The 72089-nt window shown below is 42.6% G+C and overlaps 2 protein-coding genes and 1 long non-coding RNA gene across 6 annotated transcripts in view; 1 reads left to right on the forward strand and 2 right to left on the reverse strand.

The window, feature by feature from the left end:
- Positions 1-4845, reverse strand: part of SLC13A4 (solute carrier family 13 member 4) — a gene marked incomplete at its 5' end in the record, with an annotated part of 23697 nt that extends 18852 nt beyond the window's left edge. The window contains 2 exons of the mRNA XM_082756893.1: positions 809-937; positions 4747-4845. Of these exons, the coding sequence (XP_082613019.1) occupies positions 809-937; positions 4747-4845 (228 nt within the window). The remainder of the gene's footprint in view (positions 1-808; positions 938-4746) is intronic.
- Positions 4846-8594: 3749 nt separating this feature from the next.
- On the reverse strand, positions 8595-35555 carry FAM180A (family with sequence similarity 180 member A). Of its 3 annotated transcripts, none has more exons than XM_082782637.1 (3): positions 35328-35555; positions 10903-11003; positions 8595-10049 (listed from the first exon to the last, which is right to left on the reverse strand). In XM_082782637.1, exons 1-3 carry the CDS (start codon positions 35401-35403, stop codon positions 9708-9710), a joined length of 519 nt encoding a protein of 172 aa, XP_082638763.1. In that variant the 5' UTR covers positions 35404-35555; the 3' UTR covers positions 8595-9707. The 3 variants fall into 3 exon arrangements, with proteins under 3 accessions (XP_082638763.1, XP_082638765.1, XP_082638764.1); XM_082782639.1 differs by lacking the exon at positions 35328-35555 and adding an exon at positions 11398-11433; XM_082782638.1 differs by lacking the exon at positions 35328-35555 and adding an exon at positions 11116-11247.
- Positions 22585-28913, forward strand: LOC309889843. Of its 2 annotated transcripts, none has more exons than XR_014319325.1 (4): positions 22585-22708; positions 23059-23219; positions 24165-24241; positions 26825-28913. It is a non-coding gene; the product is annotated as an uncharacterized lncRNA (long non-coding RNA). The 2 variants fall into 2 exon arrangements; XR_014319326.1 differs by lacking the exon at positions 22585-22708 and adding an exon at positions 22715-22914.
- Positions 35556-72089: the final 36534 nt, after the last annotated feature.

The raw sequence follows: 72089 nt of genomic DNA on the forward strand, positions 1-72089 counted from the left end.
CATAAAACTCTTGGTTAATGCTTGACTCAATCCATTTATGGGCATGCATGGTATTAGATTGTGTTAGAAATTCAACTACCTTATGGTTTCTTTCTATTCTTCTGTGTTCTTATCTGTATTTCTAGTCCTAAAAAAACAAGTGTTATCCCCTCTCCGTCCCCCCCTTCCGAGAGAAAGAGAGAAAAGTGAGAAAAAAGCTGTAGATGAAATCAAAAAAATTCTTGGCATATCATGAAAGGAAATGACATTCAAGAGAAACTTAAGTAAGCAAATTCAGAACTGATCAAAGAGACTTTTTATACAGCTACTCCTTTGCCTTAGAAATAATGACTACAAGGCAACTCTAGGTTGGAAAAAAGGACCCAACATTTACCTGGATATTAAAAGTATTTAATTTTATATAGTAAATGGTAATAGTTTTTAGAATGTGTAGCCTCATGCTTTAACATGTCATCTATAAGTCATGTAAATCTTCCATCTATTACTAAAATAAAACATTCCACTTTCCAGTTTATCCCATAAATACTGTTAATACAATTTTGGAGGAGGGGAAATGTCATATCCTTAGGTGGAGTAGGCAAAGGCCATTGCTGGTGATGCAGTAGCTGATAAGATGAACATCCCTCTTGGCTACTATGGCCTTTCCTATGTCTAGCTTTCTTCCACAGAAGAAAGTGCTGGTTGGCCCAAGTTACACATTGTAAGATGTACACTTCTTCCTCCCAGTCTTGCTAGTCCACTAAGATTTGTTTTCTTCAAATAATTAACTGTGAGTAACAAGTTATAAAAAAGTGCACACTGGTCTGACCTCACTGGACTTCATGACTCCGAAAAGTGGATATAGGAAAGCAGGAATTAAGGCTGCTGCACCCAGAGGTACCGCTTCAGAAACCCAATACACAGCTGTCACAATCAGCACGTAGGCACATGAGGCTTCCTGTAGGGAGAAAGCACTGAGGTTACATGTTGCTGTCATACCACCTATTGTGAAAGTGTTCATGGGACTCATCAATTTGTGGGTGCCTGAACTAAAAGAACTCAACAAGCTAAAAGCTTTTATTGCAGTTGTAGCTTTGGTGCTACTGAGAAGAACTTTTAAGAGAGGCTAGAGAAGATAGTGTTAGAAAGAATGGGGTCGGGGTGGGGAGGGTATTTTTTAATATTAATGAATATTAGTATTATAAGCATGCATTTTACAAAATAGCATTGCTATATTCTTTGAAACACTGAAGGACTGATGTTCAGTCTGTAGTAGCTTGAAGTGACCACCTCAAAAAAAAAATCGGAATTAAAATGGAAATCATTTCAAAAAGTGAGAATACAGGGATTAGACATCTTTAGTAATCTCAAGTATAAAGGCAAAACTCTTTTATGTACGAGTCACGGGACTCATAAACACTAGCCAGCTTGCCACTTAGTCAATTTTAACTGCATTTGACTTCATGGTTAATATTGCACAGAGAGCGAAGTTAAAGGTCCTTTTTGGTTACCAAATAACTATTTAACACTTTTTAAAAAAATATTTTTTAACTTGTTAATTTCTGCTAACAAGTTAGTATGTATTCATGGGCTCTATGATGTCCAGCAGTTTTGAGGAAACAAGTCCTTTTTAATGAAACAACATTAATTTTTATTTTAAATCAGTGCAGATGTAACATCCAAGATATATATTTTGTCAAAATTCCCAGTGTACATTTTATCTTAATCTAATCCCAAATTATTTTCTCCTTCCAAATTTATATTTGTCTTGAATCTCTTTGAACATAGACTGTTATTCTATATTGCCTGTCTGCATGTAGCAACAGAATAACAGTGGAAGTAAAACAAAACAAAAGGAAATTGCATCTCTGTCAAAAACTGTCTGGGGCAGGAGCTAAGTCTTTGTGTTACTTATTTTCTACTTGCACTGTTTATCCTCTCAGTGCTCTAAACTAGCTCTTTTCCAACACTAACTAAATTAATATCTTCTAGTGAATTGGATTGAGTCTATATATTTAGTTAATGGTTACCAGAGCTACTAATTACTGGATTGAAGTAAAAAAGAGTATAATTTCAACTGTTGCCACTCTTCTTGTTGTACAGATGAAAATGAAGGTTAGGCCCACCTCATGGCTTGAAGCAGAGGGTAGGAAAACACAACATGGTGAGCTCATATGTGATGGTTGGAGGGACTACCACTTAATTTCAGTCAGTCCTTTAAGGAGATGGGAAAGAGGGCAGAATAAGAAGTCATGGCTAAAACTTCCACAAGGATCATGCATAAAACTTTAATAACTAATGTGTCTGAGGATCTCAGAGTGATTGAAAACAAATTTTGGATTAAAGATTTGCCCACTTAAGGATGAATGATACACATCTTGCATGCATGCATGTGTTTGAGTCATGAGGAAAAACAAAAACAAAAATAAAAACAAAACTCAGTTCAGTGTCTGGTCTACCATCTTTGAGCTGTTAGGATCACACTTTAATTCCCTCCCTTCAGCTTGTATACATAAAAACAAAAGTTAACAAAAATGTGCCATCTGTTACTATTCAGACTGTTCTGTGCATCAGGCTCCATCCCCTGGATGTAGCATATCAAGCTGTCAGCGTCACCTGATGGTCTCACAGCTTACAGCACCTCTTGCTGCCTTTTGAGGAACATGGTTTGGCACAGGATCAGCAGTCTCAGGAGATCTTCCCACTACTGACTCTATTGATGTGATACTCTATGGTATCACTATTGGCTTTACGAAAAAAAGTAGATAAAGATAAAAAATAAGGTAGAAACGCTTCCCCATTACCGTTAACAATGAAGGAAATTAAGACAGGATGAAAAAAACCCACAGGCCAGAAAACACAGACTCTTCATTTGTTTTTCGGTACATAAGATACTAGAAAAGAAAATGTGTATATGATCTCCTGTAAATCTTATCTCCAAACAGTTTTGAGTCCTCATGCTTCCTTTGATGTCCCTTGCTACTGCATATGTACTGGTACTTTGACACTTCCAGTATTGTGTTGATATCAACAAGGAAGATGCAAGATGAAACACAAATACAATTCACCTAGCCATTTTGAACCCTATAAGACAGAAAACTACTACAATTGTCTGGTAACTGAAAATATATGTCAGCAGGCAACACATTTAATATTCAGATTTAAGAAGTAACCTTAGTCAATGGGTTGTAACAAAGTAAATACTACACTAAGGCACTTGAATAGTGTCCTGTTAACTGAGTTTATTAGGTGTAGATGTTTTCTTAATGGCATTACAAAATTTTATCCAGCTCAGGGTCAGGTTCACAGCTATGCTCTAACTTTTGTGGTCATTCACTTATAAACAAAGTGAATCTAAAACATCATCTGATGACTTTTCATATCACTTTGCAGTAAAGCAACACTACAAGGTGCAGAATAATAGTGCAGAGGAACACATGCTGTATAATAGCAGTTCTTGCAGCAATACTGTCACTGAACTTCTGTTCCAAAACCCACATGATGCTATTACAATTCCCTTGGTTATTAGAGTTTCCTTATTACATCCTGTGCCTCTGATTCCAGCAGTGAGTGAACATGAATAACAACATTAAGTGCAGTGAATCTCATGTTGCTTAAGAGAGGTTCTCAAGGGATATGAAGCATGCTACCGTTACAGTGCCATATAAGTGTATCACAGAGAATCTGTTCATGTCATCCTTTCAGAGACACTGCGGGAGATGAAACCCTTTTAAACACACATTTCTGTAAAAAAGTGTGCATTACTGTTCTCTGGAGAAGGCATGATTGTCTGTCATTCATTTCTTCTCAAGACAGAAGAGATGAAAAGATACTATAAGATTGCAGCTGAGATATATATTGAAGTTTCAAGCAGGAAAACTCATTCAAACTGCAACATACCATTTGTACTAGCATTCCTTTCCATGAATCCTGTTTTTTCTTTCCCAATAAAAACCTGTAGATTTAATTTTGAAAATTGCTATACAATTTCTAATCCTTTACATTTCAATTTGGTAAAGTAGTAGTATTCATAAATCCTCTAGTGCTAGAAGGAAGAATTAATCTTTTACAGGGTAGAGGAAGGAATGGAAATTGCTGCACCAGATTTATGTCTAGCTCTGTGGAAGCCACAGCTGCAGAATATTTAGCATGTTGTTAATGCTGATAAGTTAAACATCACCATCTCTATAAGGTAGGAAACTTTTTTTTTTTTTTTTTTTTTTGAGAACTGCAGAGATATGCAGAGGAGTTGTAGCCAGTAGTGGATGTCATGTTTGGTCCTACATATCTGTCATTGAGTCCTAGTTCCTCACTCACTTGAATAGCTGTCCTCCAAACTCACATCCAATTTAAAGTCCATCCATGCATACTTGCTATTAAAAACTAAAACACTGGAAGTATTAATTTTAAACATCTCTCTCTAAACAAAATTTTATTGGAAATGTTCTGTTTTCCACTTCCACCCAAACGGTGTTGTAGAAAAAGAAGAGATGCAGTGTCTCTGCCTTAAAATAGTGCTTCACCTGGTTCTTCAGCTCTGCCTGTGACATTACTCATACTATCTCTGGTTGTTACTGTGATGACTGCTTAATGACTTGTATTTCACACTACTTCAGATTCGAGTCCTTGTTTCTAAGAGCATTTTTTGTTTTGTTTTGTTTGTTTGTTCTCAATTCTTGCCTTACTTTTTGACTACTGCTGGCTTATCCAGCAAAACTGCCTACTGTACTCAGAGGTTTGTGAAAAAGGAAAAGAAAATGTACTTACACTGCTGGGGTATAAGAGTGGCAGAGGAAGCAGCAGAAGTGGAATGAAAACCACGAGTAAGAGATTTCTGGATCGGAGAATCTCCTTCACCATTGCCATACTCCTTTAATTCCCAGTGACTTTCTTCTCCTTGGGTTTCTCCTTGGGTTCCTCAGGTAGTCCAGTTTCCACTCCACATTTTCCTTCACCTTTGCCTGGATTTCCCCAAAAGGGCTCTCTCTGCCTCGTTTCCTATTTCCACAAAATCAACTCAAAGAGCTTTCTTAATTTGTTTATTATTCTTGCCGTTGTTTTGGAAAGAAACCCTAATATTTTTTCTATTAAAAAGGCATTCAGTTTATGTAGGGTTCATCAGCACATCCAAGGGATTATCACACCATAACAGGCAGAGGTTTGTAAACTGGAGCATAATGGTCTTTTGACATTTTTTCTTTTAATTCAGAATCACAGATATAGCTATATAAAAACATGTTTTGAAAGTTTTTTTTTCTTCTATCATCTGATTTCCAGCAATGCAACTCCTATTTCATAGAGTGGGTCAGATATCTTTTGGGATGCCTCTTTTTCTCCTGTTAATTAGTCTGAATGCCTCAAATATAGGTTTCTTTTCTGCTGGAAAATAATTAATACTAAAAACATATTGTTCACTGCATAGAAAAAAACTTGTATTTTTTCTTAAAAAAAAAAATACAAAAAACAAAAACATACAAACAAACAAAACCCAACTAACTCCAGCTCCTTATATCTTCTCTGTTCAGATTTTGTCTCTGCTATAATTTTGGCTTCTACTTTGAATCTACCTTTAGCCCACTTTTTCCCCGAGCTTGGAATTCACAGGGTAGCAATTCCAATATAGATTATACTTGGTCTCAAGAGTCTCAAGATTAAAAAAAAAAAAAAAAAAGTCTTAAAAGGGTGTTTTTTTTTGTTTGTTTGTTTTCTTTTTTTTTTTTTTTTAATTCACCAATGAGGACTGCAGAATGCTGTAGTTGCTCCACCCATTATCCAAAATGCAGTCACAAATTTTGAGAAAATCAGCAGACTCCTCTTTCTGACACACACACACAAAAAGATTTATTTTTTTTTTCAGTTGATGAACAGTTTGTTATTGTTTCAAGGTCCCAGTACTGATAAACAAATAATCATTGTTTTCTGGACAATACCTTTTGTCTTTCATGTTTTTTTCATCTTGAATCTTGAATGCCTTTTATTCATAAAGCATGAACATTGATTCATGTGCCTTCAGGAACACTAGGATCCTGACACAAACTCAGAATTTTTAGGCTTTCTACTCTGGTCTTTTGGAGGAACATTTCTACTGCTCTTCAATGGTTTCTTTGTGGAACAGAAAGTACCGCAAAATTATGAGTGAATACATTGACCCAGGTACAACCTGCAGACATCCATTTGCTCTGGGTCTCCCTGGAAGTCATGCTCCTGAACCTATTCAGCTTGCCTTGCTCTGCTAATCAGACAGAAGATGAGCTGCCCCGGCTGAGCTGGGATGCTTCTGTGACACTGAGTCCAGGAGGACTGGAAAAGGCAGACCTGTGTCAGATGAGACTGCTTCAGCATAGGAGTCTGATGTGCAGCTTGAATTCTTCCTAAAATTCATAACTGTATCTGAGACTATGTAATGTTTCTATGTCTTGAAAGTAATGTCAAGCAACAGCACCCTGAAAGCCTTCAGGCAAGTTTAGAAATTAGATCTGGAAGCAAAAATGTAATCAATATGAAGATTTTGGGTTGTACAATCCAGCCAGGGAATTTAAGTCTCTTTTTGGCAGTTGTTTTCAAACAAAACAAAACAAACCAAAACAAAACCCCAAAGAATTATTAAAATATTCAAAATTTATTATCATTATTATAAATTTTAAATATGTGTTATTTCACTTTTTCAAGATCTGGAAGGTCAAAGGGTGGATAAAACTTTATATTAGAGACAATGACTTTTTACCCCATGAAAGAAAGACCATTTATAAACATGACTCGGTCTGAAGAAATGAGAAGCAAGTTGAGCTAGGGATAGCCAACAGTCTTCTACCTATCTTTCTCTTTTAGGAGCAGACAACCTGCACATGCATCTTAAGCAATACTAAGGGAGGGAAGCTGCCCTAAACTCAGAGATCTGCCCTGAGGCAGAGTGCTCCTTCCCACAAGAACTCTGGAAAAAGGAGACACCCTTGTTCCCATTTATTACCACATCCTGCTCCATAGAGGGAAGAGCTATGCTCCCTTCTCTCCTGTACTGTTGATTGCACAGTTTTACAGACTGAAATAACCTGTTTTCCTTTCTGCCACTCACTAAATAGCAAATCTGCTGCTGAAATCAATACAATGGATAAACAGTTTTATGCAAAATATTTTTTATTATTACATTAATATTTTTCTGTTAAATTAACTTGGGCAATCCAAGCACATTCCTGAAGAATAAATCTCTTTACCTACACTACACAGAGTAATGCAAGAGCTGAAACAAACTCAGAAATATTTTTCTTTTCAGGAGATAAAGGTTTCAACTACCAATTTGCAAGGTGTGTATGCCATAGGGGATGATCACCCATCATTCAAAACTATCTGTAATTCTTTTCCAAAGAGCCTATGATACATAGTGATGGTTAAACCCTCACTGCTTTACAGTTCTGTTGTGGGATGAGGAGGGTAGCTGGGAAGTATTTTTGTGGATGATCACTGCCAGCAATTAATACTTGCTGTGGTGCTCTTTTCTGTTATCTTTGCATATTTGGAGTCACTGTCTGCAAGGGATTTAAGAGTTTCTGTTCCAGGCTCTTCCAGAAAGCAGTGATTCAGGGAGCCAAGAATCAGTAGAACTGGAAAGGCAGGAATGTGCTGGCATTCCCTCTCCCCCTGTTTATAAAGCATAGGGTAGGAAGAAAACACAAGCAGATCAACAGTTTATGCTGAAGGCTTTAAAAGGCATGTGAGTTGTAACACAAGGCTGCTTTGAGGGTGCTGAACTGTGTGTGCAAGTACAGAAAATGGATATATTTGTGGCTGAGGTTTCCAGTTTCCTTTTATATAAACCAGTAAGGCTTTGAAGATGGACAGCAAAAGTCTTCAGGTGTAAAAATGCATCTACACATATGCATGTATACATTTAATGATGTACACCCATGCATGCTGATACTGTAACTGCTAGGGAGGAACAGGATTGTCTCTGACTTTTATATGCCCCTTTTCCAGCTAGTTATGCCATTTCTAGCCTGCCCCTAAGGCTGCTGTGGTTCCACATTCCCATGGGTGATTGCCAAGCCCAATATGCTCTGACTGCTTGCAATATTGGTTTGCTGCAGCCACTTGGTTAGCTACAACCAGCTGATGCTGGATGGACTTTTTCAGCTCCAGTCCTTGTAGTATCCTTGTTAAAGGACATGGAGTTTAATGCTCCTTTGCTCAAGTGATACAGGAGCAAAGTTCTGAAACATGTCTCAGAACTGGATTTAGGGTCTTCAGCTGCCCTTTAGAGTCTCATGTTTTTGTGATTTGAAACCATCTCCTTAAGATATTTTGTAAATAGATAGAGAGTGCTGGTATGAAAGAACGAAATATGCTCAGCTTTTTTTCCCTCGCTTTGGAAGAAGAAATACCTCTAACACCAATGGAGAAACAGCATTTGTATAACTTGTTGATAAAAAAATTGCAGTTTTGCTGTAGAAAAGTTTAGATTTAGATCTTTCTTTGCTAGCCACTTGTGTTACTAGATAAATTTCCTTTTCCTGTCCATTACAGCCACATCTTCCATTATATATATATATATATATATATATATATTTTTTTTTTTTTTCCAATTTGTAATAATCTGTTGCACTACTTCTACAAACAGGTTTTGCCATAAACAAGTACTGTTTTTCCTCTGTTCCCAAATTCATGATTTCCAATGCTGGACTGACGAACAGCCTCTTCTGCTAGATGGTCAGATATAATTGTTCCCTGAGTGAACAAAAAGGATTCTTCCATGCACATACATACACACACATGCACAAACATGCACATACATGTACACAGGTGAACAGTTCAAAAAACAATCAAAAATGAGCCACACTAATGAATTCAGCACCAGGTATGTTTTAATCCACCTTCTTCCCTTACCTCAGAGGGATTCTGAAGCACTGGTTTAGATGATATGTGTTCAAGTGATAGAATCAGGAAAATATTGTCATTGTTAAATTAAACAGGGTTTTGTTTTGCCTTTGACTCCACTGAGGACAAATCCATGTTCCATTCAAAAACAAAGGAGCAGAAGCAAAGTCATGTGCAAACAGTGAAAGAGTCATTGCAGACTGTTTAGGAGGGCAGTTCTGAGGGGGGAGCAGGGAATATGTTCACAGGCATTGTTTGCTGCTGGTGTTCACAATGCTCTTTGTCTTCTACAAATGTTATTGTGATTAAAAATTAGCTCAGCCAAATGAAGTGAGTCAGACAGTGCTTATCTACAAGAATATTTGGAATTAATATATTTTCCATAATTTCTGGAGGCTGACAGTAATGAATCCTCTCCCTTTTACAGAGGACCTTTGTATCTCTTTTTAATATTCTTTTGCTGGGCAGCTGAAACATGAACTTGTTTTCCCAGCTAGGAAAACAGCATTTTCCAGCACATACACATAAGTATGTGAGCATAAGCATCATGTACTTATGTATTGTTTATAGGAAACATACAGATTAGATACGGGATTACCCATCTGGGACTCCCTTATTTTCCAGTCACAGAACATGCCTCTAAACCAGCACAAAAACAAATTTTGGGGACTGAAAATAACATTTTTTTCCCCATTTAATTTGTATCTATAAAGTGGATTCCACAAGAGGGAGCTAGAAAACAAATAATCTTTCATGAAGCAGGCTATTAAATTCTTTATAGAATAAAGTGGTGGACGTGCTACATGTGTCCCTTATCAACCAGAAAAGATGGCTGAGTTGTTGTTGTATCAAATCTCCCATTATGATGGCTCTTTGGTTTTATGGAACATCAGGTCGTGTTTCAGGGCTTTGTAAAGACTGACAAAGGATTCAACCCAAGTGTCCTTCTGGTGCCCATCGGACTGAGCAGCCCTGTAGGCTGTGTAGACCATGGTCAGCACTGTCCTTTCAAAGTCTTCTTTCTTGAGGATCCTCGGGTAGGACGACAGTCTGCTACTCAGCCTGCGGATCTCTGTGATGCTCTTGGGGATAATCTCATTGCAGATGGTGTCAAACTCAGCAGCCTTCCTCAGTGAAGCCAGTTCCTCATCTTTGATAGAGATCCTCTGACTCTTGTCGATGTCAAGCTCGGCTAAAAGAAACTGGTACAAAATCAGAACACAGAAAGCTATTTATCTTCTCCAAGAGACTCTATTCAAAGTAAAGACAAATTAACAACATATTCTGAGATCTTTGCTACATGTCAAATGGAGACAAATCTCTGAGAACACTGGCTGGCAGTGGCGCAGACCAGAAAGTCTCTGTGAGAATATTGGACTTCTTCATTTTCTACCTGGGAAAACTAGAGACAGGCTATGGGGAGAGAGGATGAGGAAAATCAGGTAGTCTCCTCTTGTCCAAAACAGTTAGAGGTTACTGCCAGTGCTATGTGAGGATTAGAGAGGAGGGGACTGCTATACAACTAGGAAAGCTCATTTACCCTGACAGGCACAACAGCTCTGGACTCTATTACATCTGCAATCTCCACTGCTGCAAAAGAGGGGACCTGAATAATTTTGAAGTGAAAAAGTCATGCCTGTGGGATTACTCTGCAGTGATTGATACTGGTTGTTTTAATAGCTTGGACAATTAGTTTGGGACTGAGACTCAGATCAAAGAATTAAAATACATCGTGCTTTTAATATATAACTGTTCTGAAAGAAAGTTACTTTCAGTGAAGACACTCACTCCATCTTTCACTTTGCCTGCAAGAGAGCTAGAACCCACATTTGAGGTACTGCAGGCAGCTGCTGCCTGCTTAAGTGCTGAAAGAGGTGCATTTGGTATCTATATGTCTTTTCCCTTCCTTCTGGTAAGCTACTATATAGTCAGCAATGGGTTTAAGGCTTGGATTAGTAAAGGTGACATGGAAACATATGATGGATAACCCCATTATGAAAAGTAACCCCAGTCTTGTTCAGAGATAAAGAAACCATCTGCTCCCATATACTGAACCTCATAAAGCAGGACCACGTCTTCCAAGGAGTTTTGCAGCACTGGATTAAGGAAGGCAGCTGAAGACCTCTTCAGTCGCTGAGCAGCTGGGTAAAGCATAGCTGGAAAATAATTAAGGAAAGTATGATTTCTCACTGCAAATAAAATGGGCCACATGGATTGTTTTGACTGCAATCAAAAAATCAAGTTAGAGGTTAACTGTCTGTCCTGTACCTGTAGAGAGTCCAACACAGACAGGTTTGTGATCCAGGCTTGGGACTCTGAGATGCAGCCACAGTATAAGGAATAGTAATAATAACTTCAACAACAATATATCCTGAAATGTGTGTTCTTCTCCTGCAATATGAAACCAATACTGAGCCTCTATACAGACTACGTTCTTCAGGCCATTCTCCTGCTGTCACATGTCTAATACCCTACGTTTCTCCTGGTTTCAGCTGTCTAAAAGTTAATCTCTCTTTAGTTGACAGTGAGCACCTCCAGAGAGTAGATTACCTCATCTGTCCTGGCTATTTATGTCTTGAAGGAGTGACTCATCTTTTTGAAATTGCTATGTCTCTTCATTATGCCTGGTACCAGCTTGAACAAGACAGCTAAATTCAATGAGGTGAATCCCAATTTATTATGACCTTAATACTACACAGTCTTATAGATAGATACAGCCCAGTCTGCCACTGTTAGGCATTTATTCAATTGCAAAATTCAGTTGCAAAATGCACTATGGATATTCTCTTAGGAAAGTAAAACACATAGATTCCCTGAACCCAGCATCCCAGTTTGGTAAAACATTTACAGAATCAATGAACTGTACAGTCAGGAGCACAGAAAATGTCTGGTGCTGGAAGATGACCACCAAAAGGCTTTGAGTTACTAGTTAGGTATTATTGAAAGGTGTAAACTCCTTTTGGAGTTCAGGAGAAAAAAATATATATTTTGTTCAATGTTTTATATATATGATTTGGATGTTGATGTTTAGGTATGATAACCATAGTTTGGATTTGCTGGATTTCTTTTAATATCTGGGAACAGGAAGTTTTCTGTTTGTTTGTTTGTTTGTTTGTTTGTTTTATGTTTGTTTTTTGTTTGATTTAAAGATGTGCTGACATGACTATTGGTGAATTTTCTCATGAACTTCATTTCAAAATTTTAGCTGTTCAACACTAAGTAAACTTGGTAACTAATTTAGACAAGGAGGAAAAAAAAAAAAGAAAGACATTATGATCACCCTCCTGCTCCATCCCCCCCAAAATAAAATATATTAAAAAACATACAAACAACAACAACAAAAAAACAGTTCTATAGTTACTAGTAACATTTAATGGGACACTCAACTTATTTTAAATTTCTGAGAAATTTCATTCCACCCTCTATCTACCATATTTTTTTCCATTAAATATTTGAACTAGCTCAATTTTGTCTTTTTTGCCAAAGTTCTTGTGATGGATTTTGCATGCTGCCTATAGAAAATCTAAATGTCATTTAAAGCTCTCTATGCTGTACATGCAAAAAAAATTCTGCAGTAACTCTAATTTTATGGAAAAATTGTCTGCTCCTCGACGATATAGTTCTTCAGAGAATTTTCTTGTTTGATTACCCAAGCAGATCAAAAATGTATAGTTTCTTCCAAACTCTGTAGCCAAAAATGTATTCCTGTTTCCTGAACTGTTTCCAACTGTTGACTTTGTTAAATTTTGACTTGTTAATGATGTTTAAGTTCTTATAATCCAATGAGAAAGAAACCAGACCTTATGAGAAAGAAACCAGACCTTAAGAGATTTAATTAATTAGGATCTGTGTTATCTGGCATATGGAAAATTATTTGGGATAATACCAGGTATAAAATAATTCATGCTTGATCTAGGAAAAGGTATTTTGGACTTGAATTAATGGGGGAATACAGTATAGGTAAAATAGTTTGCTACTTTGCAAAAAAACATCCTGGATGTTATTACATCCAGGATGCAGTAACATTACATCCAGCTGGATGCTACTAACTGTAAATATATCCTACAGTGTCGGGTGTCATGAAATTTTGGTAAGACACGGTTCTTCATATAAGGCTCAGTGCTTAATATCATACCCATATAAGTTTGGATTAAAACTTCCTTAAGGAACTGAATGGTACCTGAACAATATGTGACTAAAAGTTTGAAAGTGAGAATGCACCAAGTAAAGGAACAGAAGTGCAGACAACTACTTGGTCTCTGCAGTAGTCTTTCCCCCACCATGACACCTTTACTACCTGAGCATCTTGTCTGGCCCAGTTGAGGAGGTGGTGAGTTTAGGACAGGTCAAAAGCTGTCTGCAAGATCTGCTTTGCAGGTATGTCTGCCTTCATGTCAGGAGTCAACTCAGATCTGCTCAATTTGCTCTGGTGTATTAACTGGAGGATTGTGGAAGGAATGATGTAAGTGATCAAAAGGACAGGTGTCTCATAGGTCTGTTCTTCACCTGAAAGTCAATATGTCCTCTCTTGGTAACAACCTCCTCTCTAGCATCCTTCCTATCTGCTTCCTGATATTGGAAAGAGAACACAGCTTTCCTACAGCTCGGGTTTGACCTGGCCAAACTGGCTGACCACTGGCAAGTGGAACTATCCACAATTTCTACTGCTGCTCCATCACTGATGTTCATCATTCTTGCTCATAGCTTTACCAAGACATACTGGAGCTATTTCATCTTTCACTATTGGCAGCTGGAGAGTGCATTTGAGTGCTTGTGAAGGACTTGAAACTTCAAACGTTAATTGCTGAGTAATTAGAACTTTTATTACTGGGCAATTAAAATTCTAATTTCTAAGCAGCTGGTAAAAATCCAGTCCATAATGGTGACGATTCATTTTTATCTCTTTTATATGGCTTTTCAATGGAACCAGACCCAGAGTACAAAGTACCTATGCATATGCAGATGATTCACAGCTCAAATATTCCCTGAGCCTTGGAAAAGTTGTCTGTGTCATTTGGTTTTAGTGCTGTTATTCTTTCTGTCGTCACACTGTTTTCTCTTAGTTTTCAGATGAGGGCAGGTTCCTACACTGGAGCTTGGTGAGGACTCATCAGATCCAGCCCATCACCATTTGCCCAGAAAAAAAACTCACTTAAGGAGTCCTCAGGATATTGAATAACATACTATTGATTTAGTACTGACACACTTGCAGAATCACTAGTAACATCTTGAAAGGTAGATAGGTTCTCCTAACATGCTGTTCCCAGGTTGACATATATTACTTTAGGAGATTCAAAGGGACAAGGGCCTGAGCTGTTATACCGTGAGAAACAGTTTTGTATGCGTATCAGAAGCATACCATCCTCTGTAGGGGCCAGACTAGCACTGACTCCCTGATCTCATTATCTTGTTCCCAAAACATATTAAACTTTGTTACAGTTCTTACAAACTTTACTCAGAAACTCTTTCTGAGCTCATTTGTATTTGTCATGGTGATCTGATTTTCCTGCTTCACATTTTATTCCAGTCCTTTACTTTCTCTTTCTTCCTGCATAGCATTTAGATCCTTCCACCATTACTGCTTCCACCATTCTCTCCATGAATTCATGAGTTCCTCAGAGACCATGCGAGCATTTAGAGCAAGTACTCTCTGACTTTTATCACACTAAATTAACATGTACATAAGTTTAGCAAAAAAAAAAAAAAAAGCTGAGACTGATAAAGATTTGCAGCTAGTTTCTAGCTAGTTTCTAGCTATTTTCTAGCTGCAAATACTGTTGATTACAAATTCCACTTAAAACTTTTCTGCTGATTTTACTTCCTCCTCCATTTACTTCTAGATCTGATGTAAGTTAGCTGGGCAATACCAATAAATAAAAGAGTTGCCATCTCTTTACAGTTTTCTTTTTCAAAAGAAAATTACCACCTATTTACCATTTTCTTCCCCAGAAGAGTTACCATATCTTATCTATTTTCTCCCCTATGTCATAGGAAGATTCAGAACAGGGTGCATCATTTTATGGTGATGATTCAGACAACTCAATTCATTTTAGTGGCAGCAGTTGTAAATGTCTGAAAAGATCCCCTCAGTACTGCCAGAGAAGGCCCAAACTAAAACTATAAGGCAATGGATAAACTCCTGTTGATTTATAGCTTTTACTTTTGTTATAAATATGTTGAGAGATCTCCAACTGAGTTATGGGTGCTTCTGTGCACAGGGCTGAGTGGTCACATAATAAAAAGCTTATGATACATGGAGATAAGAAAAATCAGGTTTTGATTAATATTACTGTAAACATTTTCTATTACGTATCTGTGTACTAGCACTCATCCTCCTTTGCATCCCCTCTTCAGAGAGGTGTTAGAAGTGCTCCCAGATCTGCCTACCCACACTGCACAGAGAAACCTCAGGGCTGGAGGGAGATGAGAGCAGTGTGTTTGAACACGGTCACCTGCTCCCAGCCCACCTGCCTGACCCTGAGCAGCTTCACTCTGTGCCTTGGAGTGCACCACTGCTCATGCCTGAAGGTGGTGGGCAGCCAAAAAATCTAGTCCTGCAGGCAGTTGAAAGTGCCCCACAAAATGGAGTAGAGGAGTACCCATCTTCATCATTGCTCACAGCAGGAGTGCGGCCATGCTCATAGAACTGCTGACAGCTCCATTTCTCCTTAAGGACTACCCAGGTTTTTAAATAAGAGCTGCAGCAGGGTTCACCAACTCATTGGCCTGCTTCTAACTGTTTAGCTGTTTAAATGTAATGTCAAGTCTGAAGCTGTCGATAGATTTATTTTAAAGATGCTTTCGTCTTTTTTAAGAACTGTGCAAGGATTTTCTGGAACTCAGTATCCACATGATAGATGTTTGTGATCTTCTCCCAGATTTTCCATGCAGTTTCACTGGTGACAGTATAGCTGTTTGGTTTTGCTCTCCAGTCCATGTTCCTGCTCATGACAATTTTTTTCCCCAATTCAAGCACTGTGATGTGCTTGCTCAACAAGTACAGAGCACAGCAGCAGGACTACTGAATTGTCTGTGCATCATCAATGACATTTTCCTCCCCTACAAAAAAAAAAAGTATCAAGCCAAGAGCATGAATCAGGCCCTGTGGGGGCCATCCTGGCAAAGCATGTCCCTGGGGTTCCTGGGACATTAACACAATTTAACTGGGATCATGACTCAGTAGGAATTATTTTGATTGACTTCAGGGTCATGGAAAAGGACTATCTAATTGCTTCATTTGGACCCTTTTCATGAAGGACAAGAGGAGCAGAGTAACAAGAGGGACTTGTGGCTTGACTTCCTGAAAGCAACATTTGCCTATTGACATATGTGAAGGCAGTGGCCCAAGTGGAGCTGTTCTACAAGCCAAATTCAAGTCTGCAGCTGCTAGTTTTGTCTTTCAGTCTTAGATTATTAGAGCCTGAGTCCAAAGAAGTAGTGAAAATCATTAATTTGGACATCACTAGATTTTTGAGACCAGCTCCCTATTTCTGAGATTACAAGGAAAAGAGCAGTTGCACAGGCAGTAATGCACCAGAAAAAGAAGAGCCGTCTTTGAAAGTCCTTTACATTTTTACCTGTAATTGTAGTGAAACCATATCTTTTCAGATCACCACAACCATCTTTTTACTACAAGATCACAACCACTGCTTAGTAGTGAGAAACTGGTACAAACTCTGTAGTACTTGATTCCTAACAGCAAAAGTTTCCCTTTCTTGCCAAATACATTTGAAATCAGGACTTCTAGATTGCAATGGGAGGAAAGGAATCCATCCCAAATTTTAAGGAGAACAATTTCTCTCTATTTCAATGCATTTTATTAGTAAACCAGAGAATAAAAGTTATGGTTATAAAAAGAGCTTTTCAGTGCTCTGAGTGCATGGAAACAAGTATGCTACCCACTACATGAAAGGAAATGAAAATGTAAAACTTGATAGGTTATTGTTCATGAAGGTTCAGTAAAGTATGTAAAATATTTTTTAAAATTAATAATTGGTTATTATTTTTGTTCTGTCCTATAACAAACCCAGAGAAGCAGAGCATGACACAGCATTTGAATCTTACTCCAAGGGTAGCCTAAAAATCACATGGTTAGAAAAGAAAATTTAACAAATCTGTAAACTTTCTCAGTCTTTTTTTCTTTTACATATATATATATATGTTAGCTTCTTCAAGAGTCAAAAAAAAAAAAAAAAAAAGGAGAGAGATAAAATACCCTTTTAAGATTGCTTTGAATCAGCCTGGAGCATATGTTAATTCCATTGGGGAGCTAGAAATTTTCTTGGTATCATGACATTTTTTTTCTCACGTCCCTGGGATTTGCACTAAATGGATCTCTGTATACCCAGAGGATCTTGTCAAAAGAAGATATTTGTTGATAACCTGATAATAGATTTTCTATTTTCTTCTTTAATTAAGAAGAATTCAAGCATTTGCAAAAGCAAATGAGCTGAACACCTACCACAAGGTAGTTGTATATGCAGATGCAGCAGCCATTATAAAGCTATGTAATAATTATTAGTGATCTAGTTTTATTGAACTTGTTGTGGAGTCTGCTGGGCAGTTCTCAGGGGTGACTGTTGCTGTGGATCTTAGGGAAAATATCTGAAATTCTTGCAAGAGGGTTTTTTTAATGGTGTATGAGAAGTGTTGCTTTGACTTTGTTCTCTATGCTTTTCCGTGACTATACACTACAGAGAAGAAGACATGAGTCTCAAAGTCTGCATGCCCTTGAGGAAAGCTTTTTGCTTCATGTTTCACTTTGATTATCTCACTGATGGAGGTTTACAACCAGACCAGAAGAATATTTTGTACATAAAGAGCTTTAGTTTTAGTTAAGTTGCTCCATTGCTGGTGCAGGAATCCCTAGTTAACTGACTCAGGTTGATTGTGAAATTCCTGTCCTTACTTTTCTGCAGTCATACAAAGGCAATAAATATTTTGCTTTCTTGAGCAACTACCTACTTTGTGTCTGGGACAGACCTTGATTCCAGAAGCACTGTTTCCTCCAAAGTCAAATGGTGTTGGCTTATGGAAGTTGTGTGGTTGGCAGTGAAAATTTTGATGAGCAGGTTTATGTGCAGTAATCCCATTCTTTACTTCTTGTTGTGTGCTTGCCTTGTCCCCTGTGGGTTCATCACCTGTAAGGTGTTTAAACTGTCCTGGGCCTGCATTCTCTGCTAAGAAAAGACCTGAGCTTTGACTGGCCAGCACTGCAGTGGAGCGTGCTCAGGCAACCTTTCTTAATACTTCCAGATACTTTGTCTTCATGCATAAAACTGCGGTGTTAGAAATGATTGAACACTTTGCTTTAGCACAGGAGAAATAAAATGAGTGGGAAGCTGAAGGAAGAATAAGAGGAACAGAAAGAAGGGAACCACACACACACAAATATAATTAAAAATAGAAGGACTAGGGAAAATCATCACAGTGCTATAGGCCAGCTTCTGAAACCTGCATGTGGAATTACAGTTACTCACAAAAGTAGCTCCCATGACAACAAGTACTATGCAGAACTTGTGCATTCCAGTTTTAATACATTAAAATCTCCATTACAGGGACTTGAAATCCCAGTGCCCCTTATGAGAACACAGCAGAGAGATGAAGAAGACATTTTAATTACAAACCAAGATGAACTAACACGTTTTTAAAAGCAACTACCAAGAGAATTTTCCTCTCTGTACTTTCAGCTCCATATCATTGGTATCTTAGCTCCTAAGAATAAAATTAATAATGTCAATGATACGTCCTTTTATCTGACTGTTGACTAAAAGTGAGGATAGAGATTTGTTTCTTCTTTACTTATAAATGGAAGGTTAAAAAAAAAAAGCTCCATCTTGAAAGTCTGAGTTTTGTCAATAAGGATACAAGAAGCAAATCTTCCTACTAAAATCAGTAACAAGTAACACTGTGCTTAGAAAAAAAAATAGTAAAAAAAGAGAAAAAATCGCCTTAGAATTATTAACAGATTGTATTTAATTACTTAGTTAGTGACCTAATCTTTTTTTTTTTTTTTTCTTTTTTCCTTTTTTCCCAAAGTTAAGATTTATTATTTTACCTCCTTTTAAAGAAACATATTTTCTAAATGGGCACCTTAGTTCCCTAAAGTTTGACCAATCCACTTTATATTTCTGCACTTCATAAATATTCTGAGATACACTGGAGTAGATTAGACTACATTAAATTAAGTTAATGTGTAACAGAGTTCCAATATTAAACAAGAATTGTAATAGCCTTTCTAGTTATTTAACATAAGTAAGAAAAAAAACTGTTTATAGAAATGGAGACTGCTAGAGAAGGAAACAGTCCACCTGAGCCTGTGATTGTGAAAGAAGGAGGAGATTTTAACTTTTATGATTTAAGTAGATGGTTTGAAAGATATGATTAACATCAACCAACTAAAATGGTCTCAGAATGTATTTCCTCACATGGAATTTTTATTATACAGCATTTTCACCAGTTCCCGGCCTGGAGCAATGTATGCTGTGTTATTTATTCTTCCCTTGGTCATAAAGAGGGTGTTCCCACCTATAATTATTTATGCTCATAAAAAACATGAAAACAGCCAAGAAAGCCTTTAACGTGCTGGAGTAAAGCTGCTGCAGTAGAAAATGAGAGAGGAAATAAACACACACTAACTAAAGGGAAGAAGAAGTGAAAAGTTGTGTCCTTCAGTTTACTGCCATAGTTCTAGGAACTGGGGATGGGCTATGGTAAGCACTACATGAGCAAAGGGCAACAGTAAAGAAGGGAGATTAACATTTAACAACAATTAACATTGTTGCACAGACCTAACACAGAAGCAATAAGCAATTTTAGAAACATGAAAATCAGGCAGAGGTGGGAAATGAAACTGTGCTTTATATCTCCTTCCTCATTGCAGGGCCACCTTTCCTTCCCTATTTGTATCACATTGCTCACAGGAACTTCTGTTCAAGATCTCTTGTATGAGAGGAAAACATTAAGCAATCTTAATTAAATGCATTTGATTTTTTTTTTTTTTTTTTTTTTTTTTTTACAAGTGAAGGGATATAATGATGGTTAGGTCTACTTCCAGATCTCCCATGAAGGGAACGAGGGCGGGAAGATGTGCATCCAGGTTGGTGTTTAAGCACCAAGTAGTAAGAAGGGCCTTTTTAGTTTTTCTTTTTCTTTTTATTTCTTTTTCTTCTTCCTTTTTTTTTTTTTTTTTTTTCTTTTTGTTGTAATTTCTTTTTCAGTCAGGCTTCCTTGGTTTTGAGACAGGCAAAGGTGTCTGTGCAGCTAGGATTTTTCTGAGGCTGACCTCATCATGGCTGCAGCTGCAAGAAGCAGTCTTGTATGCCTTCCCCACAGTCACGTTCTCCTTCTTCCCCTCTGTGCCAACACCACGTCGTGTGGCCACATGGTGAGCCAAGAGCCAAGTCAGGGATCTGGCTGGTTGTGAATGAATGCTAACAGCAAACCCAAAAAAAAAAAAAAAAAAAAAAGATAGATTTTAGCTGCCTTGTTTCCCATCACAGCTGCTACATTAGCAATGCTCCTCCTTGTGAGCAACTCCCAGTGCAAGTGGTGGTCCAAGTGCTCTTAGGACATTTGGTGATGATTCCAGTTCTTGAATGATGTAAGGATGGATGGTATCCCTGGTTAGGAAAAGCAGAGGACATTCCTCATGGTTACACACCCTTGATCTAACCACCAAGCTCAGGGTCTCCTTTCTGAGGAAGGCCATCTCACACAGTGCAGTTACTCCTACTGGAGATAAAGATAGGCTGCAGGACCACTAGCCCACTAGCCACTGACCATTCCTTTCTCTTCTATGCTTACACTCTCCTGAACCTTTAACAGAGTAAATTCAACTGGCACAAAGAATATTTCAAATTTATTCTAGGCATGAATGCTGAGAAAAAAATTAAAACATCTGGTTTGAACTACAGACCTAGCAGAGAGCAGTATGGATTTTGTCATAATCGTGAATGACAGCTCAGATTCTTCAGTGGAAATATGTATTGCTGTTGTTGGCCAGTTCCAAAAAATGTCTATTCAGAGAACAGGAACAGTATCATGTACATTAGCTAGACAACCACTACTATATATATTTACAAGCTCTTTTCAAGGTTAGCCTGTCCTTTTAACTGAGAGAATGGCTGTCCCCTACCACAAGAGAATTTACTGCAAGAGAATTAGGAGATTTCTGTTTCCTGATGTTTTCCAGTTCAATCTGTCTGCCTTCTCTGCATTAATGAAACACAATGCACTGGATCTGTTGAAAAGGCCATTGTACAAAATTCTGTGCAGGTGTCCAAATTTAAAAATACATGGGCCTACTGACTTAAAATATATGACCATACGATCTGCAGATTAAGAAAAATAACGAGGGATTATTGCTGGTACTGATTATGTTGTCCTGTGGTGAATTATTGTGTGGGAACTGTCCCACTGAGATCATGGAACTGTTAGCTGAGGGGACCTTACAATAATTCACTTAAGCTATTTGTGAATACCTTCAACCAGCAAATAAATTCCAGAAGTTAACTTTGGATCTAGGAACAGTTATTAAACTGATAGCAAACTATCTATTATTTTAATTGTGCATGAGCTTCTCACCCACATATAGCACACGTGTGAAATGGCAAGTTACTCCTCAGACTCATTAAGTATCAAAGTCACAGCTTAAAACTGAGGACAAATAAATGTTAGATTGTTCATCATATCTTCTCCCTCAGAACAGAAAGAATCAGAATTTTCTTCCCCTTTCCTTCAATTCCTATCCAAGCTCAAGTAAATCAGTAAGAGGAAAATACATAAATCCCACTTCTCTGCTTCCTCTGTTCCAGGATTTCACTTTTTCTTCAAAACCAAGGAAGACCCAGCTGTTTTTACAGCTGCTCATTGAGATCCAAATGTCAGTGCACCTGCTACTGTTTTTCTTAATGACATGAATATGTGCTGGATAGAGAAAATGTACAAATCAACATTGCCCAATAAAGAAAAACCAGGGGGATATAATGTCATTTTTGTGAAGAAATAGATTATTTCTGGAAGTAATGTCTTTTCAAAGCAGTGTGTATTTTCTAGTAGTGAAGATAAAAAAAAAGACATCTGAGAATGTAACAAAGCTGAAGATGGATTCACGTTGTTTCTGAACTGGACTGGTACAGCTGTTTTGCCACCTGAGCAGAACATGGAGTGTGAAAAGCTGTGCTGTATCCCTGCTGAAGAAACAGAGGGGACCACATGTCTCTTCTGGAGTGGTAAGGGAGGGTTGCCATGAGAAGACATCTGTTCTGTCAAGTTCACACCTGTGTGAATGTCTGGGCCCTATTTTGTTATTTTCTACATCTAAGTGAAAATATTACTAAAATAATCGACAGAACTCAAATATAATTATCAACAGAATATAATTGTTGGATTTCATTGTGTGAAGATGTAGTGGTCTGCCAACAAAATTTCATCAATCTTTGTGATATTGTCAGAAACATAGTAACCTGAAGGATGAATGAAAAATGAATTATTTTTTATAGCTGCCTCTCCCACTCCACAAACACATATATGGGATTTCCATTTTACAAAGCTCTCCTTTGTCTACTGTTCCTTATTATTTCACACTCTCCTAAAATCTGAATATTTCTAGACCTTTCAGGTTTCACAATCTGCAAAAATAAAGCTGAGACTGAGGTACAAATGGATTCTCTATTAAATACAGAAAGTCCTGCCAGAACCTTGAGTTCTGCAAACTGCTAAAGGCAGGACACTGTGGACGAGGTCCTCAGATGACCTGAGCTAGCACCACCAGCCCTGTGATGCTGCTCTGTGAACACCCAGGTCACAGAGAGCCCCGTGCTGTGAAAGGCGTATTTGGAATCAAATGGAAGAGAAGAAGGTTAGATTTGGGCTTCCAGAACTCTTACAGCCAACAAATACATTGTCTTCTGATGACAGGAACTGAAAGGAACCAAATGCTGACAGCTGCTGCTGAAATTAATGAAAGTTCATATCTCAGCATCTTTTGCTGCTCCCTCTCCTGTCACCTACAGATGTCATCAACCAATGGCTCCCAGGCAACAGCACCCTGCCAGTTTGTCCTGGGTATTAGAGTCAGAGCTTTTCTTCCTTTCCATACAGTCTGGTTTTTTTTGACCTGAACTTGTAAAATGGATTTTTGCTTCCAGGAAAATAGTCTAAGTAAATGTTTAAGGAAAAAATGCTAATGATCTCATGTTCTATACTTAGGAAGAATGAAACTGGAATAAAGGAGGAAGACTTGATTTCCCATGAAAACATCTAGCATATTGCTGACTGAAACCAGCTGGGAATTTATTCTTCATTTTAACTCCTCTGTGTGGGGGAACTGGAACAGAAGACATTTTTATGACTGTGGAAGAGCAATTTAGGTAAGTTGCTGTGATACATTGTAAATATCAACCTGCCTTTTCCTGGATTTGGTCTTTCTTCTCACTAAGTTGAACAATTTGAAGCTTTCATAATGAAATATGCTTGCTTAGAAAAGTTTCTGTCAGCATGTATACACTCATTTGCTTGTCATTGTAAGCTGCTAATGAAAAATCTTTAGGTCACTCTTCCATGGTCTTGTGTCTAGAGAAATGCTCTTCATGAAAAACAGACTTCATTATGCATGACTTTTCTTCCTCAGTTTGGTAGTAATGATTATCACCAAGGAAGTTTAGAGAGATCATCTAGATCTGAGCATGTGATTGATATTCATCTTATGCCATCCTCATCTGACTTGCTTTTGTCATATTATGGGAATATTATTATTAGTCTACCTTATAGATAAGAGGCAATCACTGTCTGAGGTACTGGAGCACAAATGATAAAGTAATTATTTATAGTGGTAAATTGACATTTCGCATGGCTACAAAATGAGGTAGGGACAACTTGTCCCCATATTTGTTTCTAAATGGGAGACACGGTACTCTTTAAGTTCCATTTTGACCTCTAAGTGCTGCACAGACATTAATGATGAAGCAGAATGCAAACTAGCTGGCTGAGCTCCTAGGGCACACTGGATTAGCAGCTGCATTGGGTTACAGACAGCACGCCAGGCTGCTGTGAAAAAGACTCTCAGAAGGTGATTTATAACTTCATCTAAATAATGCTTGCTTTATTTTTTCAACAAAAACACCCACAAAGAAATGCACTGTAGTTTGAAAACAGATAAGTAAACTGAAATATGTTCAAGTAGCTGCTCCCAGCTGAAGGACCAGCACTCTTTTCCATTTCAGCAGGCAGGCAGTCAGGGCCTTGAAGTCCAGCCTTGGGTTCAGCAGCACTTACATGCAGAGGTGTCAGAGGAGACTCATTTGTTTCTTTGACAGTTGTCTTATTTGGCAGCATGAATTCAAGCAGGAGTGAACAAGCCAGCTGGAAATGATGCACACATCTCTTTGATCAAGTAAGTAGAAAGCAGGAATGAGTATAGAGTATTTAACACACATGATGGGTTGGTTATTTTTACCTCACTGGCAAACGTGTGCAAGTAGAAATAGAGCTCTGCATTGATGGTGCTGTTTTGCTTGAGTCCCCATACGTTCCTCTAGGAACTATGTGGACATCTCATTCTGCTTTAGACTTCACCTCAGCTGGACAGTGCTGTCTGTGAGCAGCATGCACAGAGATTTCGGCTGACATAAGAGGATCTGTGCTGGATAGATGGTCTGTGGTACATGCAGTTAGTCATTCAGGATTTGAAGGGCATCCAGAACTTACCAGTAATCATCCAACAGCCTGTTCCCTAAGTACTATTTCTGGCAAAAAAAAAAAAAAAAAGGTCTTTCTAGGGAAATGAAATTTCTCATGGTATCCCTAACAGTTAGCTATATACTGGGCAGACTCTTGAAATACTTCTTCCTAATCTGGAGCCTACAACATTTCCTCACTGTGAACATGAGAAATACAACACCCTGAAAAGACAACCCCTGAGTCTGTGTGATGGGTGGCTTGTGACTGCCTTGTCTTTCTCAGCCCCACTGATAAATATCTGAATCTTCCTCTCAGCTCCGTGCATTCCTGGAGGATTCCCTCCATCCACTGTAGTCAGCATTGCTCAGGCCTCAGCCAAGCAGCTGCTGTCTTCGTGCATCTGGGTTTGATTTTGGGGAGAGACAGGGCATGGTGAGACAGGAACTTGGTGCAGAAAAGCAGGAGGGTTAGGCAATGATGGCAAGAACCCCAGACCTGAGATAGAAAGTAGGTTTGGGCTATTCTTATTGTTTGACACTTCCCTTTGCGACTTGGGCCTAACTGGGCCTGATTGTATGAGATTCCTGTAATAGGGAACACAAGTGAGGAAAACTTGTTGGATATTTTTATGAGGACCCAACTGATCTTTGGGCTTACTAAGTACAAGCCGAGCTAAGTCTGCCCCTTTGAGCTCTGTTTAGTGAAAAATCCTGTGAAAGAAAGCAATAAAACAAGCTGTATATACGTTTTTATCATTAGACTTATCACCTTCCAAACTTTTCTGCCAAATTGGCATGGCAATCCAGAAAACCAGAAGTTGCTGTGACTATGACAAATGAATGGTTTCACTTAAAACATGCTGTACTATATTAGGATGTCTACAAGTAGCATTTAACTGGAAATGGAGTTTGTTCAGTGCCAAGTCATGAACAATAGCAGTAAACGAAAATGAAGCATGCGTTAAATGCCTTTTATTTTAGGAGGGGGTTTAAGTCACAAACAGTTCTCTCAGACATAGAATCTGCATTTAATAAATAAATTCAATAAAAAAAATACTTTGTGCCTCTTTAGAGCCAGGCACAAACAAAAACGTAATGTCATGGCTGTGAGCATTATGAAAACCAGGGAGGAAAATGAGGGCTTGCAGAACTTAACGTTTCTCCAGGGACTGATAGGGGGGAAACAGGGACATATGCCACTGTGTCACTGCTGCTATGACTGATGTTAATGGGAGAAGATGATGGGTATTAGTGGGGAATGCTGTAGCCCTATAACCTTGTAAAAGAGCAACCTTCTTACAACTTCCATGGGAAAAAAAAAAAAAAAAAAAAAAAAAAAAGCCTGTTTCTTGGGAAGTGGGAAGAGTTCCTTTCATACCTACATAGTTTAAAAAGCTCAGAGAGAGGCAAAAAAAAGGGGATATGTGGAGACCTTGGCACCTTTCTGATTCAGCAGCAGTAACTTTACCTTTTACACTGTGATCAGTGGTGAATTGCCCAGATTACGGAATCTCACCGTCCTGGTGCAGTGGCAGATCGGTGAGGACCACAAGAAAATGGGAGTCCTGCTTATGTGAGAAAAGGCAGATATATGCAGCCATCCCATGAGCCTGAGAAGTAGACAGATGAGATGAAGACCAGCTGTGACAGATGGACATCTGCTGAAGAGCAGGTTCAAATGAGGATGCATACCACACTGACAAGGGGGTGAATGCTACCCTATTCTTAAGCAAATGTGTGCTTTATTTTTTCCTATCTACATTTATCACATTTTCTCTCTCTGTCTACCTTTCCTCTCTTTTCCTATTTTCCTCTCATTCATGCCAATTCCTCCAATTTGCTACCTTTGCCTTCAACTTTTTATCTCTTCTTTCTTAGTACTTCTGCCTTATCCTTTTGCCTCTCTTGTTTCCCTCTCAGTGACTCAAAAAAGTCCTGTCAGCTTAGAAAGTCTGTACTTTTTCCAAAACAGACAAAAGATCAGAAGCGTCATCTCCATTTGGGGCATGCCACCACCTGCCAAATAGATGGAAATGATGAAATCCTCATGCTTTGGATCTCAGCAGATATCCACAACTAGCCCAGGGCAGTTTACTCTCTTCACAACTAGGCAAAATCTAACCTAAATGTTCTGCTCCCCCACTGCCATTCCAGGGAAGGGTGTGAGGGGATCACACAGAAGACCTTGTGCATTTGGGTCTCCATCAAGTGCTTGCAGGACAGCATTGCCCTTCTGCCACCCCATTTCCTCCCAAATAACCTCTGAGCTTTGAAGAGCTTATTTTTCTCTTTCTCAGAAATTCTTTTTCAGCTACCCACCTGGCTCCTTCTGAGCAGAGAGAGACTCCTGGAGTTTGGAGCCCAGCTCCTGGCTGGTGACCTGTTTCCCTGTGGCCAGGGAGGAATTTCCAGAGGATGAGCGGTATGCGTGCCGATCTCAGAGGAACTGGGGAGCTGCCAAACCGAGCCAACAAGCTGAGCCAGGAAAGGCCCCACATACGCTTTCACCAGAGGAAAGGAATGTTAGTGGAAACTGGGAATATTGGAGCTTATTTAACTCTGCTGTCTTCTTCCTTGCACTCTTAGCCTCAAGTCCAGTACGGAGCCCTGCTTGCCACAAAAACAGCAGCAGCAAGGCAAGAAAAGCCAGCTTATGGTTGCAGTCTGCAGCACCTCAGGGTGGGGGGGATGAAGAGAGTTACTGGTGAAAGATAAAACATTGAATAAGCAAGGGAGCCCCATGACTTGGGATGCAGACTCAAGCTGGCATAATGTCTCCCAATGAGTACATATACTGTGGCAGGTATACCGCATATAGACACTGTGTGTCTTCCCAGAAGTGTTACTTGTAGTTCATCCTGTTTGATTTTTTTTTTCTTCCTTTTTTTGTGATACTTTGATACATTTCCTTCTCTGCTTTCCACCATCAGCCATCCACATATCTGACCTGCATCAGCTTCACCCTCAGTAGTGTCACTTTGCTGAAAAACACTTTAACCAACAAATAACATTTCAAGGCTGGAAGTTTTCAACACTCAGGGTCACTATAGGAAACTAAGTTAGTGAGAACTGAGGTTGTGGCCTCCCTCAAGACAGTGGCGAAACTCTTACTGACCTGAGTGCTGCTGGTTTGCACATTTTGGTGCTATTAAGGTTAAAGCAAGGAACAGACACCTTTTTCCACATCAGACCAAGACACCAAGACACATGGCTCCCTGTTTTGCTAGAAACTCAGGGTCCATGTATCCTGCTAGGTTCTCTGCATTTTAGATGCTCCCTTCAATGGGGTGCAGAGGGAGAGTGCATGGTTTTGCAGATCCCAGTTTTAGTCTCCAGGACTGCAGCCCAACGTATGGGTCCTGTCCTGCCTTGAACCTGAGCACTGACATTGCATGCAGAATTAATTACTCCACTGTTCCATGTTTCACCTCAGTGATTTACATCTTGCCTGTCACAATCCAAGTAATCAGAGCCTTTGCACACTGATGATATTCATTAAGACCTGCTGACTTGCACTTCAATGACACTGTACTGTTCAGTGCTTCTGACAGGATTTCATTCTGCCCAAGAAGTCATTACCTTCCTGCTGAATCTGGCATGATTTACCCAAGGAAACAAGAAAAACACTTTATGCTTCAGAAACATGAAGAAAAACAAATCATCACTAACCAATATACAGGACTACACACATGCAGTCATCCTGAAGAAACCCAGAGCAAATGATTAAATTACCCTGTGCCTCACAAAGAAAAAGGATGTTAACACTTACTCTCTTTAATTACACTGAAAGTTCTTTGGAGAAGAGACATTTTTACCCTATGTTTGTTTGCACGATGTCAGGTATTAGTGGTGTCTCTGGCCAGAGCAGTTGAGTAAAAGATAATCAGGATAGGACTCACAGAGTGCTCTACAGTCTTTGTAAGTGTAGATGAGTTATTTCATTCATAACAGAGCTGCTTCGCCTGTGGAGGAGAACATTGGCTTAATAGCGTGCATTTGGAACAGTGTTTGGGTTGGTAAAAGTAAGATGAAGAGAGCTATTTCAGTCTGAAAGTATAAGGAGGGATTTGGATGGCAAGAGGTGCTTCTGAGCTGTCCTTTGGCTGGGAGATAAGGAGTCTGTATACTGATGAAGATCCCATGGTAGTTCTACATCTGGGACCTATGCGAATACATATGGGGCATGCAGAAATCCTAAAAAAAATAATAAAAAAAATAAAAGTAACGGCATGTGTTTTACTGGCTCACTAGTCCTCAGTATTGGGATGAACATGGGATCACTAAGAAGATGCGACTGGGTCACTTTCATCTTCTACTTCTCACTTAGTATAGCAAATACTGAAGAGAAAACTGCTTTATTTCATAACTCTTTCCAATGTTCTAATATTTTTTACCCAGATTTCATTAAAATTATTGAGATATTTTCCTTTTTAACTTTTGATTCTGTCAACCAATTTATGACAATATGGGCTGTAAGATTTAGCCATTTTTTGTCTGCTTCCTGTGGTGATAAGAGTCTCAGAATCACTTAGATCCTTCCCTGTTAACAGCTTGACTGATTTTAAAGAGTACAAAATCCACCTGTGATCTTACTAAAATGCAAAAACTATAATATATCCTTCCTCTGATCTCATCACAGTTTAGCACCATTACCCTAGAAGAGATCATAAACTTTGATTTTTTTAAGTATCCCTTGTATGTCTTTCAGCGTTAGGTATCCACAGTGAATCCTGATTCATGGATCATACTCCATACAGCTTAAATTAATAAAGACTGCCTCTAAAGGAGAATTTGGGGAATCAGGACATGCTAGAAAGGATTTTGATTACAGTTGCAGCCCTACCCTATTGGATATTTATCCTACTCAGGTTAAATTCATTCAGGGGCTATTGTAGCCTAGCTATATTTTGCAACACTGAGCAGCTTTTACAGGTACAAAGAATTAATCTCTTTTCAGCCTCTTCAGTCTACTCCCTGCTGTTTCGTGCAATAGCTCCTTGTTTTACAGTTTCAGACTCCCACTGTGGCTGGTGTCCAAGGGATCTGTTAAGTGGAACAGGAGGACCATATCTGTGCTGCACAGCAAAGTGTAGGGCAGACATGTCAGAGCCAGACGCAGTACAGCCATATCATTGTGGCAGCAGGTCCAAGCAAGTGACCCTTGCTGAAAGGCATAGCTTATTCCCTTGGGGACATGCCATGATGTGACTGTCACCCTGCTCAGACTCCAGATAGGGACCTTTCATTGCCTTGTGCTGTGCCGCCTCCACCCTGGGTCTGTGATCTCTGCTCTGCACACCACTGGCCATGCAGATGTCCTAGTTGCCTTCTTCATTCGTTCATTCGTTAATTCTCTCTCTCCTCTCTCTCTCTTGGTTTTTTTTTTTTTTTTTTTTTTTTTTTTTTTCTGCTTCAAAACACATTTTTGTCTTTGTCTACTTCTAATTTCTTCAACAGCAGGAAACATTCTTTAAATGCCTCCTTTCTACTTATTACAGTCTGGGATTTTTTCTTTAAAGATCTATTATTTAGGCCTATGACATACACTTACACTCATCTGTTCTACAAGTCGTTACAACAGAACTGAGGAAATAAAAGCTTAGTTATAAAAGCTGTCTTCTTCAGGTTATTCATCTTCAAAGCTAATAATTCTTCTGAATTTCAATCCCTTTCACACAGTGCCTACTTCTCTTTACAAGTACAGCTGTGATAATTAGTGTGGTAGTGATTTACATCAGGCAAATGAACCCCCAAACCAGGACACTCCAGCACATAAATGTGTGTTCACAGGAATTGGTACAGACTGCTGAAATAGGCTCAAGGTACGTGGGAAGAAAATCCACAGCAGATTGATCAAGCGGATCAAGATCAGTGGAATGGGTCCTACAAGCAGGGAAGCTGGGGCAGCTGAAGCAAGTTTCCAAGTGACCATGTAGGAGCCAGAGAAAAGGTATTTTTGTCTCCATAAGAAGGAACATACTTTACACAGCCAGGCATGGGTAATGTGTGTTTTATGTGCAATATATATTATATATATAGATAACAGTAACTTTATGAAAATCAAGGGAAGTTAAATAGATGTTGCACTTTAAAAAGATCTTGTACCCAGTCAAGCTAGTGCAATTTGCCTTTGCTCTTGGGCCAGACATTTGGAGACCTCAACATCTCCTAAAGAAGCCAAAATCATAAGTTGGTATCCTTGAGGTCTGCTAGGTGAATATGTATGTTTGAACATTTGTGTCATAATTACATTCTGTGTTCAAGCCACATTCCCTTTGCTCACACCATCCAAGCCAATGTGTTGAACAAAAGTTGTTGAACAAAGTGTTGAACAAGCAGTACTATCAATGGTGGAATCCCAGACATTGCCTGAGAAGAGAGTACCTGGCCATAACAGTGCAAATAAGAGATGAGGTGGAAGAGAAGAAAATAAGTTGAAAGGTGTGGAGATGCTGTGTATACCCTAATTCCAAGGCTTTCATCTTTTTTTTCCACATGGTGAAATCACCAGCAACCTGATATGCAGGAAATGTTCACATAGGATAGAAAATTCTAAACTCTGCTTCCTTACAAAATGACTGGCTGGGTTTCTAGCAGCAGCCAGTCTCTCCTTCTCTTCTGCATAGTCCCCCCCTCTCTTGGCACTGGAGAGCTACCAGCCTGCTGCAGCTACGCCCAGCAGCAGAAGCAGCCTGCAAGAATTGTTCGTGTAGCAGCTGCTCCTTCAAACTCCCAAATTCAGTTGCCACAACATTAGAGAAAATGCTAAAGGTTTGCACTGTTGGGAAATCAAGGAGGACAGGCCTTCTGTTCTTCCAAGTAATTGTTTCTTCAGAGAGCCTCTAAGAAGAACAAAGTATTCACCTGGTGTTATGGAACAACCTTTTGACTTTGACTGAGCACTAGAGGTACAATGTAAAGTGGATCAGATAAATCTGGACATGACTATAATAATGCTGAAGGTTTGGAAGGCACAGCAAAACCATTCCCAAAAGCATGGAACCTCATAAGTATTAATATAGCTAATATATCCATTCTTCACTAAGGTTTTCTGTGTCTTTCAATTTTCTGTCTTCCAGTATCTCACAGAATCACAGAATCACAGAATTTCTAGGTTGGAAGAGACCTCAAGATCATCGAGTCCAACCTCTGACCTAACGCTAGCAGTCCCCACTAAACCATATCCCTAAGCTCTACATCTAAATGTCTTTTAAAGACTTCCAGGGATGGTGACTCCACCACTTCCCTGGGCAGCCTGTTCCATGTCTAACAACCCTTTCAGTAAAGAACTTCTTCCTAAGATCCAACCTAAAACTCCCCTGGCAAATTTACTGCTGGGATTAGTTCTATACTAAATTTATCCCCCGACAAAGTTTACCCTAACAGAACATTGTAACACTCACCAGAGAAAGTTCCATTATATGAGAGGGGAATAATAATAATAATAAGCATTCACCTTCTCCAAGAAGACAACACTAGTTGTATCCATGGTAAGTAATTCAACAGATATACGGCATCTCCTTCTCCAGCCCCCACTTACTATTGCAAATCTCTCCCGCTGTCCAAGAAGCCACAACCACAAGGAATCACACTGTCTTCACTCCCCAAGCAACCACATAACAGGCATGCTACTGTTTGTGTGCTGTTTATTTGTATTATGAAGCCCTTAAGGCAAATATTGCCAGCTGAGATGAAATGTATAACAAGACTTGCCTTAGAGTTTTCCTCTCAGGGAATAAGCAATTGTTGTAATGCAGATCTGAAGCTTACTTTGGCTCTTCAACATATTGATACTCATCAGAGCAGTGTGAAGAAAGCAACTGGGTGGCAAGCAGTGACATTGGCTCAGGTTACCACAGCTGTATGTGCCTTTTTTGTTTGTTTGTTAGTTTTTATTTATTTATTGTCAAAGGGCAGGGTTTGTTGCTTGATCTCTATAACAAACACATCTTTTAAGTACTGCAATTATTATTTGGACCTTTCAGAAATTAATAATCACCTTTTCCATTCCATAGGGAAAGCAACTCATTAGAGACCTAACATTATATTTTTTCCCTAGACATGCACTTTACAAAATTCAAGAGACTAATATCATATGGATAAGTCTACAGAAGGCTCAGAAGGCTTGAGCAAATCTGTGTTGATGAAACAAATCGTTTTGTGCTCACTTAGTATCCCTACTTTAATATTCTAAACATGTCTATCTTAGTGACTAAAGTATGCCTGTAACTTCTGTACCAATGTCCACAGCTGGATCTCAGCAGGCTGAAGACTGTGTGTCATTTTTAATGCAAATGAATGAGGGAGTAAAAAAGAAAGTACAACAACAAAAAAAAATAAGCAAGCAAACATAAAAAAAAGCAAACGAAAACACACAAAACAAACAAACAAACAAAAAAAAACTCTAAGATTTGTGTAGATTTTTTTTTTTCTTTGCATTTATTGATGTTTATAAAAGCACAGGGACGTGGCAGATTGGTGTTCCGACTCAGCACTAAGCACAAGCACATTCGTCTTTCCTCACATGACTTTGTTCTTAAGCAAAGACTAAATACTTTGTTACAGGGCTTAGGTATCCAAAGTGCCCCAATGCTGCTAGGGAAAAAAATAAAATAATTAAAAGCTAGACTTTGCTTTATCCATTTTTCACTGATCATTTCTATTGGGAAAACAAACAAACAAACAAAAAATGCTGGTAATAAAAGCAGGATTACTTGTCCAACTGTTTTGTAAACAGACTGGACTACTAGTCAATATGGAGCTGATATGCATATTTGTATTTCTTTTCCATCACACCAGATGCTGGTTTGTCTTTTCTTTTCTATTGCAAAACACAGATAGAGAGTTGGACAAGACTTAAATAACTGAGATTTAATCCGGACAAAAGTCAGTTGTCATTTGTGGAGGGAGGGAAGAGTAATGAGTGTGCAAAAGGGTGTGTCATGCCTCGGTACTCAGTCAAATTTCCTCTGAGGTTTCTGAGCAATTCATAACTTAGGATGGTGCTTTGCTCCCTCCCCCCCACACACACCTCCTCTAGATACTGCAGAATAGGATGGGACTGGTTAGGCTGACACACAGACATTTTAAGGGAGTGAAGGTACTCTGAAACAGCTATTGCTGAAGGAGTCATGCCCTTAAGACTGCATCTGCACAGTCCCATCAGCTGTGGAGAAGTCTGGTTTCTTCCTGAGAAGGTGTCTGTATATAATATCTGTGATCACTAAACTCCTTATCACAACAGTGAATGAATCTCCTTTTCACTCTGAAATCTCAAAAAACAAGCTGTAGAGATTCCAGCTTGAAAATAATCTGCTTTCACAAAAGGAAGAACAGAGTTCTGATGTTTTCCTTTAAATGTCCATGGTGATTAAAACTGGATTTTAATAATTGCATGGGTTTCTTTTAATGTTGTCTTGTTTTTTTTTTTTTTTTTTTTTTTTTTTTTAATTGAAGTAAGTGGGTTAGCAAACAATGAACATCCTTAAAATGCGTGGTGACTATTTCATGGAAATGGACCTTCCTCCTCCTCCCCCCACCTTTTTTTCCCCCCCCTTCATAAATAGGGTGTCCTCATTCTTCCAAAAGGTAGGATATATATATACATATATTTTATATATATATGTTATTTATATATATAGATACGTTTCAGATATGCAAATCTACTTTTAATTTCATGACCTTTTTATGTGTCATCACTGGAAAGACAAACACTTATCTGGAAAACTAAGGTTTTCATGAAGGTGCCATTACCTCTATTATACAGTCACAAGAAAGTGAGTTATGTGAAGGTACAATAACTCATCCAGCATCATTCAAGAGGCTGATGTAAAAGCCAAGGAAAGAACCCGACACTGTGAGTCTCACTGTGAGTCCTGACAGCAAGACCCTGCTGACTCTAAGGAACAATTAAATATCGATACAGACTTAGCAGAGTTGCATATCTCTTCATTACTTCATTCAGACTTTGCCTCACATAAGAAAATTAATATGAAATCCGAAGAGCAGATTAGAAAGAAATTATAATGAGAAAGAAATAGAAGATTGGGGCTGGAGGGTAGGAAAGGACACCTGAGTGCTTGATTTAACAGACTCCAGTTCCTTTGGAAATCTGTAGATGTCAGTATCAAAAGCAAAAAAAAAATCCTTTTTGGAAGGGAAAGACCATCCTTAATAGCTCTTAAGCAAGCATCTCATATGCAATCTAACAGTCCCAAACTGTTTTATAAGTTACTCTCACGCACTTGAATACAAATATATCATGACTATGTATTGTCATATTGGCCATCAAAGCCTGATAACACCCTAGGTATCTGTTTATATGTTGTGTATGCTAGTCTATCAGCACAGTGTCACAGGCAGTTCTAGGCATCCTGCAAAAGCTGTGCATTACTGTGTTTCCTGTTACCAGATATCTGCCTGGTAGAGCAGAAAATCATGCCACCTGTGGCTGCAAAGGTTTTTCCTTTAAAGTTTCATGACATGTATTTTCTGTTAATTCAAGAGAAAAAGGAGAAGGAGAAAGAAGAAAGTAAGAAAATAAATAATTTTTGTTCTTGGGATATTTCTTGAATATTTTTATTATACCAGAATATATAAATAATTTTACCTTTATGCACTTATGCATGTGTATTTTTCTATTTGTCTATGTAGCTATTTAACTGACCCATTTAAAGAAGAAATGAAATTCCAGATCTGGGAGGGTCAAATTACACATATATAGAATGGAAGATTATTACAGACCAAATCTACAAACTCAAAGATTTCTCTTAAATGTTTTTTTTCATGCTTAAATCTTACCTCTGCTCCATTTGTATGTCACAGTGGCATGAGCACTGTAATAGAATAGCAGCAGCAACAAAGTCTTCCAAAGCATCCTTTTCTTTAAAATAAGTATGTCTAGCTATATATTAGCTTCTTTGTTTTCTACCTCCCTTCTTTTCAGGAATAAATAAATGGCTTTTCCTCTCCCCCTCCCCCTTTGAAGGAGAACCTGTCTGATCTTCCGAGTGCAGCTGAAGTCAGTGTGCAGCTCCTCTCCCAAACCAAGTCTCCTCGGGATCAGGAAACTTACTTTCACAGACAGACTTTGTTTTTATCCACATCTGGAATGACTCATAGTGCATGTGAGTTTGCTGGCAGCTGTGTGAATAAATATCATTACATTTTTGCAGTTGAGTTTCATTTGTTATATGGGCCAGTTGGAATTCATTTTTGTCCAATAAACAGCCACAAGCAACCTCATTAAAGGACACCCTTGAGTGCTAGATCTGTTGCTACTCCTCTGTAACACAGGGGGCTGTACGTTAACCTGCGTCTAAGGCAAAAAGCTCCTCTGGAATGATGTACAGCTGCACTTGGACGCTTAAGTCAGGGAGTGGAGCATATGCTCTGCAAGAACATTTTGCTACTGTGATTCATATAATCACTCCTTTATTAGGAACATATAATGCTGCACTTAGACTTCAGTTCTGTGAGACAAGTCTTGGCCTTTTCCTCTGTTTGGCCAGTGCAGAGCACAGGAAGGTCCAAATCCTTAACTGGCTCTCTTCAACGGTGCTATGGGGACAGTCTATAATACCCAAGATGAATGTGGAGAGGTGATGCTGAACATAAAGGCTACTGACAGATGTTTCCTCCCTGATGCTGGCCCCAGGGAAGATGACACTGGAAACATTATCCTAAAAAGACTCAACATAGAAGGAGCTGTGGGTATGTACTGTCTGTGGTGCAGCTCCAACAGCAACTTCAGGACAGGGCTGGGGAGCACATGGCAGTGGTTGGTGGGAATGCAACACTGGAATAACAGCAGGTCACTGTGTGTCAGAATAGACTGTTGAAAAATTGGGATATAAACAGTACTTAGCAGAATCAAGGGACAGGATATACCCCATTCAGTGCCTCAAAGTAATGTGTCTAATTCTCTTTTATAGGTGAATGTAAGCCAGAAAAAAATCCACTGCCTTTATTTATACTGGTGTAAAATTGGCATATATGAGAGCAGAGTCCAACTTAGAAGGTATAAATAGCAGGATTAAGGGGAAGGATCAAGAGCTGGAATGAAGAGGGCATTGTGGCTCAGGATTAATGGACACTGGCAGGAAGGCAGGAGAAAACCTGCTCAGCTCCTGCCTTGCTCATGCCAAACTCTGGCCTTTGCTTCAGTCCCCTTGTTCTTCTCTGTACCAGCTTCAAGTAATACCAGCTGCAAAGGAAGGAAGAGGGTCATATAAGGTTGCCTTGCCTAAAGCGACTTCACTTCTTTTCCTACACACATGGATTTTCCTATGCTCATACTGCCTCAGGTTACTCCCACATGAACAGCACATGAATGTAAGACAGCTCTTTGCATGGCAAGGAGATAGCAAAAGGTATAATTAAAACAGAGAGTGGCTAATTATCTCGCTCATTATATACTCTTCTTCTTACCAAAATATGTTAGGGATGGATCTGAATACAATGTTAAAGCTAGGAGTGAGAACAGGTGCTCTCTGGAGAAGTTGAATCAAGTCATCAGTATGGCCAGTTCTGAAAGGATGTGTTTGCATCAAGAAGGTGCAAACTGCACAGTAGTAAGAGGGTAATGACCTGCCAACTGCTGAGAAGAAGAAAAAAAAAAAAAAAGGAAAAAAAAAGTGATATAATTCCTGTTGGAAAGACTTCTATCAGGATGGAAGGCTTGAGGAAGTACATTTTAAATTAGTAAACCACCTTAGTGAAAACCCTCTAGCAAGTTAACAAAGTGGGAATAGACGGCTTCATTAACTTAAGTGCATCAGTCAGGCTACCATGGCATGAAGATCTTAATATCAGCAGAGGCTATGAATAAGATGCTTCAAAGCCGAGTAGACCAGGAAGAAGCATTACTGCATTACTTAGAATGTAGATTGCAGGCTTGAGAGATAAAAGAAAACTATGAGAAAACTCAGAATCCAATGAGGTAACTAAGGAACACATTTTTGGTGGCAGTAGATAGAGGATGAGGAGTGGAAAAGATGTTCTGAGGTGCTGTATCATTTAATTGTTTATATCTAAAGGAAAAGTTGTCTATAAGAGAGGATGAAGGAGTTCAGCCTGGCTCCTTCCCCCGGTATTTTGCAAAAAAAGCCCCGCAGGATGGTTTGCCTCCCGTCTGTGAGCAACAGGACAATTCCTATGCTCATTTGTTGTCACCAATTAATATAGCCACCCTAGAAAGGGAAAGAAGGATCCCAGGAATTTCCTTCCCTAATCTTCTACTCCACCTCCAGCCTCCAGAGAAAGTACTGCAGGAGCAACAGGGAAGCAGCAACTGGGAGAGACAGGGGAGATGTGTGATAAGACTTGCATACAGGTCAGATGGAATGAGGGAATTAAATGATTACAGATCTCTCCTTTTTCAGACCCTGAAGAAGTTACTCTGAAGTTATGTAATCTATGATATTATTATTATTATTTTTTAATTATTATTATTTTTATTTCTCCTTAGTCTGAGTCCAGCTACAGGACCCTCTCTAGGGGCCTTGTCCTTATTTGAACTCAAATTGAGTTCTCCCCATCTGTGGCAGGACTCCACTTAGTGGAATCTTCAGGCATTCCACTTTAGACTGCAGCTCTGTGTGCATCACAGCTGTAGGGCAAATGGGCAAATCTGATGTTAAGACTTTATGAATGATATATTTCCATCTGTATTGTTTGTTTGTTTGTTTGTTTTACAGGAAATGCAGCTGTAAATATAACATGTCTCTGTAAAATGATGCTCTCCCTGTGGAATCTCCTCAAAAAGTGTAAATGTCTCTTTCTCCCCATTTAAAACTGTAAAAGTTTTTCTCTCCCAGATGGATGCATGCACACAGAGAGTCATATCCTCCCTATTAAAGAGCCCTCCAGATGAAGCTGTGAGATAAATCTTCACATACACTCAAGGCACTTCAGCTCTATAGCTTCTATTCATCTCATGACTGTATTTTAATAGATGGTTGCCCAGTTTCAGCTCAAGGCAGTTTCTGTCTTTGCTGGAGGCTTGAATCACAGCAACTATAGTGAATGCTGAAACAGTGTAGAAATCTTCACTATTTATAAATATTAAACACTCTTAAATTGTTTTGGAAGTGTCAGGCAGAAGAGTTTATGCTGAAGAATTCATCTTGAAGATGTGTCTGCTGCGAGAGAGTACCATGCTGCTGAAGCCAGGAAGCAAAGAACTGATCTTCAGGCAAGTTGATATTCAGATTTTAAAGCAGTGTGGTGCTGGGCATTGTCACAGTCATGTTAAGGTGAATATTTATGTGTTGCTGGTTCTTAAACATTTAGGTGTTGCAGCTGTGATTCCACCAGTTCTCCCAGTATCTGTGAGACCTTTCAGGCACAGGGAAGAAGTGACTAACTACTTCCTCTGGCAGGTTGCTAGGGGTAAAAATGAACATTCATGTAACTCTTAGCAGTATGACTAGACTCCAAGGGAGCAGCTTTTCCATTCAATTCCTCCATCCTGATGTTGTCATTCAGTGTCTGTGTGCACTGCTACTCCACCACAGTCTTTTTGAGAAACCTGGAAATAGAAGAGGAAGGAAGGGTGTGGGTGAAGACTAAATAGGGAAGGAGTCAGCTATTATTTTGTGATCCATGCAAAGTGAAAACAGAGAGATGGTAGCGCTACTCCAAAGCTGTCCTTCCTTCCCACAGGTACTGTCGTGGTGAAAGGACAACTGCAGCAGATTGGGAGTGTGGAAACTCCATATTTCCCAGGGGATGATCTGCAGTGACCAATGCTTCAAATGAGGTGTCCCTATGCGCTATGTTTAGTAGTTTGTTGTATGGAATAATTTATAAAATAAAAAGACAATACAAAGAGAAAGAAGTCACCAGGCAATCCAATATTAGCAGCCTGCTGGGTCTTCTAAGAAAGGACGAAGAGAAGATATTTTTTTCATTGGAGAATACTAGTGCATTACATCAGTTCAGCTTTAACTTTGATGAACTTCTGCCAAGCCCAAGGCAGGGTTCCAGTCTGTCCTGACACCTCAGTCACTGAGAGAATTCCTCACATATCTTCTATCAGACTTTTTTTTTTTTTTTTTTTTTTAGAATTTTCTTGGCTCAATTTGAAAAATGAGTGTGTGTGGGCAGAAACTTCTTCTGAACCAGAAGCTTTGCTTTACAGCCAGACTCCTGCCCTGCCTATCCAGCCATGAGACATCTGCCTGTTAATATGCTAGCACAGTGGGACAACATCTATGCATGACACAGACATTCGTCTCCTTCCCACAATAGAGATGTATAAACTGAGACATACACATGAAGTGACTCACTCTCAGAATGAATTGATGGTAGAGATGGGTCTAGAAACTAAGTGCTGGTCCTTCTAGTCTTTTGCCCAAAATATAACGTCTCAATCCATCATGGCATCAGCTCAACAGCACCAATATTATCTACCAAGAAGAGAAAGAACCTTACTCAAGAGGCAAGTAGTTCCCACATAATTGGGAGTACAGAAGAGGAGGAAAAAGAAAAAATCAAAACACAGACTACCGAGTAGCTGAATATCATTATTTGTGATGACTTCAGTTGTCACCTCAGCTGCTGCTTATCCTGCAGTAACAATTTGGATGACAGAATCTCACCAAACCTCACAGGTAAAGAGGCCAGGATCAACCTTACGTAGTCACAGAGTGCTACTCTGGAGATGTGAGTTAGAAGGGACATTGACGCATCATACTGTTTGTTGTTCTGCCCCAGAGCTCCCTAGTTACCTTGATCTAGCTGTGTGATTTTATATTCACAAGAGCACTTAGATGCTGAACTGATAATTTAGACCAACATTTAAATAACAAAAATTTAAATTCTACTCATGCAGCTTTGCAGATACCTGAATTGCTTGTGTGCCTAACCTTCCCTTATGAAGTTTCTTAAATGCTTGTATCACTGTAACTATCTTGAAAACAAGGAACAGCTTGCGTTTTATTTCATATTTCAAACAAAATATTGAGACTTGTCTTAATATTTACAATCTAAATATTTACAATATTTTCTGACTGAAAATACCCCTTCTCAAATCCCATGCTGCAAATTTCAGTTTTTTTCTTCATAATCAGGAAGCAGAGGGGTCACATCTTTCACTCTTTGACTTTACTGTTCAAGAAGTCACCCACTTTATAATGTATCCTGGTTCTAAGTCTTTCTCTGCCTGGGAAGATGAGAATACATATCATAGAAGAGGACTCTAAGCCCTAAATTGAAGGATCTTCTGGGATGGAGCTTTTCAACTCCATTGCTGAATCTATTGCCATGGTCAGGAGGTAATAAAATATTCATTCTTGCAAAGAGAAGGAATGTGAGGGTGACTCTTTTGGCATGATCATAGACCCACACAGGTGATGCAGGTCTTACTACCTACTCTGATATCCATTTTTTAATTTGGAAACAGCATTCATTCCATTAACAGAATAACATTATAGACACCTGATGCATAAGGGAGATGAAAGATCAAGTTGCCTCAGGAAGAAGAGGTATTTGAATGGTATTTGAATACAGGTTCTTGGATTCTAGTTGTGCACACTAACTACTTAACTGAAAAGAGATCCTTCTCCTGCTTCAGATGCAAAAAGTCAGGAGAGAATTCATGTTTATGAACCTGAACAGAGACAAATAACTTCCACTAGCTTGAAGCTTGAAAGGGATACAAAATTTAATATGCCCCTTTCTGCTTGGTATTTCCTCTTGCATAGATTGTTTCTGTTTTTCAGCCTGGATTATGTGAACCATTCTCAGACATCAGACTCTCTCCCCAGGCACTATACAGATAGCCTAAATACTGAAAATGGGGCTGTGAATAGAGTTCAGAGCAACTTCAAGCATGCTCAGAGTTAAGCACAGCAATGATGAGCCAGAGTCTCCCCTGAATCCAGTCTTGATAAAACTGATGTGCTAGTGAGGCTGTTTTGCTCACATGTGTATTCCACTATGAAAACTGACGATTTAAATTTTGTACCCCAAATTATTAACAGAATATGTAAGAATTCTTGTTTGGCTGTTTTGTTTGCATGTTGTTTTTGTTATTTCTGTTCAGCTCTTCAAGCATCAGTCAGGATGGTGGTACTCAAGCCATCTCAGAGAGGAAGGAACATGGAGACACAGGAGTCAGCATGGAAATATAGATGTCAGCACAGATATACGGTACTTATCATGGAAAGTCATGGATGGAAGACTGACTTCTTTCTCTCTTCTTTTCACTTTAAAAATAGAGAATTAATTTTCCTTGTAGCTGCTAGGGTACCTCTTGTTGAAACAGTTGTGTTTGCTTTTTTTGTGTTGTGTTGAAAAGCTGTTCAACAGAGTGTTGAAAAACACTAGAGCTCCACCTATCTTAGAGGATCTATGCCGATTTACAACAGCTTATAAGGATGATGGGTAACACAGAATAATCCTTTTGGAAAATTAAACTTAAAGCATTCCATCAGTTGCACTTTTTTCTTTTTCTTTTTTTTTTTTTTTTTTCCCAACATTTTGGCCATTGTTATAAATTCCAGTGATCCAATGATACATAGCCAATGCAAACATTAAGTCCATGACTTGCAGTTAAGCAACAGAAAATGCTGTTAACAGTGCTACTATAAGACCAGATCTGAAATAAAGCAGACAAGAATTTTGTGTCACAAGTCACTGCTAAAACCATAAAGGAAGGTCAGCTATGCAGAGAATTTCCTGCCTTTCAGCTTAGAAAGTCAATAATGACAGCAGTGAACAGTCACATGTGGAGTTTAACGATTAAATCCTCAGACCAGCAAAAGAATGTATTTTTAGTAAATATAGCAATGAAATGTTAAATCCCCCCCCCCCAAAAAAAAAGAAAAAAAAAAAGAGAGAGAAAGAAAGAAAAATGGAACTTGACAATATAAAACCAAGAATAACTGATGCCATCACTGGAGCAGAAAGAAACACTAAATTATAAAAACAAACTCATTACCATAGTTCATTACAAAGAACAGCCAGACCAAAGCCCTGCAGATTCTCTGTTTTACTTGGAGTATGACCTTAGATTCATCAGTTTATTAAAACTGTGAAAGAAATTATCCTGAGGAAAGGAGAGAGGCTAATACTCTGGCTAATAATTGTAAAACTGTGAGATTAGAAACACAGTACGAGGCCCTCCAGATCAAAGAAATATTTAATCATTTAAGGTCCCCTAATCATTTTTTAATCAATTAATCATTCTCTAAATCAGTAAGGTTTTCAAATATGAGAACAACTCCATGGCAAAAGTCTTTAAGAGGAATTCAGGGACCCTTCTGTTTCTTTCTGTGTGGTATAAACTTCAGTTTGCCTTTTGGCAAACTCTGAGTAAATAAGTGACTTTTCTCTGCTTGATTCCCTGTGTGCAGAAAAAAAAAAAAAAAAAAAAAAAAAAAAAAAAAGTTATTCTGTGCTTGGTCCTCATCTCTTTACTTCTTTAAGCTGTAAATCCAATGTCTAGAGTCCTTTGTCTGTGCCATACCAAGCACATGTGGGACTTTACCTCCGCTGGGGCCTTTACGTGTCCAATAAACCCTCCATGTCATGCCTTCCTATTTAACCACAAAGACAAAAAGGAGTGACGGGAATTTTCACTTTGTTTTATTCAAACAGGTCACATCTCAATCATTGCAAAATGATGTAGTTTATTGTAATATGTAGCACCATCTTCTTGAACTTAAAGCCCAAGACACCTGTTTCTGTGCTGGTAGATGATGAGGGCAGAAAAATAGCAGCAGATACTAGCTTCTCATTTCTCCAGGGCTTTTCTCGTGTCCCTTTTGTGAAACGGCAACTTGATCTTAGAGATAAGAGCTGAGACACACAGTTTTACAGACAACACTGAAAATAACACACAGGCTGGAGATAAAAAGGAGGTCAGGACCAACTAAATCTCCTAGGCTGCACAGGCCAAACTAGAAATCAATACCCTGAACATATGAAGTGCTGGATAGTAGCTCAAGACACATTTTTTCCCACATGTGGACCAGGATTTTTCTTGATATATAAAGTGAATAGCATCTTAAATCCTGAGACTGTGTTATAGGCTTCAGGAGGAGAGACAGCACATTGATTTAACAACTCATGTTTATAGCTAAAACCTGTTCAGGATGGCAGATTCATTGAAGGTTGAAGGATCAGAGGTGAGTGTAAACCATAGGTAGCATCCTGGGTTCAAAGAAGCTCTCACAAGTGCTTTAAGCATTGCACTTTCTCTTGACTTTCTTCCCAGCTATAATCCTTCTCTCTGATCAGGCTTCCAGGGTCTTGTATATACACACATGATGGAGCAGAGGAAGATGCAAGCTTCTGGCTGTTCTGCAGGGCTTGAGGTGCTTCTTATTGCTGGTGTATCTGCTCATCCCCAGCAGGCTGCAGCTGGCACTTGACAGCCTAAAATACTGCTGTATGGTGATGAAATTGGCCCCAGGCCTTTATGGAAATGTTTTCAATAATGCCACTTTTCCTCTTCCCCTTTGCCCTCCCTGTGCCTCCCCTCTCCCCCCCCCCCCCCCCAAAAAAAAAAAAAAAAAAAAAAGGAAAAAGAAAAGAAAAAAAAACAGATTCTGTGGGTGAATAATAAGCACACAACAGAGATCCTTCTCCAGAGAATCCAGAGAAATAGTGGATGCATACAACAGGCCATTCCCTCACTTGAGAGGTCCACAATCTTTCAAGTTAATGTATATTCCAGTTAATGGGAACTGTAATCATTGGCAAGAGGCCCACATTTAGCTCAGTACCAGCCCTAGCACAAGGGAGGCATTCAGCAGTAGCTCACATCCAAAGGCAGGAGAAATGAGCTGCCAATTGTGTCAGACATTGCCTCAGGGGAAAATCTAGCTTGTGGTGCAGCCGCCTGTATATTTCTCTGACCCATTCAAGAACTGGCTGCCTCTCCTCTGCCTAGCACCCATGAACTGCCAAAGCACGTGGTGCTTGTTATCTGCCAAGACTTCTTGATTGTGTATGGCATAGTGCACAGGTGACAATTAAACCAAATTATCTTTCTTATTACTAAGAAGGGTGTGGGTCAGTCTCTTTCTGATGTTCCCTTATTTTCCTCCTTCCTCGGCTTGGCACAAAAGCTTGAGAGCAAATGCAATGGAAAGAAAAAAAAAATCCTTCCAGAACTGCCCATATAAGTCTATGTGAATATGTGTGTGTACACATATGGAGTGAGTATACTGCTTAGAACAGCTTTCTTCATGAGAAAGAAAGCTTTCATCCCTACAGAGCATGGCAGTTTGGAATCGCTTGCACCACAATAACCTTACCTCTGCAATATTTGCATTTGTTGTTCTTCAAAATCCATATCAGCTGTTCCTTGATTCCTGGGCTGTGCTATCAAGTGCCAAGAGACCAAAAGAACAGTCAGATTAGCTCTAGGCTTTCACCAAACCTCCATTGAATTGGTGGTACTGGCAACCATGGGACACATCTAGCTACTGTCTCTAAGCTGGACAATTCTGTGTTGCTAAACTGCTTTAGTTTGGTGGAGCTTGGAGCACTACTGTTGTTCCCAGTTCATTCTGTATTACACAGTGCTGTGTACTACAAAATGGTGGTTGAGGTCATGTCGACCAATTTCTTGTACATCGCCTGTGGCTAAAACAAAGAAAAGTGTTTACAGGCAATGACAGCCATACTGCAAAGGAGAGGGAGAAATTGTTGCCCCTCTTTGGAAACAGGAAAAATCAATAAAAATCAGGTAGCTTCAATGTAGTAGGGAACTGTATGATGAGGATGCTTCTTCTTAGAAAGCATCAATTAAAATAATCTGAAATTTTCCAAGGTACGTAAAATACCTTGGAAAATACAAATTATGTGAGGAAATGTTTCTAGGCCCCAAATGGGAATTTCTGGTGAAATCTGATAGGGCATCCAGCCCTCAGTGAATGAATGCGATCTTCCAGTGCATAGCTAAGAGATATGGAAGACCTGGATTCAAGTCCTTGTTACTCCCACATTTGAGACAAGAGCCTTATCCATCTATTTACTACATGCAGAGAGAGGTCTTCAAGTGCCTCTGTTCTAAGTAGTCAATATTCTTTAAGTAAACTAATAGTAATTGAGACAGGGAGCCAAACTTGGCTTCTCCACCTCCCATGAGAATGTTATAATCCTGAGTAATGCCTTTCTGACTCTTTTTACTGAGTAATTACAAAAAGTGAAACCCCTTTCACAAAAGGATTCAGGTAGCACCTCTCTCTTTCTCTAAAAAGTGTTGGATTTGTCTTCACAGAGATAAAATATTTTTGATATTAGAAAAACTTGTGCAGGGTAGGAAGCCTAGTTTTCACTCACCATTAATTGTGCCCCAGTAACAGGAGATCTGATGAACAGAAAAAAGCTTAATAGACACCATTAAATATGGTTTGGGTACTAAAATCCAAACCAAAGATGGCTTGGATTTAGTACTTCTGTTAGTTGAGCTTACAGAGCTCAGAAAAATTATGCAAACTGTTGAAGAAATGCTTCCAGTTTGGCTTCCCTTGGAGCCAAATCATTATGTCAGTCTCCACAGAAAGCAGTGGTAGGTATTTATCTACAGATACAGGTTTTATGAATATCCTTTTTGGAGAAATATGCAAATGCCTAATGAAAAACAAGATGCATATCTGTCTGTCTGTCTTTCATATGCCTGTGTTCACACAGCTTCAGATGTCAGATTCCATCAAGCAGAATTTATATCTCTAATAACACGGATCTGCCTGGAAGAGCTCAGCATAGAAAGGGTGCAGTGGTATGGCTACCTGGGGTGCGGGGAAGGCAGATGCTTCATATCTACAGGCTGCAGAGAGGAGGTACAAGTAACAGAGTGGGATTAACAGCTGGTCATGCTGGTGCAGCTGGGAACTCCTTGGCCTCACTGGCCTGGAGCTGGTTCTCCCCAGGAGAGATCTCATGCCTTGTGCTAATGAAGGGGTGCAGGGCTGGCTGGATGCTGAAAGCACGTGGGACAAACTCCATCTGAGCACGGGTAGTTAAAACTACAGTGATAACCACAGTGTTGTGCATAGTGTGTGCTTGGAGGTGGTTCAGAAACCAAACAGAACTTAAAAAAAGAGTAGAAATAAAATGTCCAGATACAGTAATCTCTGAATGTACATTCTGTATGACTGGTAAGCTCTTTATTGGGTAACCTGTTCTTGTAACTTGCAGAGCATCTTGATCATTACAGTATAGCCACAGGACCAGATGCGTGGAGGATATACATTTTTCTTCTAGAAGGTCCCACTGTCTGCTGACATAACACTGGCAGTTGTCAGCATAGCTAAGGGGAAAGCAAAATATGGCTGTGTATTTTTAAGAGCTGGACCCAGTGGTTATGCCACATTTTAGTTAAAATTGGAGAATGAGGATAGGAGACAGATTATGCTAAAGCAGATACTAGTAAGTATCAAAGTGAGATTAAATGTAAACTTTAGCAAACTGGGGAAGCATAAAAAAGGGAATTTAACATAATCCTTTTTCAAATTATATATTAAAGATGGTTGATCGCTTCTTTTCTCCCCCTCTCTCTCCCTTTCAGCCACTATCTTCTCTTCTTATTTTTATTATGACAGTAAGCCTAATGGAAAACACCAACAGCTGAGCTAAATTGCTGAAACATTGGACAGAAAAGGGAAAAGATGAACGCAGCTTTGCAGATTTTGCAGGTTATTGCCTCTGTGACAATAACCTCTCTCATTCCCTCCACCCCCTCCCTCTGGGGATGTACATCTCCTGCTGCTTTTAGTTGGAAAGCAGAAAGAAACTTTGCAGATAAATGGGTTCAAGCATGTGTCCCAGGGAGATAATAGCTCTGACATTATTCTAATTTTCTCCTAGTAAACTAGGGCTTGGTCCTGAAACAATCTCTCGAGCAAGGGGCCCTTACACAGAACAGGAGTCCCATTTTAACCACAGAATAATATTTGCAACATACCTGTTAGGTCTTTATGGACAGCAGAATGGAAAAGGAGCTTTGTGTTTGGTGTTTGACTGCCAGAAAGGAGATAGGACATTAAGATGCTGTTGGTCCACAGGAAGCCACAAAATAGGAAGGATTTAAATTCTCTCCAGCATCTACAGTTGCTCTGCTTTCTGTTCTTTCCTTCTCTACCTATGTCCCACAGTCTTCCCTTCAAGGGACCAGTGTCATGTTTCCTTCCAGTATCAGCCCCCAGAACAAGGCAAATGACAGGAGCAGAGCAGCCTTGGGAGGCAGATTTTGGATGCCAGGTTTGAGGCTTTGAGCTGTTTGCCTGGGTTGTTTGCCCCTTTCCTCGACCAAACTCTCTCCATAGTTTACTCCCAATTATAATATCTGCGAGTGCCTGTTCCCTGTGGTTCCCTGTGGCTTGCCTAATAGGCTGCTAAGGCGTTACTGAATTCCAGGATAGACAGTGAAGACATATGTGCCAACGCCTTCCTGCTGCCGTCTCCCACTCCCACATGCACACACATCACCACAGAGGAAGCAGCTGACCCCATTGGCAAAAGAAGGTGACCGAAATATCCAAGGCCCCACCCAAGATTATTGAAGCCATTAGGAAGACGCCCAATGGGCTCTTGGTCAGGCTTATAATGAGCACATACTTTTAAAATTAGTTTTCACCATTGTGACAGGGAAAGGAAAAAAATATGTTTTATTTATCTTGTGGCTGTCTTAGCCTGAGTCTTCTCTGCACAGTTAAAGCAGACTTCTATCTGGAGCCACCTCTGACCTGGATTAGAGGTTTTCTAAGGCTGCGGTTATAAACCTGCACCCTGCTTGGGCTTAGGGTGTCATACTCTCTCCCTCACTGACACATCAACCTATGCGTGTGGATGGACATCCACAGCCCTTTTACCAACAGTCCACTTTCATCTCCTGTCCCAACAAAGCAAAGAATTGCTCACCCAGGAGTCAAAATCATTTTCCATGTCCTGGGACATACCCAAGGTCCATCTCAGCTAATGGAAATGAAATATACAGTGGTGGAAGGAGAAGTGTAATTCTTCAGTGACAGAAACAATCAAAGGGACATTTGACAACAACAGACTGCTGTGATACTGTACATATACAACTTGCAGTATTGTTTTTTGTTTTTATAAATTCCACCCCCCTCCCCCTCCCAGCTGGGAGGGAAGACAGGGTACTGGAGAAACAGAAGCTCCTCAGAAAGCTTGTGTAGTGGTGCTTTGCAGCAGCAGTATTACCCAAAAGGGAATAGGCAGCATGTGTTTCCACTTTCACCATGGCAGGTCATATGCAAGACCAAGGTAGAAGTCCCACTGTGGTTTGAAAGCCCCCTTTTACAAATGAGAAACATTGCATTTGGGCAACTAAAGAAGCACACTTCTTCCCACAGAGAAATTAAAACTTCAAAATCTCAAACTTGGCATGAAAGCTATGAATCCTATTTAAATAAACTATTTGTTCTTACAAGAGAGCATTGCATATCATTTATTTATTTATTTATTTATTTATTTATTTTTAATTAGCAGTTTATGGTGAGAAAATGATACCATCGATGTTTAGTGCTTGTACCAGGTAGGAAGGCATATTGTTTTTTGATATGAATTGCATTTGGTTTAAATTGTGTTAAGAAAATAATGTCATATTCTTTATAGCCTTATAACCATTAGTCTAGGCCTGGAGCTATTTCTAATTAGATGTTTATAAAATGTGCTTCAAAGAGATGACAAAGAAAACACCTCTAAACACCTCTACAACACATTTGAAATGCCTATTTTTAAGCCATCTGTTTTATATATGTGTACATATACATATGCATATATATATATATGTATGTATTTTTGAACTAGAAATATCTTGGCCCACAACTGGAGAAAAAGAATTCCTGTTTCCAGAAATAAAAAAATAAAAATTAAAAAAAAGTCAATGTATGACTGATTGCAAGACTTAAATTCTGCCTACAGCATGAAAGCCCTTCTGAAAATATCTCTAAATATGTGAGAGCTACACATAATCAGAAGAACGAAAATATTTGCTGACTACAGATCAATATTTGAAGAAGCACTGGAAAAGGTTAAGAAATAAGTAATGTAAACTATGAAGAATTTGTAAAAGCAAATCCCAAATTGTGTGGTACAAAGAAAATATTATGTTTCAGAGTAACTCAAGTGAGCATGCACTGCACTGAGAAAATATTTCCTGAATGTCTTACTAGGATGGATAGCTACTACCAAAAAAGTGTGAAATGCTGGTGCTGCTCAGTACCACCTTTGGTAGCTCTTTCTAAGATTTCAGGTCTGAGCATGGTCGGTAGAGACCTGAATCTTGTGTACCCATCCTGCCCATAGTACCAGAACTGAGATGGAAAGCCTTTTTCTCACCTGGAAAGCCACCTGCCAACCCAGACTAGGTGCTGAGGGAGGTACACCTCAGCAGTATGGACAGCAGAGCTAGCATATAGGCATGGTTTCAGCTAAGGTCAGTACGGTATTTGGAGGCTTCTCTGACACTAGAGGAAGAGGAAACCTCACAGGGGAGCCCCTGGCCTTTCCAACCTCTTTCCCTCCCTCTTAGGGCTTGGGCTGCCTGTGTCCAGGGGATGGTATGGTCTTGGACACCTACCATGGTAGGTGGACCTCCAGGCTTAGCCTGGGGGCTGCTTGGCATCTGTGGGGCTGTGGTGACTCCTTCCCATCAACCAAGTCCAGGACTGAGGGCCATGGGACACTGAAGGTCTGGTTAACAAAGTCTGCCCTGCCAGAAAGGGATCCATTTTCCACTTACCAAAAATGGAGAAATACAATGATGAACATTTTGTCCACTTGTAGTTTTCAGAAATTTCAAAGTCTGACAAGATTGAAGAGACTGGAACTCATATTTAAGTACAGACAGAGTTGAGGTTTACATTTCATTTAAATGTTGTGTTTCCTAACTTCTGATGGTGCTAGGCTTTGGGACTAACTTAAAATGTATTTCAGTTATTGCATGAAGATTTTTTATAGCTTTTTTTTTCCCTTGAAATAAAGGAACAAGTTCTGTTCCTCCAATTTCAAAATTCAAGTAATCTTCAAGTCATCAGTTCGAAGTTGCGATGGAAGAAAAAAGAAAGAAAAGAAAGAAAAGCTATTTGAATTATCATTTTGGACACCACCATAAGTATACCTTTTGAAAACATTAAAAACATTTGAAAACATATACAAACTTTAAAAAACATATTTCTAATAAACACCATAATTGAAACGTGCATTGAGCTATCCTGCAATATTTTCTTTGTCATGAAACATGATCTGTATTCTCAACTTCTGGACCACAAAAAAACTCTTCCCCTAAACTTCTCATTCATATGACTTATTTTATAAACAGTTAGTTATGCTACATTCCTTGTGTTGAGACAAAAACAGGGGGGAAAATAAAGTATGGATTTGGTTACAGATGATTTTTTTTAAGGCTTTTAAAACTTCAATGTTTTCTGAAATAAAATTATAAACATTACCTAAAAACTATCTAAAAAGCAAGTAATTATAAGGAAAACTGAATTTAAATAATATTCAAATATTCCCATTTTTATTTGACTCATATTGTATTTCCACATGATTTATGATGCTTTGCAGTCAAATCAAACTTACTTCCTGCTGTAATGCTAAATATTCTAGGACATCCTCCACACAGCTGCATAACCAAGGAAAAATTAGGTGTTCCACATACAGAGAGATGTATTAAATGCCAGTTTGCAAGCCCACCAAACAAAGCACATGACATTACTGCTGTAATCCCTACTGCTCCCTGTATCTCTCTACTGATGCTGACAAATTGCTGAGTGGACAGAGAAGACATCTTTGGTTGGGGATCAAAAATAAAAGTACCACAAAAGTACCACAAAAGTACCACAAAAGTACATAAAAGTACCACAAAAGTACCAAACACTTTTGTGTTCTATTAAAACCCTGAAAGAAAATGAGAACATCGTTAAAACAAAGTTATGGCAAAGCACCAGTCACACAGATCTGGATCCAAGAATTTTCCTATGTTTGCTCCATTTATATGTGGTTGACTTACATCTTTGGAAAACTGTCCCATCTTGGTTAATTTATGCACATTTATGGTGAATTTATCAAGTCTCTTCTAAGTTTGTTCCAAAATTAATTGTCCTCATCATTACAACCCTGTACATCCTTGAGCTAACCAGAAGTCCTTGCCAAAATGAAGTAGCTCTAAAGATAACAGTAACGTATCATCTACCAGAATATCTCTGGCTAAATCTGAACTCATACATGCCAGATGTCACCACAATAAAGGCTTTCTAAAAACAAGGCAAATCACTGCTTAAGTGGAGTTTGCATAGTCCTATGGGTCGTAATTTAAAATGAACTACAAAGAGGATACCAAGACTCACAATCACATGAGTAAACAAGCACAGGTAAAATACCTTTCACAGCAGTAGAGGAAATGGATAAACCCAGTAGCTCAAAACCTGCTGAGTTCAAAAGAATTTGTGCTCTTCATTTGTCTCTGCCACTGTATATGAATAATATTTGACATCAGCTTTGCACTGTTTTTATGGCTATGCAAAGCAAAACAGGCCTTACCTATCACAACTGTACTTTCAGACAGGGCAGCTCAGATTAATTCACCTTATAAAAATTACATCTCGTTATTAAGATCACATTTAATTTAAAGCCACACAGCAAAGAATAAAATTATAATCAATCACATACTTGAAGAGCATTCACACTTCTATCTATTGCTTTTAACCTAAGACTCAAAAGGTTTCCTAGAAAATGGAAGTCTAAATGAAGACTCCAAGGGCTGTTTCAGGCAGCTGTTATTACGGCATTTTGTCTTAATCACAAGCTCCAGTAGGTGAGCAAAAGCTGAATTCATGTTGATTTGGGGGGTAATTTAGTTGTGGAGTATTTCAATATTCCCTTTGATCACTGACCAAATACAGCCAAGTTAGAAGTAGAAATGATTCAATAAGGAAATGACAGCAAGTACCAGGTGCATGGATGGGTGTTTCATTTGTATTTTTCTCTCTTCCACATACACTCTTGTAAACACCTTATGTTTTATCTCTCCAGTTTATTAACTGCATTTATAATTGTCTACCATACACAAAGAAGTCTGCATCTTCTTTTTATTTGTTGTACTGTAATTACTAACCTCATTTCAGGAGGAATATAATTTGTCATGCTTTTCTGGTATACTGGGATGTCTACGGTAATTTAACTTTTTTTTTTTGCAAGAAGTTTAACTGAAAGCCAAAAAAAAAGTACTAAGGAAACTTTGCAGCAATCTGTTCTCAGTAAACAAAGTTTACATTTATCACAGATAAATTATACTGAGGGTACATGTTAAGTTGGGGGAAGGAGGGTGATTTTGTGGTGATCAAGGCACTATACTGGGACCAAATAAACACCTTCAGATACATGGCACTGCCTTTATTATATCATTATCTTGAAACCCCTCAGCAACACAGACTGAATGAGCCATAATGTAGATTGCAGAATCATACATGTAGAATCATTGCAGATTTGTGACTACTGTGGAAAACCACAATCAGCATGAAGATTTGCAAGTATGTTGGGGCATGGAAAAAGGAGACATATTGTCAGGTAGGAGGAGAAAAAGGGTTAATCCTTTTATGTCTTAGCTGAACAGACACTCCAGTATTGATCTACATCGTAAGAGTCACTGTAAAACTACATTGTTACTATCTTAGAGGCTCTGAAATACTTTGAAAGAAACTGTAAATGGGTTTGTGTAAAAAAATGAGGCAATTCCATTTTGAGCTAGGAAAAGGGGATGTCGTATTGATGGGAAGAGCTTTTGTTATGCTGGGCTGAAGACCAAACCTCATGTTATGCTTTCCATTTGCTAGTTCATTCTTGCTGGTGAGTATTGGCGTTTTGATTCAGTTCCTGGTAAAGGAAACATTACTTGTGGGCCAAAGAATGGGTAAAGAGAAATTTTAACAGTTAAGGACTTGTTATGTTCTTTGGTTTCCCTGCAAGAGTGGGGTTGTGTCAGAATCTATACACAGTTCCCCATGTGTGGAAACTGCTTTGGTTTGAATGACATCCCCAGTGTCTGAATGCTGCCATTCAAACCATGTATGTAACTTCATTTTCCTTCCAAGGTGCTTTTTCATCTTTCCTTTTACAAGGTCTACAGTAGCAGATGTTTCTCGGTACCCACTTCCATAGTTATAGCTGAGATGTTAGATGTTTTCCCCTAATCCATGAGCTGCAAGGGTCTAATGTTCTCCAGAGAACCTAGCTTTCCTTTATATGAAAACAAAACAAAACCAATCCACACAATTGCTGCAGTTTTCATGGTAGTATAAAGAAATCTGAAATATCAGCCTTCAAGACAAATATGAAAGCTCCAATTCATAAGGTTTTAAACAAAAACATGAGAAATATACTGAACTGCTTATTGGTCTGCATTAGCAGAAGAGTAGCTAGCAAGAAGAAGGAAGTGGTTATTCCATTCATAGCATCAGTGGAGCTGAATCTAGACCGTGTCCAGTTTCAGGGTATGAATCTTTTGCTGGTAAATATTTTTGTATTATGGATTAATACATGAGCACAGAGAAAAAAAAGCTACATTTCCTAGATAGATATTTACTACATGGAAATATTTAGGTGTATCTTTTGTCAAGATACACCTTGTAGAGCTGACGTTTTGCAGTATGTCACTGAGAAAGTTCCTGTGCTTTCTGAAACATGGGAAACAACCACAAACATAGGAAATCTCATGATATATTTAAAACCATTCACCTCATGACACTGCATGACAACACTCATAGGTCCTATGGTAAATATAAACATTTTTAATCAAGTTGCACATTGTAAATAAATAATTCTTAATTACAAAAGTTACAAGTCAAACTGCATAATGTAGGACTGTTGTATGACAGCAAACCCTTACTATCCATTCAACCCACTAAACAGATCCTTTTTTATGGCACAAAATGACCTTAGTGTTTTTCCTGGTTTCAGTTAGGACAGAGTTAATTTTCTTCCTAGTAGCTGGTAGAATGCTCTGTTTTGGCTTAGGATGAGAAGAGTGCTGATAACACCCCGATGGTTTAATTGTTGCAGAGCAGTGCTTCCACCAAGCCAAGGACGTCTCAGCTTCTTGCTCTGTCCTGCCAACGGGCAGGCTGGGGGTGCAGCAAGAGCTGGGAGGGGACAGACCCAGGACAGGTGACCCAAACTAGCCAAAGGGGTATTCCATAGCATCTGACGTCAGGCTAAACCATATTATAGGGGTGGCTTACCGGGGGAGGGGGGCCGGGACTGCTTGGGGTTAGGCTGGGCATCGGTCAGCGGGTGGTGAGCAATTGCATTGGGCATCACTTCTTTGTACACAGTAGTAGTAGTAGTACTATTATCGTCATTGTTGTTGTTATTCTTGTTGTTATTATTATTCTTGTTGTTATTATTCTTGTTGTTATTCTCTTCCTGTCTTAATAAACTGTCTTTATCTCAACTCACGGGCTTTACTTTCCCGTTTCTCTCCCCCATCGCAGAGAGGGAGGAGGGAGAGTGAGCGAACGCCTGTGTGGTGTTTAGCTGCCCGCTGGGCTAAACCACGACACAGGGTTAAAAGACAAATACCGCATAAACTGGAAGTCTTGGTGACAGTAAGAATTGCTCAGCAAGAACATGTTATGGCCCTTTCACTTTAAAGAGAGATGATCTTCTGATTGGTCTTCACCAGGGATACTGAGGCAACCTGGCCCAGGCTGGGGCCCCATCCTGTTGGGTTCTTTCTGTACAGATGCAGAACGAAAGCAGCTCTTGAGAGCACAACATTTGCAATACAAAGAGTAAGATGAACATTTGCCCTCTATAAAATTGCTCCCAGCTCAGCTCTCCTAAAGGGCTGCACACATTTTCTTTGTAGGTGCAAAGTGCCTCCCTGCCCTGCTTGTGGGGATCACAGAATCAATGTGACAACTGTAGGGGTGGGAAGGGCCCTCGAAAGATCATCGCGTCCAACCCCCCTGCCAAAGCAGGTTCCTCAGAGGGCAGGCAGCACAGCCCCAGCCAGACCCCAGCACGCTCGCACAGCTTCGTGGCACGGCCCCGCAGCCCTGCCCAAACACCTGGGCACCTTTTCCACCGCCCGGCCTGGGCCTGGGCTCCGCATCACCTGCTGCCACCCCCCGCGGGTGGGGATGCAGCGCCCATGGCACAGCAGGCAGGGGGTGCCCCATGTCACAAAGGGGCGGGGACAGCCTTGGCCCCAGAACGCTGGCCCCAACGGCCACGCAGCCCTGCCATGGCTGCCCGTGCTGACGGGGAGGCTGCTCAGCTGCCTGCTCCTGCTTCAGCCTCAGCTCTGGACACAAACTCCACCAGAGGAACTCAGCTCCTCTCTCCTCTCTCTTCAGGCCCTCACCTCCACTGGCTCTCAGCGCCCTACAGCACACTGAGCCAACTAAACCATGGCACGCTCCTGGCCGCTCCTTGCCAGCACTGGGCCAGACAATTCTCCACGCCCTACAGGACAGGTAAGATCACCCCAACCCACACCCACCTTGGTCCACAGCAAGCAGGTTGGTGACAGAATCGGGCCAGGACGGGAGGCAACCGTTGCAGCAGGATGATGGGGCACGGACAGCCTTGGTGAGTCGCTGGAGACCCTCGGGCACAGAGGCAGGGGCTGCCCGTGGTCACAGGGGATGCTGCTTCCTTTGGTGCTTCTCCTCTTTCAGCCAGAAACACACAGCGATGGGACCAGACCGCGACACAATCCTGGCCTCTCTCCCCTTGAGAACTAAGCTGGAAAATGAGTCAACGCTCTACAGGACAGATGAGCTACCCCCAACCTCTTCCCCACCGTGGTCTCAAGGCTGGTGGAGTTGGTAAAACATGGATAATTCTAGGCCCACGGGGAGAAACTGGATGGACGGCACTGCTGTGAGGCTGGGAGAGCCTTAGGCTGGGAGGCAGGGGCTGCTCCTGGCCACAGGGGAAGGCTGCTCCCCTTTGTCTTTCTCTCTTACAGCTGGAAACACACACAGCGATGGGACCAGACTACGGCACAACCTGGCCTCGCTGCCCTCGACCACTCAGCTGGAAGGAAGAGCTGCCAGCGCTCTACAGCACAGGTAAGGTCGCCCCAACCCACATGCAGCAGGCTCTAACAGCAAGCAGGACGGTGACGCGATCAGGCCAGGACGTCAGTGACCGCTCCATCAGGACGACGGGACACGGCCAGCCTCGGTGAGTCGCTGGAGACCCTCGGGCACAGAGGCAGGGGCTGCCCGTGGTCACAGGGGATGCTGCTCCCTTTGGTGCTTCCTCTCTTTCAGCCAGAAACACAGCTGGGGAACTCAGCTGGAAGGGAGAGCTGCCAACGCTCTACAGGACAGATAAGCCACCCCCAACCCACACCCACCACAGTGTCACGGCACGCCAGAAGATGAAATGGTTGGGCTATGATCGGCATCTCCTGACTGTCACTGAGACGTGAGATGGACGGCACTGTTGTGAGGCTGGGAGAGCCTCGCACAGGGAGGAAGGGATGGCTTCCCGTGTTGCAAGGGGTGGCTGCTCTGTTTGTCACCTGCTCTGTTACAGCTGGACACACACTGGCAGGGAGGGAATGAAGCCATGGCACACTCCTGGCCTCTCTCTTCCAGCCCTCCGACGGAGAACTCGCCCCGCTCTCCAGGACAGATAAGATCGCCCCAACCCTTTCCCCACCACGGACTCAATGCCTGCGGGAAGGTGCTGGGCCTGGCCCAACACGGCTGACTCTTGCCCATGAGGGAGACGCGGGATGGACAGCCTTGCTGTCAGGCTCACAGAGCCTCTCCCGGGGATACAGGGGCTGACCCTGGCAACAGGCTGGGGCTGCTCTTTTTGATCATTTTCCTTTCTCACCCCATCACAGGGCCCCGAGCACACCAACCTCTGCCACCGTCCTCTCCCTCCGCGGCCGCTGACCTGAAGGCTGGTGCAGCGTTCTACAAGCACAGCCACCAAAGGAGCAGGAAGCACACAAGGATCCTGTCCCTACCCGGCCATGGTCCTACAAGCACACCAACGGGCCCCGCAGTTATGGACGAAGAGAGCTCAGCACGCCTCCGCGCCACCCCACCCCACCCCAACCCTACCTCTCTCAAACCTTGCTCAAATAAAGGTTCTGATTCACAACCTCTTTGGCTGCTTTTTCCTGCCCTTCTTGGGGAAACGTCGGGGGGCTCTGCCTTTTGCAGAAGGAGCGAGTGCACCAGCCTCCGCTTCTTCAGGTGCTGGCACCAAGAGAATTTCAAAGGAGATTAAGTGTCCTAGTCTGAAAGCAGAGTCTTCAGGAGTGGGTCTGGAAACCAGTTTGCTCCCTCTTTCAGCAATCACAAAACACTCTGACAGGGCCTCTACAGTGCTTAGACTGAATTTCTTTCTGTGCCACCGTGCTGCTGGGACTGCTGCTGTCAGAGGAGCAGCAGCACCGTTCATTACTCCAGCAAAAGGAGCTTGCTTACAAGGCACGCTCGCTTCCTTGCAGCTCAGTCCTTGTGTCGCTGCAAGCTCCTGCGGTGGCTGTCTGTATAGAGCACCAGCTTGTTAGTACACATTACTAGTAGTAGTACTATTATCATCATTGTTGTTATTGTTATTATCGTTATTGTTATTTTCCTGTCTTATTAAACTGTCTTTATCTCAACTCACGGGCTTCACTTTCCCGTTTCTCTCCCCCATCGCAGAGAGGGAGGGGGGAAGGTGAGCAAACAGCTGTGTGGTGTTTAGCTGCCGGCCGGGTTAAAGCACGACAGCTGACCAGAAGGCAAATACTTTGGGATGTCATCAGAGGAGGAGGTAGGTCGTGCTGAAGAAGCCCCACTGTACAAGCAGTGACCAGAGAATGAGAAGATATATGCCCTGTTCACTGATGGGTCCTGTCGTATTGTGGGGAAGCATCGGAGATGGAAGGCTGCTGTATGGAGTCCTACACGACGAGTCGCAGAAGCTGCTGAAGGAGAAGGTGAATCGAGTCAGTTTGCAGAAGTGAAGGCCATTCAGCTGGCTTTCGACATTGCTGAACGAGAAAAATGGCCTGTTCTTTATCTCTACACTGATTCGTGGACGGTAGCAAATGCCCTGTGGAGACGGTTACAGCAATGGAAGCAAAACAACTGGCAGCGCAGGGGCAAACCCAGCTGGGCTGCTGCACTGTGCCAAGATATTGCTGCTCGGATAGAGAACCTGGCTGTAAAGGTACGCCACGTAGATGCTCATGTGCCCAAGAATCGGGCTACTGAAGAACATCAAAACAACCAGCAGGTGGATCAGGCTGCTAAGATTGAAGTAGCTCAGGTGGACCTGGATTGGCAGCATAAAGGCGAATTGTTTATAGCCCGATGGGCCCATGACACCTCAGGCCATCAAGGTAGAGATGCAACGTACAGATGGGCCCGTGATCGAGGGGTGGACCTGACCATGGACGCTATAGCACAGGTTATTCATGACTGTGAAACATGTGCTGCAATCAAGCAAGCCAAATGGTCAAAGCCTCTTTGGTATGGAGGACAATGGCTGAAATATAAATATGGAGAGGCCTGGCAGATTGATTACATCACACTCCCTCAAACTCGCAACGGCAAGCGCCATGTACTTCCAATGGTGGAAGCAAGCACTGGATGGCTGGAAACATATCCTGTGCCTCATGCCACCGCCCGGAACACTATTCTGGGCCTTGAAAAGCAAGTCCAAGGCAACACGGCACCCCAGAAAGAATAGAGTCAGACAATGGGACTCATTTCCAAAACAACCTTATAGACACTTGGGCCAAAGAGCACGGTATTGAGTGGGTGTATCACATCCCCCCCTGTCATGCACCAGCCTCTGGGAAAGTTGAACGATACAATGGACTGTGAAAGACTACATTGAAAGCAATGGGCGCTGGGACATTCAAAAATTGGGATACACATTTGGCAAAAGCCACCCGGTTGGTCAATACGAGGGGATCTGCCAACCGAGCTGGACCTGCCCAATCAAATTAGTTACGTACTGTAGAAGGGGATAAAGTTCCGGTAGTGCATGTAAGAAAGATGCTGGGTAAAACAGTCTGGGCTACTCCTGCCTCAGGAAAAGGCAGACCCATTTGTGGAATGGCTTTTGCTCAGGGACCTGGATACACTTGGTGCGTAATGCAAAAGAACGGAGAGGTCCGGTGTGTACCTCAAGGGGATTTAATACTAGGTGAGAATAGCTCATGAATTGAATTGTATCATGTTAATTACTATATAATACTGTATGTCATCACTACCATGACTACTATATACCCTAGATGAAAATGGTGACTGATTAGAATGTATGGGAAAGAGTGTAACCTGAGCATGACATAAATGGTATGGAATAAGGGGTGGATAGATGTCCTGGTTTCTGTTAGGACAGAGTTAATTTTCTTCCTAGTAGCTGGTAGAATGCTCTGTTTTGGCTTAGGATGAGAAGAGTGCTGATAACACCCCGATGGTTTAATTGTTGCAGAGCAGTGCTTCCACCAAGCCAAGGACGTCTCAGCTTCTTGCTCTGTCCTGCCAACGGGCAGGCTGGGGGTGCAGCAAGAGCTGGGAGGGGACAGACCCAGGACAGGTGACCCAAACTAGCCAAAGGGGTATTCCATAGCATCTGACGTCAGGCTAAACCATATTATAGGGGTGGCTTACCGGGGGAGGGGGGCCGGGACTGCTTGGGGTTAGGCTGGGCATCGGTCAGCGGGTGGTGAGCAATTGCATTGGGCATCACTTCTTTGTACACAGTAGTAGTAGTAGTACTATTATCGTCATTGTTGTTGTTATTCTTGTTGTTATTATTATTCTTGTTGTTATTATTCTTGTTGTTATTCTCTTCCTGTCTTAATAAACTGTCTTTATCTCAACTCACGGGCTTTACTTTCCCGTTTCTCTCCCCCATCGCAGAGAGGGAGGAGGGAGAGTGAGCGAACGCCTGTGTGGTGTTTAGCTGCCCGCTGGGCTAAACCACGACACAGGGTTAAAAGACAAATACCGCATAAACTGGAAGTCTTGGTGACAGTAAGAATTGCTCAGCAAGAACATGTTATGGCCCTTTCACTTTAAAGAGAGATGATCTTCTGATTGGTCTTCACCAGGGATACTGAGGCAACCTGGCCCAGGCTGGGGCCCCATCCTGTTGGGTTCTTTCTGTACAGATGCAGAACGAAAGCAGCTCTTGAGAGCACAACATTTGCAATACAAAGAGTAAGATGAACATTTGCCCTCTATAAAATTGCTCCCAGCTCAGCTCTCCTAAAGGGCTGCACACATTTTCTTTGTAGGTGCAAAGTGCCTCCCTGCCCTGCTTGTGGGGATCACAGAATCAATGTGACAACTGTAGGGGTGGGAAGGGCCCTCGAAAGATCATCGCGTCCAACCCCCCTGCCAAAGCAGGTTCCTCAGAGGGCAGGCAGCACAGCCCCAGCCAGACCCCAGCACGCTCGCACAGCTTCGTGGCACGGCCCCGCAGCCCTGCCCAAACACCTGGGCACCTTTTCCACCGCCCGGCCTGGGCCTGGGCTCCGCATCACCTGCTGCCACCCCCCGCGGGTGGGGATGCAGCGCCCATGGCACAGCAGGCAGGGGGTGCCCCATGTCACAAAGGGGCGGGGACAGCCTTGGCCCCAGAACGCTGGCCCCAACGGCCACGCAGCCCTGCCATGGCTGCCCGTGCTGACGGGGAGGCTGCTCAGCTGCCTGCTCCTGCTTCAGCCTCAGCTCTGGACACAAACTCCACCAGAGGAACTCAGCTCCTCTCTCCTCTCTCTTCAGGCCCTCACCTCCACTGGCTCTCAGCGCCCTACAGCACACTGAGCCAACTAAACCATGGCACGCTCCTGGCCGCTCCTTGCCAGCACTGGGCCAGACAATTCTCCACGCCCTACAGGACAGGTAAGATCACCCCAACCCACACCCACCTTGGTCCACAGCAAGCAGGTTGGTGACAGAATCGGGCCAGGACGGGAGGCAACCGTTGCAGCAGGATGATGGGGCACGGACAGCCTTGGTGAGTCGCTGGAGACCCTCGGGCACAGAGGCAGGGGCTGCCCGTGGTCACAGGGGATGCTGCTTCCTTTGGTGCTTCTCCTCTTTCAGCCAGAAACACACAGCGATGGGACCAGACCGCGACACAATCCTGGCCTCTCTCCCCTTGAGAACTAAGCTGGAAAATGAGTCAACGCTCTACAGGACAGATGAGCTACCCCCAACCTCTTCCCCACCGTGGTCTCAAGGCCGGTGGAGTTGGTAAAACATGGATAATTCTAGGCCCACGGGGAGAAACTGGATGGACGGCACTGCTGTGAGGCTGGGAGAGCCTTAGGCTGGGAGGCAGGGGCTGCTCCTGGCCACAGGGGAAGGCTGCTCCCCTTTGTCTTTCTCTCTTACAGCTGGAAACACACACAGCGATGGGACCAGACTACGGCACAACCTGGCCTCGCTGCCCTCGACCACTCAGCTGGAAGGAAGAGCTGCCAGCGCTCTACAGCACAGGTAAGGTCGCCCCAACCCACATGCAGCAGGCTCTAACAGCAAGCAGGACGGTGACGCGATCAGGCCAGGACGTCAGTGACCGCTCCATCAGGACGACGGGACACGGCCAGCCTCGGTGAGTCGCTGGAGACCCTCGGGCACAGAGGCAGGGGCTGCCCGTGGTCACAGGGGATGCTGCTCCCTTTGGTGCTTCCTCTCTTTCAGCCAGAAACACAGCTGGGGAACTCAGCTGGAAGGGAGAGCTGCCAACGCTCTACAGGACAGATAAGCCACCCCCAACCCACACCCACCACAGTGTCACGGCACGCCAGAAGATGAAATGGTTGGGCTATGATCGGCATCTCCTGACTGTCACTGAGACGTGAGATGGACGGCACTGTTGTGAGGCTGGGAGAGCCTCGCACAGGGAGGAAGGGATGGCTTCCCGTGTTGCAAGGGGTGGCTGCTCTGTTTGTCACCTGCTCTGTTACAGCTGGACACACACTGGCAGGGAGGGAATGAAGCCATGGCACACTCCTGGCCTCTCTCTTCCAGCCCTCCGACGGAGAACTCGCCCCGCTCTCCAGGACAGATAAGATCGCCCCAACCCTTTCCCCACCACGGACTCAATGCCTGCGGGAAGGTGCTGGGCCTGGCCCAACACGGCTGACTCTTGCCCATGAGGGAGACGCGGGATGGACAGCCTTGCTGTCAGGCTCACAGAGCCTCTCCCGGGGATACAGGGGCTGACCCTGGCAACAGGCTGGGGCTGCTCTTTTTGATCATTTTCCTTTCTCACCCCATCACAGGGCCCCGAGCACACCAACCTCTGCCACCGTCCTCTCCCTCCGCGGCCGCTGACCTGAAGGCTGGTGCAGCGTTCTACAAGCACAGCCACCAAAGGAGCAGGAAGCACACAAGGATCCTGTCCCTACCCGGCCATGGTCCTACAAGCACACCAACGGGCCCCGCAGTTATGGATGAAGAGAGCTCAGCACGCCTCCGCGCCACCCCACCCCACCCCACCCCAACCCTACCTCTCTCAAACCTTGCTCAAATAAAGGTTCTGATTCACAACCTCTTTGGCTGCTTTTTCCTGCCCTTCTTGGGGAAACGTCGGGGGGCTCTGCCTTTTGCAGAAGGAGCGAGTGCACCAGCCTCCGCTTCTTCAGGTGCTGGCACCAAGAGAATTTCAAAGGAGATTAAGTGTCCTAGTCTGAAAGCAGAGTCTTCAGGAGTGGGTCTGGAAACCAGTTTGCTCCCTCTTTCAGCAATCACAAAACACTCTGACAGGGCCTCTACAGTGCTTAGACTGAATTTCTTTCTGTGCCACCGTGCTGCTGGGACTGCTGCTGTCAGAGGAGCAGCAGCACCGTTCATTACTCCAGCAAAAGGAGCTTGCTTACAAGGCACGCTCGCTTCCTTGCAGCTCAGTCCTTGTGTCGCTGCAAGCTCCTGCGGTGGCTGTCTGTATAGAGCACCAGCTTGTTAGTACACATTACTAGTAGTAGTACTATTATCATCATTGTTGTTATTGTTATTATCGTTATTGTTATTTTCCTGTCTTATTAAACTGTCTTTATCTCAACTCACGGGCTTCACTTTCCCGTTTCTCTCCCCCATCGCAGAGAGGGAGGGGGGAAGGTGAGCAAACAGCTGTGTGGTGTTTAGCTGCCGGCCGGGTTAAAGCACGACAGCTGACCAGAAGGCAAATACTTTGGGATGTCATCAGAGGAGGAGGTAGGTCGTGCTGAAGAAGCCCCACTGTACAAGCAGTGACCAGAGAATGAGAAGATATATGCCCTGTTCACTGATGGGTCCTGTCGTATTGTGGGGAAGCATCGGAGATGGAAGGCTGCTGTATGGAGTCCTACACGACGAGTCACAGAAGCTGCTGAAGGAGAAGGTGAATCGAGTCAGTTTGCAGAAGTGAAGGCCATTCAGCTGGCTTTCGACATTGCTGAACGAGAAAAATGGCCTGTTCTTTATCTCTACACTGATTCGTGGACGGTAGCAAATGCCCTGTGGAGACGGTTACAGCAATGGAAGCAAAACAACTGGCAGCGCAGGGGCAAACCCAGCTGGGCTGCTGCACTGTGCCAAGATATTGCTGCTCGGATAGAGAACCTGGCTGTAAAGGTACGCCACGTAGATGCTCATGTGCCCAAGAATCGGGCTACTGAAGAACATCAAAACAACCAGCAGGTGGATCAGGCTGCTAAGATTGAAGTAGCTCAGGTGGACCTGGATTGGCAGCATAAAGGCGAATTGTTTATAGCCCGATGGGCCCATGACACCTCAGGCCATCAAGGTAGAGATGCAACGTACAGATGGGCCCGTGATCGAGGGGTGGACCTGACCATGGACGCTATAGCACAGGTTATTCATGACTGTGAAACATGTGCTGCAATCAAGCAAGCCAAATGGTCAAAGCCTCTTTGGTATGGAGGACAATGGCTGAAATATAAATATGGAGAGGCCTGGCAGATTGATTACATCACACTCCCTCAAACTCGCAACGGCAAGCGCCATGTACTTCCAATGGTGGAAGCAAGCACTGGATGGCTGGAAACATATCCTGTGCCTCATGCCACCGCCCGGAACACTATTCTGGGCCTTGAAAAGCAAGTCCAAGGCAACACGGCACCCCAGAAAGAATAGAGTCAGACAATGGGACTCATTTCCAAAACAACCTTATAGACACTTGGGCCAAAGAGCACGGTATTGAGTGGGTGTATCACATCCCCCCCTGTCATGCACCAGCCTCTGGGAAAGTTGAACGATACAATGGACTGTGAAAGACTACATTGAAAGCAATGGGCGCTGGGACATTCAAAAATTGGGATACACATTTGGCAAAAGCCACCCGGTTGGTCAATACGAGGGGATCTGCCAACCGAGCTGGACCTGCCCAATCAAATTAGTTACGTACTGTAGAAGGGGATAAAGTTCCGGTAGTGCATGTAAGAAAGATGCTGGGTAAAACAGTCTGGGCTACTCCTGCCTCAGGAAAAGGCAAACCCATTTGTGGAATGGCTTTTGCTCAGGGACCTGGATACACTTGGTGCGTAATGCAAAAGAACGGAGAGGTCCGGTGTGTACCTCAAGGGGATTTAATACTAGGTGAGAATAGCTCATGAATTGAATTGTATCATGTTAATTACTATATAATACTGTATGTCATCACTACCATGACTACTATATACCCTAGATGAAAATGGTGACTGATTAGAATGTATGGGAAAGAGTGTAACCTGAGCATGACATAAATGGTATGGAATAAGGGGTGGATAGATGTCCTGGTTTCTGTTAGGACAGAGTTAATTTTCTTCCTAGTAGCTGGTAGAATGCTCTGTTTTGGCTTAGGATGAGAAGAGTGCTGATAACACCCCGATGGTTTAATTGTTGCAGAGCAGTGCTTCCACCAAGCCAAGGACGTCTCAGCTTCTTGCTCTGTCCTGCCAACGGGCAGGCTGGGGGTGCAGCAAGAGCTGGGAGGGGACAGACCCAGGACAGGTGACCCAAACTAGCCAAAGGGGTATTCCATAGCATCTGACGTCAGGCTAAACCATATTATAGGGGTGGCTTACCGGGGGAGGGGGGCCGGGACTGCTTGGGGTTAGGCTGGGCATCGGTCAGCGGGTGGTGAGCAATTGCATTGGGCATCACTTCTTTGTACACAGTAGTAGTAGTAGTACTATTATCGTCATTGTTGTTGTTATTCTTGTTGTTATTATTATTCTTGTTGTTATTATTCTTGTTGTTATTCTCTTCCTGTCTTAATAAACTGTCTTTATCTCAACTCACGGGCTTTACTTTCCCGTTTCTCTCCCCCATCGCAGAGAGGGAGGAGGGAGAGTGAGCGAACGCCTGTGTGGTGTTTCGCTGCCCGCTGGGCTAAACCACGACACAGGGTTAAAAGACAAATACCGCATAAACTGGAAGTCTTGGTGACAGTAAGAATTGCTCAGCAAGAACATGTTATGGCCCTTTCACTTTAAAGAGAGATGATCTTCTGATTGGTCTTCACCAGGGATACTGAGGCAACCTGGCCCAGGCTGGGGCCCCATCCTGTTGGGTTCTTTCTGTACAGATGCAGAACGAAAGCAGCTCTTGAGAGCACAACATTTGCAATACAAAGAGTAAGATGAACATTTGCCCTCTATAAAATTGCTCCCAGCTCAGCTCTCCTAAAGGGCTGCACACATTTTCTTTGTAGGTGCAAAGTGCCTCCCTGCCCTGCTTGTGGGGATCACAGAATCAATGTGACAACTGTAGGGGTGGGAAGGGCCCTCGAAAGATCATCGCGTCCAACCCCCCTGCCAAAGCAGGTTCCTCAGAGGGCAGGCAGCACAGCCCCAGCCAGACCCCAGCACGCTCGCACAGCTTCGTGGCACGGCCCCGCAGCCCTGCCCAAACACCTGGGCACCTTTTCCACCGCCCGGCCTGGGCCTGGGCTCCGCATCACCTGCTGCCACCCCCCGCGGGTGGGGATGCAGCGCCCATGGCACAGCAGGCAGGGGGTGCCCCATGTCACAAAGGGGCGGGGACAGCCTTGGCCCCAGAACGCTGGCCCCAACGGCCACGCAGCCCTGCCATGGCTGCCCGTGCTGACGGGGAGGCTGCTCAGCTGCCTGCTCCTGCTTCAGCCTCAGCTCTGGACACAAACTCCACCAGAGGAACTCAGCTCCTCTCTCCTCTCTCTTCAGGCCCTCACCTCCACTGGCTCTCAGCGCCCTACAGCACACTGAGCCAACTAAACCATGGCACGCTCCTGGCCGCTCCTTGCCAGCACTGGGCCAGACAATTCTCCACGCCCTACAGGACAGGTAAGATCACCCCAACCCACACCCACCTTGGTCCACAGCAAGCAGGTTGGTGACAGAATCGGGCCAGGACGGGAGGCAACCGTTGCAGCAGGATGATGGGGCACGGACAGCCTTGGTGAGTCGCTGGAGACCCTCGGGCACAGAGGCAGGGGCTGCCCGTGGTCACAGGGGATGCTGCTTCCTTTGGTGCTTCTCCTCTTTCAGCCAGAAACACACAGCGATGGGACCAGACCGCGACACAATCCTGGCCTCTCTCCCCTTGAGAACTAAGCTGGAAAATGAGTCAACGCTCTACAGGACAGATGAGCTACCCCCAACCTCTTCCCCACCGTGGTCTCAAGGCCGGTGGAGTTGGTAAAACATGGATAATTCTAGGCCCACGGGGAGAAACTGGATGGACGGCACTGCTGTGAGGCTGGGAGAGCCTTAGGCTGGGAGGCAGGGGCTGCTCCTGGCCACAGGGGAAGGCTGCTCCCCTTTGTCTTTCTCTCTTACAGCTGGAAACACACACAGCGATGGGACCAGACTACGGCACAACCTGGCCTCGCTGCCCTCGACCACTCAGCTGGAAGGAAGAGCTGCCAGCGCTCTACAGCACAGGTAAGGTCGCCCCAACCCACATGCAGCAGGCTCTAACAGCAAGCAGGACGGTGACGCGATCAGGCCAGGACGTCAGTGACCGCTCCATCAGGACGACGGGACACGGCCAGCCTCGGTGAGTCGCTGGAGACCCTCGGGCACAGAGGCAGGGGCTGCCCGTGGTCACAGGGGATGCTGCTCCCTTTGGTGCTTCCTCTCTTTCAGCCAGAAACACAGCTGGGGAACTCAGCTGGAAGGGAGAGCTGCCAACGCTCTACAGGACAGATAAGCCACCCCCAACCCACACCCACCACAGTGTCACGGCACGCCAGAAGATGAAATGGTTGGGCTATGATCGGCATCTCCTGACTGTCACTGAGACGTGAGATGGACGGCACTGTTGTGAGGCTGGGAGAGCCTCGCACAGGGAGGAAGGGATGGCTTCCCGTGTTGCAAGGGGTGGCTGCTCTGTTTGTCACCTGCTCTGTTACAGCTGGACACACACTGGCAGGGAGGGAATGAAGCCATGGCACACTCCTGGCCTCTCTCTTCCAGCCCTCCGACGGAGAACTCGCCCCGCTCTCCAGGACAGATAAGATCGCCCCAACCCTTTCCCCACCACGGACTCAATGCCTGCGGGAAGGTGCTGGGCCTGGCCCAACACGGCTGACTCTTGCCCATGAGGGAGACGCGGGATGGACAGCCTTGCTGTCAGGCTCACAGAGCCTCTCCCGGGGATACAGGGGCTGACCCTGGCAACAGGCTGGGGCTGCTCTTTTTGATCATTTTCCTTTCTCACCCCATCACAGGGCCCCGAGCACACCAACCTCTGCCACCGTCCTCTCCCTCCGCGGCCGCTGACCTGAAGGCTGGTGCAGCGTTCTACAAGCACAGCCACCAAAGGAGCAGGAAGCACACAAGGATCCTGTCCCTACCCGGCCATGGTCCTACAAGCACACCAACGGGCCCCGTAGTTATGGACGAAGAGAGCTCAGCACGCCTCCGCGCCACCCCACCCCACCCCAACCCTACCTCTCTCAAACCTTGCTCAAATAAAGGTTCTGATTCACAACCTCTTTGGCTGCTTTTTCCTGCCCTTCTTGGGGAAACGTCGGGGGGCTCTGCCTTTTGCAGAAGGAGCGAGTGCACCAGCCTCCGCTTCTTCAGGTGCTGGCACCAAGAGAATTTCAAAGGAGATTAAGTGTCCTAGTCTGAAAGCAGAGTCTTCAGGAGTGGGTCTGGAAACCAGTTTGCTCCCTCTTTCAGCAATCACAAAACACTCTGACAGGGCCTCTACAGTGCTTAGACTGAATTTCTTTCTGTGCCACCGTGCTGCTGGGACTGCTGCTGTCAGAGGAGCAGCAGCACCGTTCATTACTCCAGCAAAAGGAGCTTGCTTACAAGGCACGCTCGCTTCCTTGCAGCTCAGTCCTTGTGTCGCTGCAAGCTCCTGCGGTGGCTGTCTGTATAGAGCACCAGCTTGTTAGTACACATTACTAGTAGTAGTACTATTATCATCATTGTTGTTATTGTTATTATCGTTATTGTTATTTTCCTGTCTTATTAAACTGTCTTTATCTCAACTCACGGGCTTCACTTTCCCGTTTCTCTCCCCCATCGCAGAGAGGGAGGGGGGAAGGTGAGCAAACAGCTGTGTGGTGTTTAGCTGCCGGCCGGGTTAAAGCACGACAGCTGACCAGAAGGCAAATACTTTGGGATGTCATCAGAGGAGGAGGTAGGTCGTGCTGAAGAAGCCCCACTGTACAAGCAGTGACCAGAGAATGAGAAGATATATGCCCTGTTCACTGATGGGTCCTGTCGTATTGTGGGGAAGCATCGGAGATGGAAGGCTGCTGTATGGAGTCCTACACGACGAGTCACAGAAGCTGCTGAAGGAGAAGGTGAATCGAGTCAGTTTGCAGAAGTGAAGGCCATTCAGCTGGCTTTCGACATTGCTGAACGAGAAAAATGGCCTGTTCTTTATCTCTACACTGATTCGTGGACGGTAGCAAATGCCCTGTGGAGACGGTTACAGCAATGGAAGCAAAACAACTGGCAGCGCAGGGGCAAACCCAGCTGGGCTGCTGCACTGTGCCAAGATATTGCTGCTCGGATAGAGAACCTGGCTGTAAAGGTACGCCACGTAGATGCTCATGTGCCCAAGAATCGGGCTACTGAAGAACATCAAAACAACCAGCAGGTGGATCAGGCTGCTAAGATTGAAGTAGCTCAGGTGGACCTGGATTGGCAGCATAAAGGCGAATTGTTTATAGCCCGATGGGCCCATGACACCTCAGGCCATCAAGGTAGAGATGCAACGTACAGATGGGCCCGTGATCGAGGGGTGGACCTGACCATGGACGCTATAGCACAGGTTATTCATGACTGTGAAACATGTGCTGCAATCAAGCAAGCCAAATGGTCAAAGCCTCTTTGGTATGGAGGACAATGGCTGAAATATAAATATGGAGAGGCCTGGCAGATTGATTACATCACACTCCCTCAAACTCGCAACGGCAAGCGCCATGTACTTCCAATGGTGGAAGCAAGCACTGGATGGCTGGAAACATATCCTGTGCCTCATGCCACCGCCCGGAACACTATTCTGGGCCTTGAAAAGCAAGTCCAAGGCAACACGGCACCCCAGAAAGAATAGAGTCAGACAATGGGACTCATTTCCAAAACAACCTTATAGACACTTGGGCCAAAGAGCACGGTATTGAGTGGGTGTATCACATCCCCCCCTGTCATGCACCAGCCTCTGGGAAAGTTGAACGATACAATGGACTGTGAAAGACTACATTGAAAGCAATGGGCGCTGGGACATTCAAAAATTGGGATACACATTTGGCAAAAGCCACCCGGTTGGTCAATACGAGGGGATCTGCCAACCGAGCTGGACCTGCCCAATCAAATTAGTTACGTACTGTAGAAGGGGATAAAGTTCCGGTAGTGCATGTAAGAAAGATGCTGGGTAAAACAGTCTGGGCTACTCCTGCCTCAGGAAAAGGCAAACCCATTTGTGGAATGGCTTTTGCTCAGGGACCTGGATACACTTGGTGCGTAATGCAAAAGAACGGAGAGGTCCGGTGTGTACCTCAAGGGGATTTAATACTAGGTGAGAATAGCTCATGAATTGAATTGTATCATGTTAATTACTATATAATACTGTATGTCATCACTACCATGACTACTATATACCCTAGATGAAAATGGTGACTGATTAGAATGTATGGGAAAGAGTGTAACCTGAGCATGACATAAATGGTATGGAATAAGGGGTGGATAGATGTCCTGGTTTCTGTTAGGACAGAGTTAATTTTCTTCCTAGTAGCTGGTAGAATGCTCTGTTTTGGCTTAGGATGAGAAGAGTGCTGATAACACCCCGATGGTTTAATTGTTGCAGAGCAGTGCTTCCACCAAGCCAAGGACGTCTCAGCTTCTTGCTCTGTCCTGCCAACGGGCAGGCTGGGGGTGCAGCAAGAGCTGGGAGGGGACAGACCCAGGACAGGTGACCCAAACTAGCCAAAGGGGTATTCCATAGCATCTGACGTCAGGCTAAACCATATTATAGGGGTGGCTTACCGGGGGAGGGGGGCCGGGACTGCTTGGGGTTAGGCTGGGCATCGGTCAGCGGGTGGTGAGCAATTGCATTGGGCATCACTTCTTTGTACACAGTAGTAGTAGTAGTACTATTATCGTCATTGTTGTTGTTATTCTTGTTGTTATTATTATTCTTGTTGTTATTATTCTTGTTGTTATTCTCTTCCTGTCTTAATAAACTGTCTTTATCTCAACTCACGGGCTTTACTTTCCCGTTTCTCTCCCCCATCGCAGAGAGGGAGGAGGGAGAGTGAGCGAACGCCTGTGTGGTGTTTCGCTGCCCGCTGGGCTAAACCACGACACAGGGTTAAAAGACAAATACCGCATAAACTGGAAGTCTTGGTGACAGTAAGAATTGCTCAGCAAGAACATGTTATGGCCCTTTCACTTTAAAGAGAGATGATCTTCTGATTGGTCTTCACCAGGGATACTGAGGCAACCTGGCCCAGGCTGGGGCCCCATCCTGTTGGGTTCTTTCTGTACAGATGCAGAACGAAAGCAGCTCTTGAGAGCACAACATTTGCAATACAAAGAGTAAGATGAACATTTGCCCTCTATAAAATTGCTCCCAGCTCAGCTCTCCTAAAGGGCTGCACACATTTTCTTTGTAGGTGCAAAGTGCCTCCCTGCCCTGCTTGTGGGGATCACAGAATCAATGTGACAACTGTAGGGGTGGGAAGGGCCCTCGAAAGATCATCGCGTCCAACCCCCCTGCCAAAGCAGGTTCCTCAGAGGGCAGGCAGCACAGCCCCAGCCAGACCCCAGCACGCTCGCACAGCTTCGTGGCACGGCCCCGCAGCCCTGCCCAAACACCTGGGCACCTTTTCCACCGCCCGGCCTGGGCCTGGGCTCCGCATCACCTGCTGCCACCCCCCGCGGGTGGGGATGCAGCGCCCATGGCACAGCAGGCAGGGGGTGCCCCATGTCACAAAGGGGCGGGGACAGCCTTGGCCCCAGAACGCTGGCCCCAACGGCCACGCAGCCCTGCCATGGCTGCCCGTGCTGACGGGGAGGCTGCTCAGCTGCCTGCTCCTGCTTCAGCCTCAGCTCTGGACACAAACTCCACCAGAGGAACTCAGCTCCTCTCTCCTCTCTCTTCAGGCCCTCACCTC

The sequence above is a fragment of the Aythya marila genome (genome assembly GCF_965140915.1).
Source record: "Aythya marila genome assembly, chromosome: 1".
In the NCBI taxonomy this organism is placed as follows: domain Eukaryota; kingdom Metazoa; phylum Chordata; class Aves; order Anseriformes; family Anatidae; genus Aythya; species Aythya marila.

Bases quoted from the DNA above. Each gene is read 5' to 3' on its own strand.
- FAM180A (XM_082782637.1), bottom strand. From the start codon at position 35,403: ATGCTTTGGAAGACTTTGTTGCTGCTGCTATTCTATTACAGTGCTCAT. The intron at 11,004-35,327 runs GTAAGATTTAAG...ATTATTTTCCAG, and splicing joins GACATACAAATGGAGCAGAG to CTATGCTTTACCCAGCTGCT. The intron at 10,050-10,902 runs GTTCAGTATATG...ATTTTGTACCAG, and splicing joins ACGTGGTCCTGCTTTATGAG to TTTCTTTTAGCCGAGCTTGA.